This window comes from Panthera leo, chromosome B1, assembly GCF_018350215.1.
Source record: "Panthera leo isolate Ple1 chromosome B1, P.leo_Ple1_pat1.1, whole genome shotgun sequence".
NCBI classification, from domain to species: Eukaryota; Metazoa; Chordata; class Mammalia; order Carnivora; family Felidae; genus Panthera; species Panthera leo.
Window position 1 is genome coordinate 184,587,671 of NC_056682.1, and position 72,089 is coordinate 184,659,759.

The 72,089-nt window shown below is 40.4% G+C and overlaps 1 protein-coding gene across 1 annotated transcript; it reads left to right on the forward strand.

The window, feature by feature from the left end:
• The first annotated feature begins 26,356 nt into the window (after window positions 1-26,356).
• Window positions 26,357-60,021, forward strand: SEPSECS (Sep (O-phosphoserine) tRNA:Sec (selenocysteine) tRNA synthase). The gene is made up of 11 exons (XM_042936776.1): window positions 26,357-26,786; window positions 27,604-27,758; window positions 30,129-30,247; window positions 30,578-30,736; window positions 33,918-34,071; window positions 37,479-37,581; window positions 44,569-44,698; window positions 44,821-44,912; window positions 56,135-56,228; window positions 57,908-57,998; window positions 59,403-60,021. Exons 1-11 carry the CDS (start codon window positions 26,673-26,675, stop codon window positions 59,704-59,706), a joined length of 1,515 nt encoding a protein of 504 aa, XP_042792710.1. The 5' UTR covers window positions 26,357-26,672; the 3' UTR covers window positions 59,707-60,021.
• The last annotated feature ends 12,068 nt before the right edge of the window (window positions 60,022-72,089 follow it).

The following is a 72,089-nucleotide window of genomic DNA, read 5'->3' on the forward strand; positions in this document are numbered from 1 at the left end:
TGCTTTTGTAAATAGAGTTTTATTGGAACACAGCCACGCCCATTCATTTATATAGTATTTGTGGCTACTTCTGCACTACTCTACAGAGTCGAATAGGTGGGACAGAGATGTCATGGCCCTCAAAGTCAAAAATATTTGCTATCTGGCCCTTTATGGAAAAAGTTTGCCAACCCCTGATTCCACTCAATCAATAATACTCAACACTTTGGAAAATACATTACGGATTAGATGCTGTTTTATTTCATGTAATTTTATCTCACTCTCAAAGCTACTCTATGAACTGGTTACTATTATTGGCATTTTATAGCTGATGAAACTGAGGTGTAGAGGACCCAGAACTTGCCCCAGATTACTAAGCTGCTAAGTGACTAGGTGGGGCTTGAACTGATATCTGTTTGATCCTAAACTCAAGTTTTCATTTATCAAACTAAATGCAAACTTTTTGGTCTCCTAATTACCTAAATTAGCACGGAGCATTTTACACACCAAGGGCCATAAGAAAAATAGTACATATTGGCATATATTTGTTGTTTCTTTTTGAAAAACAAAAGCGCTTTTTAAGTCTTATTGGAACAATGTTGAAAAATAAGCTTTAGCTTTTTTTATTTAGTTAGCATTTCGTTATTTAAACGGAATTATATGCAAAGAGGAAATGAAGTTGTCTGTAAAGTGTACCCTTTTCTTTTGGTTAAATGGAGGGAGGTCTCATTCAAAAGCTACACTTGGAATGGAACCTTGGCCAACAGACTTCATATAATATTGTGGTTCTATTGGCAAGACTATCTTTGCAGTGGGGAAGAATGTCACAGACCATGTTATCTGATGACCACTTCTAAGCTCTTCCTACCTGACTTTCCTCACTCTGATTCCATGTTCAACAATCGACCTAATGGTTCCTCAGGGCTGGTACAGTGGTGCACTGTGTGTGTGAGGGACATCACCATCCACATGAATGGCAGCCTCTAGGGTTCTGCAGTAGATAGCCTAGGAAGCTGTGTTTAGGTAGCTCTGGAAAGAATGGGCAAGTCGCTGGTGGCTGTAGTTTTAATGAAAGTGATGTCACTCGTTGTAAAATTAATCGGCATCCAGTTGGTATGCATTGCTATCTCAGAACGTCAATTAATGTGAGTGTCCTACTAAGACTAGTCCATTTTTTATGTGCTGGCACCATCAGAACTCACAAGAGTTTTGGATTTGGCAGACCAAGAACCAGTCCCTGGGGAGTTGTGACATTGCCAATAGATGTCACATTATGAGATCTTTAGGTAAAGGGCCATAAACTTCCTTGGCATTGCCATAGTTAAACCACATGTCTTCTTATTTGTGGAAGATGTCTTGGTGTGCCACACAGAAGTGAGGGACTTAATTCCCCAGCTGTTGGGAGGGCTTCTGGCAGCTAGCCCTCAGCTGTCCAAAGGAATTGCATCAGCTGAGAGGGCTGCCTTGTCCCTTTATTCCAGCCTGGGACAGCCTCAAAGGTCAACCTATCTTCAGAATTCCCTGTAGGTTTGGCAGAGGCTCCTACTAAGACTGTGTCAAAACTCAACTTCTCCCTCTGCCCAATCCTGCTTTCTTCCCTTCTTCTCACAGATGCTGATAAACTTCCTGCCTGCTAATCTCCATCTCAGAGTCTGCTTCCTGGGGACCCTAACCAGAGATATCACTCAGACCTCAAATCAGAGATCTCCAACATTAGGGCCTGGCAATCTATGGAAACAACAATGAAGAAATCTCCACTTACTCATCCAACAATTATTTAGTAAGGACCAATTATGAGCCAAGTTCCTTCCAGGCATTAGGAATAAAGCTGTGAATAAGGCAAATATTTGCCTTCCTGGAGAGCTTTCTAGTGTGGGGGGCAGACAAAACCAAATAACAATATGTCAGGCAGAGATATATACTTGAAAAAAACAAATCAGGTGAAAAGTTAGAGTTTCGAGATAAGAGGAGCTGCCATTGGGTGGTCAGGGAAGGCATTTCTGAGGCAGTGACGGGGAGCAGAACCCTAAAGGAAGTCAGCAATGCAAAGATTCAGGAGAAAAGCATTCCCAGCAGTCAACTAAAACAAAAAGGCCCAAGGTAGGAAGGAGCATTGGTTTTTAAGGAACAGTAGGGGGGTCAGAATGGCAGAGTGGAGTGAGCACAGTGGCAGGTGAGATCAGAGGCCCTGAAGCTGCCTTGTATTTTGAGCACAGTGGGAAGCATTCAAGGACTTTGAGCTAGAAAGCAACAAGACCTGACTTATGTTTAAAGACATCACCCTGACTGCAATGGGGGAAGAGTAGAAGCAGGAGACCAGTGAAGATGCGTGGCAAAAGTCTAGGAGGGGGATCATGGTATTTAGAACAGTGTGGATGGGGTAAGAAGTAGCTACATGTGGGGATGTATTTTAAAGTTGGAGTCTCAGGGGGTGCCTTAGTGGCTCAGTCAGTTAAGCATTCGACTTCGGCTCAGGTCATGATCTCATGGTTCATGAGTTCAAGTCCTGCATTGGGCTCTGTGCTGAAAGCTCAGGGTCTGGAGCCTACTTTGTATTCTCTCTCTCTCTCTCTCTCTCTCTCTCTCTCTCCACCCCCCCCCCCCACTCATGCTGTGTTTCTCAAAAATAAACATAAAAAAAAATTAAACTTGGAGCCTCAGGACCTGCTGATTGTAAGCAACTGGATGTCTGTGTCTCCCCTGCCTTCAAATTCAGATGTAGAAGCCCTAACCCCCAGTGTGATGGTATTAGGAGGTGAAGCCTTTGAAAGGTAATTAGATCAGATGAAGTCATGAGGATAGAGCTCTCATGATGGGGTTAGTGCCCTTATAAGAAGAGGAAGAACTTTCTCTCACTACCATCTGAGGGCACAGCAAGATGGGAGCCATCTTCCTATAAGCCAGGAAGAGGCTCCTTACCCTAACTAACCCTACTGGCACCCAATCTTGGATTTCCATCTCCTAGACTGTGAGAAATAAATTTCTGTTGTTTAAGCCACCCATCCTGCAGTATATCATTATGGCATCCTGAGGTGACTAAGACACTGATGCATTAGATGAGGGGCTAGGGATGGGGAAAGAATCAAGGTGGCTCATTGGTTTCTTGGCCTGAGCACATGGATCGATGGTGGTGCCGTTTCCTGAGATGGGCATTCTCCCCACTTAAAGACTTCTAGAATTTCTTGTGTGCACAAGTCAGAATGCCTGTATAATGATTTGCATTCAAGAGGGAATCCTCCACCATATGCCTAAGAAGACTTACAATGAAGAAAGTAGAGAAGATAGGATTTTCGTTAATACAACTATGCACTTACTGTTTTATAAGAAATATTCTGGTGGGGAGGGGAGGTAAGAGGGAGGTTGCAGTCAGGAGCATTCTGTTTTTATTCTTACTAGGAGAATTCTCATCTCAGTGTAGAACAGATGTAGGGATGATAAATAAGCTTCAAAACCAGAAGAGTGCTGAATGCAGTTAGGTCTCTCTGGTCCATTCTACTGGCATCTATTGATTTAATTACAGTTTTCTTCTTTAACTTGATGTAATAAATTTTACTGATATATTTCATAATGTGGAACCATTCTAGCGTGCTGACATAAAATCTACATGGAAGTGGTATGCTATCCCTTCAATATACTACTGGGTTTGATTTGCTAATAAATAATTATTCAGCTAATTTATTAATATTCAATGTTCTTTCAAAAATAAGTTAAGGGTATTTTATTTCTATTATCTTGGATTTTTTATTTTACTAATTTTACCTTTTATGTTTACTAATTACCTTCTCCTACTTTCTTTGTTTTATTTTGTTCTCTTTCTAGTTTCTTAAATTGACCACTTATTTCATTTGTTTTCAGACTTTTTCAAAAATAATGAAAGCATTTAAGGCTATACGTTGCCATTTGAGTATCATGCGACCTGTATGCATAGGCTTAGGTATGAAATCATTTCCTAATTGTTCCATTGTTTAATTTTGCTTTGTTTTTAAAATTCAGTTTTCTTTGATTTTTTTTAAGTTTCTTTATTTTTGACAGAAAGAGAGAGAGGGAGAGAGACAAAGCATGAGCAGGGGAGGGGTAGAGAGAGAGGGAGACAGAATCCGAAGCAGGCTCCAGGCTCTGAGCTGTCAGCACAGAGCCCGATGCGAAGCTGGAAGTCATGAACCGTGAGATCATAACCTGAGCCGAGGTCTAATGCTCAACTGACTGAGCCACTCAGGTGCCCCTAAAATTCAGTTTTAATATTCCTGATTGCTTAAGGTTTGTTTTTTTTGTTTTGCTTTGTTTTTCTGCAGGGTGGTGGTGGTGGTGGTGGTGCCTGGTCTCTGGAAATAACATATTTCAAAATTTATTGAGGCTGTCTTTCTGATCAACTATATGACCAATCTTTGTAAATGTGCCTTAAATATAAGAGTAGAAGGTATGTAGGAAATGAAATTTCAGTTACTCATGGTTTTTTCCAAGAAACCTCCCTATTCCCTGAAGGGCATCCATGATGTGTTTGACTCCATTACCTTCCACTGGCGTCTCCATCATCAGTCAGGTCTGTACCACTTCCTTCGTTATGATATCTCACTTGATCTTGCTCCTTCAGTCCATTTTATCCCTATTACATATTTTAGTTTGCCATTTCTTCTACTCTCTTTACTTTTGTAGGCTTGGTCATCCGTCTACACTCAGAACCGCCACTGCACATGTACAAGCTATCTGTCATTTCTGAGGGACTCAGTGTGTCCTCGAAGTTGTGACTTTTAGAAGTCTGAGGAAACAAGTCTTACACAGAAGATACAGATAATCTGATAAACAGGCACCAGGAGATGAGTTTATAATTTAAGTCCCCTTGTTATAAAACGAAACCATGTCTTCAGAGATGACGGGAGGGAATGAAGTCACGTGGGCTTCTCCAGAAGGCAGACCTGGGTTCAAATTGAAGCTCCCACTGACTGGCTGTGCCACTGGGGCAAGTTTCTTTCCCTCCTGGAGCCTCACTTTCTTCACTCACTCACTGCTTCATTTACCGAAGCACTATTATTTGGGTATCCACTATGTAGTAGTGGCTGGGGAGGCAGGGCTGAGCGAGCACAAACACAGTCCCTTACAGACAACAATGTCTGTTCCATAGGTGTTGGTGTGTGAATTCAATGGGGTCATTCAAATAAAGGGTCGGGCACAGAACATATTGGTATTGTTATTATTAACCTTAAATTAAATGTGATTCAGATGCCCAATTAGAGCAGCCAGACTAGGAACTTGGTCTTATTTGTTGAAGATCTCCAGCTTTATGAGGAGTGCTTGCAGTTCTTACGCTGCACTGTTCCTTCTGGCCTACAGCAATCCCACCACCACCTCATTCAGCTTGGTTAACTCTGTGTGTCTGAGCAAATCATTAGCAAAAAGAAGGAAGGGGCCTGGAGATACCCTCCCCACTCATTCTGGATTCCCCTCGGTTAGCGCATTCTAGGAGAGCTTTCATTCTTCCAAAATTACTGAGTATCTTTCGTACATCGGATGAGATACTAAATGCAGAATAAACAAAACAAACGGATTGTAGTCTTTGTCCTTGAGAAGCCAAGAATATTCCAAACCCACATTCTAAAAATGGACCAGACCCCAGAGTATCCAAGAGTATGCTAAGAAGAGTGTTCTTCAATTAATGTTCAGGATGGTGTTTGGAAAAACCTGGGTCTCATAATTTTTATAAATTCAAATGCAGCTCAGTGTCACTTGGGGATAGAATTTTCCTCGATGTCTTAACCATCTGCTAACCAACTTTCTGCCTCCGTTTGTATTCACTTTTATTTCAGCCGGACATCTCTTAACAGCCTGAGAAGGAAATGTTTCTCAGCTATAAAGAACTTGGAATGTGTTTTTCAAAAGTACATTTTTCAACATTCAAGGAATTTCAAGAAATGTACCATTTGCCTAAGGGCAGGTGATTTAAAAGATCTCTCTTGTGATGGCTTCAAATAAGTTGGTGATTGGAAAGCTGATGCATGAATATAAGGCATTATTATTCCACACTGATGTTTCAGAGGAGGGAACTAGTTAGGGGAATATTTTCCTCCCTAACATTTCATCCCTGCTGAAATAAGTCAAAATACCCAACGTTCTTTGTATTCAGAGGTGACACCGGTACCAGCATGACTCTCAGCTGCTGTCAATTCTGGGCTTCTGGAAGCAATGTCACGGTGCTTTAACTTGCTTTTCAGTTTGCTCAGCATGTCTTTGAAGCATCGCCTCTATTCGTCTCTTCCACAGCTCACTGTTCAGCCAAATTGCACTATTTCAGCAGGAACTCAACTAAATACTTAACAGCTAGTGGGCAACCCTCCTCCTTGTTGAGGATTTATGCCCGTGTTTTTCAAACGGAGATCCTCAGGCAAACAGCAGCCACATCGCCCGGGGCGCTTGTTACATTACACCTTCTGGACCTCATCCCCAGACCAACACCTTCAGAAATTCAGAGTGGGAGATCAGGTAACCTGTGTTTTAAACAAATGCCCCTGGTGATTCCTATACACTGATGGTTAAGTTATAGGAATTGAGGGCTTTTACAGTCACTGACTCCATTTTGGTTGAGGCTTGTGTGTGTGTGTGTGTGTGTGTGTGTGTGTGTGTAATGCTTATTTATTTATTTTGAGAGAGAGAGAGAGAGAGAGAGAGAGAGAGAGACAACAGGAGATGGGCAGAGAGAGAGAGGAGAGAGAGAATCCCAGGCAGGCTCTGTGCCTTTAGCATAGAGCCCTATGCAAGGCCTGAGCTCATGAACTGCAAGATCATGACCTAAGCTGAAACCAAGAGCCGGACACTTAGCCAGCTTAACCAACTGAGCCACCCAGGCACCCCGAGGCTTGTGTCTTTCTTTACACACAAGGGCATCAGCGATCTGCAGAAGCTTAGTCCCAGAAGTACACCTGAACATCAGAAAAAGCAAGTGTGTTCATATAATTCAAATCTTCCCAGAAAACTCTGTCCTTTAGATATATTATGGCTTATATTTTGAAAATATCCAAGTGCCATCAAGTATACCTGTCTAAGTGGCTAGACAGAAAACAAATCAAATTCAAAACATTAACATGCTCTGAAAGATGAGGAGCTTGAATAGCAGGAGTTGAATTATAACCTTCCAAGCCCTGTTGGCTGAAACACAGGCAAGAGGTCTTTTGGGTATTTATTAAGGAAGTAAGAAGTGCGACACCTTCCCAGACAGGTTGCCCCAGCCCTGCTGAGGGCAGGTTGCCTTCCCCGCTCTGGCCACCTAGATGCAGTCCCACTGGCTCAGAACTCCATTTCCATCTCTATTGTTTCTACAAGCACAGATAGCATTTCTGCACATTTTTTTTAACTTTTGATTGTGAAATGATTTGTAGGAAATTGCACAAAAGCAAATGTACAGGGAGGTTCCATATACCCTGTCTTCTGTCTCTCCAAAAGTAATATTTTGTACAACTATTGCAAAATGCCGAAGCCAGAAAAATGACGTCGGTCGTCAGTACAATCCACAGAGTTTATTCAGATTTCACCAGTTTTACGTGCACTGTGTGTGTGTGTGTGTGTGTGTGTGTGTGTAGTTCTGTTCAATGTTATCATATGAGTGGATTAGTATAGGCATTCTCGTAACTAAACTATAGAACTGTTGGATCGCCGCAGGCCCCCTCATGCTGCCCCTTCACGGCCATGCCCAGCCCCTTCCACCACCCCTAATCCCTAGCAACAGCAAATCCATTTTCCATCTCTATAATCTCCCACAATTATTTTTTAATAGCATTTTAATAGCCTTGAGGCAACGTCTAACCACGCTAAGCTTCCTGCCTGGACCGTCCAAGTTATCTCTCAAGGTACCAATGACTGTTTTTGTTAGTGCTCTGGTTACAAAGTTACATAAATGTTTAGTGATCTGACTATAATCCTAACATTCCTAAAAGCAACATTTTGCATGTACAATTTTGCTGAATGTGTGTTTTTCAGCACTATCTATTCCATGTCACAGCAAAAATATCTGTATAATGGCTCCAACATAATAGGTTATTTTTTACCCACAGCGGAACGTAAGGAAGATGTTCTTTCTGGCAAGTGCTTCTCCAACTGGCAATCAAGTCACCCAGACTCTTTTCATCTTGTGACTCTGCCACTTTGATGGTTAATTTTGTGTGTCAACTGGACCTGGCTGGAGTGGCCAGATATTTGGTAAACATTATTTCTGGGTGGGTCTGCGAGGGTGTTCCTGGGTGAGGTTAACATTTGAATCAGAAGACTGGCTAAAGCACGTTGCCCTCCTCAAGTGGGTCAGTCATATCTAGTCTGTATCCAATCCAAAATAAGAGGGTGAGGAAGAAAGAATTCTTTCTGCCTGACTGTCTTTGAGCTGGAACATCGGTCTCCTCCTGTCTTTGGCCTTGGACTTGGGCAGGAACTACACCATTGGCTTTCCAGGTCTCCACTTTGCCAACCACAGATCTCGGACTTCTCGGCCACCATAATCATGTGAACCGATTCCTTATAGTAAATCTCTTTCTCTCTGTATATCCTATTAGTTCTGTTTCTCTGGAGAACCTTGACGAATACAGCCACCTTCCACAATGTATTTGCTGTTCCGACTCTCCAGTGGCTGGAGGCAGAGGGATGGGAAGCCACAGCTGCTTCTTCGAGCTTGGACGAGGAGACGGCATGTTCAAGTTCACAGACATTCCATCCACTACAACTCAGACATATGGCCACACCCAACTGCAACACGGGCTGAAAAAAGGTGTCTAGACAAAAAGTTATCACTCCTTAACGTCCAAAAAGGGAGGTTCTCATAGGGGGAAAAGAGAGCAGAGGAAATGGCGTTGGAGTAGGCAAAAAAGTGTCTGAAATAAGTATGAGTACTAAGATGAGGCTACAAATTTTCATCGCAGAATTATTTGTAACAGTGAAAATATTTTAACAACCTAAATAAGCCATAATAGAAGATTGGTTAAATACTCTAGAATGGATTCATATAACAGAAAAAAAAAAATGATGTTGAAGATGGTATTTTAGAAGAATACAAGGTTTAGAATTACATTGAAAATGTCTATAATGCATTGTTAAGTGTAAAAAGCAGAAAACGAAACATTATACAATGTGTTCCCTTTTATAAAAAATTCTTTTTAATGTTTACTTTTGAGAGAGAGAGAGAGAGAGAGAGAGAGAGACAGTGTGTGAGTGGGGGAGGGGCAGAGAGAGAGAGGGAGACACAGAATCTAAAGCAGGCTCACAGAGCCCCATGCAAGGCTCAACCCCACAAACCACCAGATCATGACCTGAGCTGAAGTTGAACGTTTAACTGACTGAGCCACCCAGGCGCCCCTACAATGTGTTCCCTTTTTTGTAAAGCAGCAACAACAAAACCAGTAGATATGTGCACAAAAGAGAGGCTGGATGGACATATGCCACAATTTTAACAAGTGGTTATTCCTCTGTGGGAAATTATAGCTGATTCTTGTTTGTTTATTATTATTATTTTTAACGTTTATTTTTGAGAGAGAGAGAGATAGAGCACAAGCAGGGGAGGAGCAGAGAGAGAGAGGGAGACACAGAATCCAAAACAGGCGCCAGGCCCTGAGCTGTCAGCACAGAGCCCAACGCGGGGCTCGAACTCATCAACTGTGAGATCATGACCTGAGCCGAAGTTGGATGCTTAACCGACTGAGCCACCTAGGTGCCCGTTTTTACTTTTTTTTTAATCTGTATTTTCTAAATTTTTAGAAATATAAAAAAAATGTGTCATACTTGAAATAATAATTGTAAGAAGTTATTTTTTAAAAAGGGAATTAATATAGGTGACCATGAAACAAGGATAAAAGGGACAAGGTCACAAATGTGAACTGGTGACCTGGCTTTGAATCTTTGCTCTACCACTTACCAGTTTGTGAGCTTGGATGAGTTATCAACCTTTCTAAGTCTTGATTTCATCCCTAAAATTGGAACACTGGTGATAAAACATACTGCCCTCGCTGGCTTCTTGTGATGCTTAAATAAAATATTGTTCTCGTAGCTCAGTACCTGGCGCACAGTAAGTCCTTGCAAGGCTTCACCATCATTATCACGATGTTATTAGCAACCATAGTATAGTGTCTTGGGGCAACTTCGGTTCATGGGGTACCATGGCGGTGTTTGAATGCTCTCTCCACTCCGGGGCCAAATGCCCATTTTCATAAATAAAGCCCTGTTTTCCCCACATTGACACTACTCTTCTTTCATCTCAGTTTTGTACTGTTCTTGTTCGTAAACTTTCAAACAGGTTCTTTGTTATTACCACCCAACCTAAACTCTAATCTTGTTTTTAAAAAATCACAAATTGCAGGGGTGCCTGGGTGGCTCAGTCGGTTAAGCATTCACCTCTTCATTTTGGCCGAGGTCGTGAGGCCTCTCAAAAATAAAGAAAGAAACATTAAAAGAATCAGAATTGACAATCTTCATTATTTCATTTTAATAGAAGATCATACCATCAATCAGTTGCCACTGAGGGTTACTTCTAAAGAATTGGGGTTTGAAGCAGTCGCATTGACTGCATTCTACAGAACATGTCTCTCCCACCACCACCACATGCATACATATCACCATTCTCAGTGTCTCCTTTGACAGAGGTAACGCTTCCAGTTGTCATCAGCCCCTCACTCACTCCTCTCCCTCCCCCCAACCAGGCCTTTCTTCCTTCGGTGTGGAGAGCCTGCCCTGGGTTGGCACTGGTTGTGGATAAATCTGGCTAACTCTGGATGATGTATAGGAAGCCCGTTTGGCAATGTCTCTGACGTAGACCTTATCAGTGACTAAGATGACATTTTGGCCTCTGTCTGCCATATCATTTGTCTTTTTTCTTAATTGGTTCAAAACCTGGGTGAGGAAAGCAGTTTTATTTATTGGGCCCTACTCAAAGTTCCCAAGAAAGCACACACACCTATTTGTTTGTTTTTCTTTGTTTTTATTAAAGCTATGGTAGGAAGCAGGTAGGAAAGAGGGTACACTGAAGCATCTAAAGTAGTAAAATATCTAGGGGTGTCTGGGTGGCTCTTGGTTAAGCGTCTGACTTGTGATTTCGGCTCAGGTCATAATCTTGCGGTCTGTGAGTTCAAGTCCCGCGTTTGGCTCTGTGCTGACTGCCGGGAGCCTACTTGGGATCCTCTTTCCACTCCCCTGCCCTTCCCCTACTCTCTCTCAAAATAAATAAATAAACTTTAAAAAGTTAAAAAAAAAAAAAAAAGGAAGTAAAAAAATCTGAGTAGAATAGGAAAGACCAGGCGAATGAGTACTCAATGTGGACTCAGTTTGCATTTTTAGGATTGGACAGTTGCTTCTCAAATTTTATCACTAGGAGATGTCGCTGAAATTCATATTCTGATTCAACAGGTCTGGAGTGGAGGCCGAGTTCCATACTTCCAATAAGCTCCAGGTGATGCTGCCTCCAGCCCACAGACAACACTTGAGTAGCAAAGGTGGAGGATATTATGAATTGCTACCTTCCACACTCAGTAAGCACTTATCAACTTACTTATTTTGAAGCATATTTAGATTAATAATTATTTTACCTAACCTAGTAATTACGATGTGTCTCCAATTTGCTAAGTGCACTTCTATGTGGATAGCATATCATATCCTTCACGTGCCCCCACCTCTTATTGGCTCCACATTATCAGCAAGCTTTTGCCACATGAACACACCAGCCCAAAATTCAGTAGCTTAAAACAACAACCATGTCTTTTGCTCACAGTCCTGTGGGTTATAATTAGGGTTGGGCCCGGCTGAGGATTCTTTGGCTGGTCTTGACTGGGTTCGCTCTTGCATCTATGGCCAGCAGCAGGGCACTCGGTTGCTGTCCCCGACAGTGCTGTCGACTGGGGCAGTGGAGAGGACTGGGCCGCGTTTCTTATCATCATCCAACTGGATAGGGCAGGCTCGTTCACATGGTGGCAGAAAGATTTCACGTGCAGCATCAGGGTAAGCCCAAATGTGCTTTTCATGCCTCTACCTGAATCACATTGTTACCATCCATCTCACTGGTCAAAGCAAGTTGCATGACCAAATTCAGCATCCTGGTGCCAGAGTTACCTAGGGTGTGGTTGCTGGGAGGCAGAAGCATTTGTAGCTGCTTTTGCAATCCAACTATTCAAGCTCAAATTGGCCTTTAGGCTTTCCCCAGAAAGGCCTATAAGGCTTGTTTTTATCCCTACGCTATTGCTTTTTCTCTTCCCTTCTCCTGGAACACTATTTTTGGACAGAGCCTTAGTCCACTTTGAAATGCTACCTCCTACTTAAGCTTGATGTCTAAATTGAATGGGGTCGTCAATCATACAGCACATCTCATTCAGACTATTACAGTTACCTATATATACATGGTATTCTCCTCTACTAGATATTTCTTTTTTTTTTCAATATATGAAATTTATTGTCAAATTAGTTTCCATACAACACCCAGTGCTCATCCCAAAAGGTGCTCTCCTCAATACCCATCACCCAACCTCCCCTCCCTCCCACCCCCCATCAACCCTCAGTTTGTTCTCAGTTTTTAACAGTCTCTTATGCTTTGGCTCCCTCCCACTCTAACCTCTTTTTATTTTTTTCCTTCCCCTCCCCCATGGGTTTCTGTTAAGTTTCTCAGGATCCACATAAGAGTGAAACCATATGGTATCTGTCTTTCCTTGTATGGCTTATTTCACTTAGCATAACACTCTCCAGTTCCATCCACGTTGCTACAAAGGGCCATATTTCGTTCTTTCTCATTGCCACGTAGTACTCCATTGTGTATATAAACCACAATTTCTTTATCCATTCATCAGTTGATGGACATTTAGGCTCTTTCCATAATTTGGCTATTGTTGAGAGTGCTGCTATAAACATTGGGGTACAAGTGCCCCTATGCATCAGTACTCCTGCATCCCTTGGGTAAATTCCTAGCAGTGCTATTGCTGGGTCATAGGGTAGATCTATTTTTAATTTTTTGAGGAACCTCCACACTGTTTTCCAGAGTGGCTGCACCAATTTGCATTCCCACCTCTACTAGATATTTCTAAAGGGTTTTTGGTTGTGGCTTGCTCATGTTTGTATTTCCAGCAAAAAAATATCAATTGCTACAATTTACTGACTTTAGTTACTTTGTATATTTTTCATCTCACACAAAGGAGGTATTCATATTGGCTCCTTAGGAAAGTGAAACAGAGAGGTGAAATAATTTGTTCAAGACCACAGAGCCAGGAAGCCTCTGAACCCGTATCTCTGAAATCCAAGAGCTTGGTCTTTTCAACTAGTCCCCTAATTTAATGAGAATACATGGTGTTTTGAATAAGCCACATGCAGACAATCAAGAATTGACCAAAGAGAGTATGTTTGGGGTGCCTGGGTGACTCAGTAGGTTAAGCATCCGACTCTTGATTTCAATTCAGGTCATGATCTTATGGTTCGTGGGTTTGAGCCCTGTATCAGGCTCCATGCCAACAGTGTGAAGCCTGCTTGGGATTCTCTCTCTCTTTCTCTCTCTCAAAATAAATAAACTGAAAAAAAAACTTACCGGAGTGTATGTTTGTCTTTGTGGGAATGCAAGTCAGGCTCTAAGAACAGAAGAAGAGTCTCAGGGTTAGCGGGCTTTCATAGAGTCAAGCTCAGATTTTGACTCAGGTCTATAGGTTTACAAATGGTCCTCAGTTCTCTGTGGCATGGTTCTCAGATTCTGTAGAACTGAATCATTTATAAAATGACTTCAGACCTATGAGGCTTGAGAAAAGTCTAGAATGCTAACTTGTGAGTGTTCTGGGAGATAGAGAAGTGACAAGCACACCAGCAGAGGTGTCACAGGCTCAGCATGATCTTTTATCAATAGGGTAACCAAGAAAAGTAAGGTTGTAGAATATATTTCTTTTCTGCCTCTTTCCAAAAATGATTGGAGTCCATTGCAAAGGGAGTGGCTATTTTTAAGTAATACAGTCACCAGTGAGGCATGCTGAGTCACACTCGATGAAAAGGCTGAATCTGCCAAGATTCAAAATGGGAAGACTTATATTGAGTCATCAATGCTCCATCTTTCTTGGGCAATACTGGAAAAGCTCTCTTCCCATTTACAACATTCCATAAGAAAGTCAGTATTGATTGGGCTTCACTTTCTTGGTTTGGGATTGTGAGGTCTGCCCTATTCGGATTATTCTGACTTTGATATCCCCTTCCAGCATTACAGCTGCAGTTTGGGGCAGCTGTAATGTCATAGGGGATGTCAGTGCTTTAGGCTTAGTTATTTGGAGAAAGGACATTTAGTCAGTCTTTCCGTAGGTGTGAATAAAGCAGGAAAATAATATTACCAGGTGTCGTGAGTGATGCTTTAAAATGTTTTCTCACTTGCAGAAAAATGTGGTACATAATTGAGATTGTGAAGGAAAGAAATGCAAACACCTAGAGCAGCAGTTAGGATTGAGTGCAGGAAGCAGACATGACTCTAGATAATTTAACTATGAAGGAGCTTAGCATAGGGAATAAGATGTTTACAAAATCGTTGGGAGGTCTAGAGATGTGGGCTCTGGACTGGGCTTCTAGAACTGACTCCCAGCATACTCCAGAACTGACCCACCAGGGGCTTTACCACCTGCCAAGACCACCATGAGGACTATGATGTCAAGAACCCATCGCCGAGACTGTTACTCGTATCAGGAAGACGCATTTCCTCTGGACACCCAGGGAACAGACTCTAAAAGGCAAACAAACAAACAAAAACAACCCTCATATCTCCACTGCCTTGCTTGCTAATAACACAGTTGAAAGAAGCAAGAATACGCCCTCCACCTTCCAACTCTTGTGCAAGTATGTCTAATGGGCTACATGTAATTTGCTTCTAGAACGCTAGTTGGGAGGGAGTTGGGAGAATGTAGTTTGTAGTTCTCCCACCCCTGGTAAGGTCCATGAGAAGGAAGCCGAGTGAGCAAGTCCACACTTGGGCTCAAATGGCTTACTCACTACCATGGCCGTGACTAGCTGTAAGGGCAGAGATCACAGTCTCACATTTGCCGAGTGCTCCTCCCTGCTGGGTGCCGGGCTGGGCCCCTATCATCCCTCATTGACTTCCCCCTACTATTATTGTGCCCCTTTCACAGAGGAGCAAGCTGGGGCCCAGAGACACTGGGTAATTTGCCCAAACTTATAGAGAGAAAGAAAGAGAGCCACTCTGGACTCCACTGGCCTGATTCCAGAGCCGCCTTCCCCAGCACTCCCTGACCACTTGCCTTTATCAGGGCTCCACCACCGCCCTCTCTCTGTGTCAAAGGCCTGGGAAAGTCTTCCTCACTCTTTTTCAAGTGTCAGCAAGCCCCAGGCTCTGGGCCGGTTCACAGACTCCTGACAAGTTTCCTGCAGCTTTTCTCTTGCTCCGTCTTTTACAGGGGATTATATCCATCTCTGCAGTGTTAGTGCTCAGAGACCGCCTTCTCTACCCCCCTCTCCTCCCTCCAGAGAGGAAACTGCTCCACTCATCCCAGGGAAGGTCTTAAATTACCTTCTGCTACATCCACATCTACTTTCATTCCATCTCTCTCCATCTGAAATAGACAAGATGAAGGCGAGACCAAGCTTTCTGAATCCTGAGTCTCAGCAAAATGTAATTACTACTTTTTTTTTTTTTTTTCTAATCACAGGAGACTTCTCTGAGCAACCTAGTTACTGATTCTACTCTTCCCCCACTTCCTCCTTCCAAGTGCTCTTTGAAGCTTGGCATTGGCGTGGAAGTTATTTTGCTTCAAATTGCTTAAGAGGCCTCATTAATGAGGTTGATGACAGCCAGATCCTGCCATGCTTAAGACACTTGTCATTTCTCCTACCCAAACATTTTAGAACACATGTGAACGGAATGACAAAGGGGTATGGTCGTTATTTGTTATTTCCATCTCCCAATGGAAAATAGCTCCTGCACAATTTAAAATGCCCTCATAAAATGCGCCTGGGTGGCTCAGTCGGTTAGGTGTCCGACTTTGGCTCAGGTCATGATCTCACAGTCTGTGGGTTCGAGCCCCGCATTGGGCTCTGTGCTGACAGCTCAAAACCTGGAGCCTGCTTCCAATTCTGTCTCCCTCTCTCTGCCCCTCCCCGACTCATGCTCTGTCTCTGTCTCTCTCTCTCTCAGAAATAAACATTAAAAAAATAAAAAAAATAAAATGCCCTCATAATCTGACATGTCACCTATTTGTCCCTGACTCCCTGCTCTCTCCTCTCTCCACACCTGGGTTCATCCAGCAACCACCAAATGATATGCAATGTTTGGGACCCATTCTTATCATTTCTCCACTCAAAAATGTTTGTGAATGCTTACCATGTGCCAGGCACTGTGCTAAGTGCTAGAAGAGTAGGTGAATAGTCAAGAGTTCTTATCTTCCAGAAGCTTCTATCTCAAATACTACACAAGCAATCAATTCATAAAAGAATTTCCAGTGAATATATATAGGATTCCTGCTTAGATAAGACACTCAGGGAAGGCTTCTCAGAGGAGGGGACATTTATACTAGAAGGAAACTAGAAGCCAGCCATGCAAAATGAAGAGGGGAAGATCTTTTAAGGCAGTAGGCACAGCATGTGGATAGATACTGAGGTGGGAAAAGAAGAACTTAGTGTGTTTCAGGGTCTGTAGGGAGGTCAGTGAGGTGGGAGCCCACCCAGTGAGGGAGGAAAGTGCTTGGTGTCAGGGCGGGGGGGGCCCGACCTTGCAGGGTTTTACCGGTCAGTCTGGATTGCATGCTCGGTGTGATGGGAAAACGAAAGGGGAAGCACATGATTTGATATTTACTTAAAAGATAATTCTCACTGCTGAGTAGGGACTGGAGAAAGGTAAGGGGTGATAAGCCAAAGTGGAAGCAGAGAGGCCACTGCATTTGTCCAGGGGGGGTTGACAGAGGTCTGGTCTAGGTGCTGGTGGGAGAGGTGGAGAGAAAGGGGCAGGGCGAGGCGTGAGGAGACTGCTTCTGGGTGAGGTGTGAGTGGTGCTGGAGTGGAGGAGTCTATGATGCTTTCTGCACTTTTAGCATCAAGGACTCCTGGCACCAATATGCTGGGGGACTCTTTGGGTCATGGGATTTAATGGGCTTTATGACTTAGTACACTTCTGGGCAAGTTGTCCTCTCTCCCCTTCTGGCTCTATTCTTCTTATTCCATCCACGTCCCCGTGGAGAGAACCCTGATACTACATACTGACAGTGCGGAGGAGTGGGGGAGATCACAGTCTCCAGAGTCAGAAGCCTGGTCACAATCCTGGCTATTTCCCTTGACCAATGGTGCCATCCCACCGGGCCCTTCTGATGCCCAGCTCCTTCAGTTGTAAAACGGAGTGACGATAATCATACCAGCATCGTCGTGCTGCTGGCAGGACTGGATGAGTGATAGTAGGTAAATTTAGAGCAGTGCCTGGGACACAGGCTTGGTATGAGTGCTTATTAGTGTGAATCAGAGGACAAGGTGCTTTTGAGCTGCCTTTATTTCACTCTATCACCTCCCTTACAACAGGATTTAGTGCTTCAAGGCATCCCCCAAATAGACCCAAACCTACAGTGGATTAATAAGAAAGACTCACTATTTCATAGGGAGAAGTAGACGGGGGTTTCCTCTAGAACATACAGCATTTCACTTCAAATCCGCCATTGGAAGTCTGGCCTCTTCTCCCACTGCCTGGCCACCTGCTGCACATCAATCTCCACCCACACAGCCTTCTTGGAGTTTCTTTGGCCTTTGGACCTGGACTCCCCTCATTTCACAGAAACCACTACTGGTTTTGCTAGTCCCCTCTTTGTTTTCTATTTCCCTAGTCTCTGGTCTTTATTATTTCTTTCCTTGTATATCCTTTGGATTTATTTTCTGTTCATTCACTAACTTCTGAGATAAAAATCCTAGCTCAGGAAGTTTTAGCCTTTTTTTCCTTTTCTACTCTATGTTTTTTCCCCTATTGCCCCCACCCCTACTATATACTTTTTTTTAAGTTTATTTTGAGAGAGAGAGAGAGGGAGAGAGGGAGACAGTGTGTGTGTGTACGAGTAGGGGAGGGGCAGAGAGAAAGAGGGAGAGAGAGAATATCAAGCAGGCTCCACAATCAGAGTGGAGTCCAATGGGAGCTCGATCCCATGACCGTGAGATCATGACTTAAGCTGAAATCAAGACTCAGTCGCTTAACTGACTGAGCCACCCAGGTGCCTCCTACTATATACTTTTAAAGTTTCCTCCTAAGTATGGTTTTAGGTGTTTCCTGTAAGTCTTGATATGTGGCATTTTTATTACCATTGAGTTCAAAATACTTTCTAACTTCTACTGTAATATTTTCTTTGATGTATGGATTCTGCTTCATTTCCAAATAAGTCTTGTTTTTGTTATTGATTCTTAGCTTAGTTGCATCAAGTCAGAGCATGATTTCACAGCTTTGAAAGTTGTTGTGACTTGTTTCAAGACCCAGGATTCAGTCAATTCTGGTAAATGTTCCATGTGAGCTTGAAAAGAATGTGTGATTTCCAGTTGGGTACGGCATTCTATGAATGTACATTAGGTCAAATTACTAAACATAGTGTTTCTGTATCTTTACCAATTTTTGGGCTAACTTGTTCTATTGGTTCTTAAAAACTGTTCTATAATATCTCAGTATTTCTGTAAAATTGTCTATTTTTCCTTTCAACAGTTTTGACTTTATGTGTTTTGAAACTATGTTATTAAGTATATACAAATTTAGAATTATTCTACCTTCTGGGTGATTTGGATCTTTTATCTTTATGAAGTATTCCTTTTTATGCCATTTGTCTTAAAGTCTGCTTGTCTAATATTAATAATCTGTGCTTACTTTCTTTTTGTTAATATTTGCACGTTATATCTTTTCCCATTCTTTTTCTTTCAACTTTTAATCTTTTCATAGCTTTTTGTTTTAGATGCATTCTCAGCAAAGAGCATGTAATTGTTTTTGTCATTAAAAATCTAGTCTGATAATCATCATCTTCTAAAAGGAATATTCAGCTCACTCATATTTAATACTGATTTCTTCATGTCCTACTCATTTCTTTTTCTCTCTTTCCTACCTCATTTTGAACTGATAATTTTTATTAATCCTCTTTTCCCTTGTATTAGTTTGGAAATTATATAATCTTTTACTATTTCTCTATTGGTTATCCTGGAGATTACAAAATAAATTCTATATTTACAAAAATCTAATGTTAGTTGGTACTTTTACTCTCTTTTGAGACAATAGAAGTACCTTTGGAACAGAATTTCCCAAATTTTAATGTGTATATAAATCACAGAGTGTCATAGACTCTATGTCTAAAGTTCTCTCTTGGCCAGCAAAGGAGCAGATGCAGGATTAAAGAGAGAGATGGCTAGTGTCTGGGAAAAGACAAGCCCTGAATAAGGGTCCTTGCCTGTTTTTATTAGGATCAGAAGGCTTACAAACATGGTGATGGACACGCACAAAGGGACAATGAATCTGTGAACATTAACTTGTGGTCGTGAGGGAAAGGGGGTCTTGAGGATATTTGTGGTTAGGGGTTTGGGTTAATACAAAACAAAATCCGGGCGCCAGGCAGTTGGGAGGAGGGTTGTTTACAGCGGACATGAGGCAGCACCTATGTTTACCTTAGCTAGCCTCAGGGATGAGACAGGTAGGGGAAATAACCTCAGGGTTGACAAGGCACCTTTTCTTTTGTTAATCATTTCCACTCTGGGCTGCTTTGCCTGCAGCGCAGTGGTCCACAGTCCAATTCACCAATTTACCTAACCTGGCCCTATTCTCCTATGAAAGGAGCTTTTCTGCTATAGTACTAAATTTGGGGTGCGTTCACCCTGAATATTTAATCTTGTTATTTCTATGTATTGGGCACCTTTGCACTGTTTCTATTTCAGGCTTTTGCCTCTCTCTATTTTGGGGTGCCTTTGCACCTCCCTATTCCTGGCACCTTTGTGCCTCCCTATTCTCAGGGTGTCTTTGCACCCCGCTATTCTTGGAGTGTCAATCTGGTTTACCCAAGCTTGGGTGTGAACATTTTATGACTTTGTATTTCTTTATGACTTGTCAACCCATTGGTGTAACCCCGGGGGATTCCTAAGTTTATCTCCCACAACAGAGGACCCTGTTAAAATAGGAATTCTGATTTAGTAAGTCTGAGAAGAAGTCCATGATTCTGCCTTCTAATAACCTCCATGGGCCACTCTATGAGTACAAAGCCTTTATAACACTTAACTCTATTTACTAAGTCGCTCTATAATTAAATGCCAATCATGTACTTTGACTCTATACATATATAAACCCTTCAACACATTACTGTAGTTTTTTTATATAGACAATATTAACCTACATTTACCATAATAACTTGCCATTTTTGTTGCTTTTTACCCCTTTTTGCATTTGATATTCCACCTGAAACCACTTTCCTTTTGCCTTAAGAATACCCTTTAGGGCTTCCTTTTATGGTATTCTATTGGTGACAATTCTCTGTTTTCATCTGAAAATGTCTCTTTCATTTTTTAAAAGTAAACTTTTTTGTAATTTTGGAATAATTTTGGAATTACAGAGATAAAACAGAAGGTTCTCATATGTTCACCCAGGTTCCCCTAATGATACCATAATACATTTGTCAAAACTAAGAAGCCAACTTGACACATACTCTTGACCACACTTCAGACTTTATTTGGCTTTCTCTAGTTTTCTAATTAATATCTTCTTTCCACTTCAAGATCCAATCTAGGATACCACAAGTGATTAAATCATTTGAATGTCATGTACAACTGATATGAGAAGGGCACTGCATCTCTATGGGATTCTCCAAAACCAATAACCCTAGTCTAACCATGAGAAAATATCAAACTACAGGTGAGGAACATTCTAGAAAATACCTGACCAGTATTCCTCAAAATTGTCACAGTCATGGAAAACAGGAATAAACTGAGACATTATAATAGACTGAAGGAAATGAAGGAGACATGATGACTGAATACAATGTGCTATCCTGGACTGGCACATTGAAAAAGGCAAAGCAAAGATTAACTATTTTGAAGCAACTTAACTTTAGGTAGAATTATGCCAAAATGATATTTGGGTTAGGTACTACTGGGAAGCCAGGGACAAACATTTTATTGATTGTCCTTAAGTCTTGAAAAAAATGATAACCCTTCCCTGTTTGGTAAGTAGAACTTTCTGCATTCTGCTCCAATTATTTTTTCTGTGTCATTGGACTTTGAAGGTCATAGAATGTCAGGTATGATGGCAAGAACTTTATCTGGAGTATGCATAAATTATACTGAGGAGGGCAAAGGTATATCTTGACAGACACAATTTGATTATGAATAGAAGAGTGCTCTGGAACTTTAACAGTTCCTCTGTTGCGCAGTTAATATTACAATTACATCTGTGGAGTAAGTCTCTCCTTATCAGATTCGCAGGGGTGCTATCACAGAGCAGAAAGGAGTGTTTTTCATTCAAGAGAGTAAGTGCTACAGTTAAGGGCTGGGAGTTAGGAAAAGTCTGTGGGTTGTCTGAAAGACCTATCTGTATTTCTGTCTGAAAGAATTGTGCACATGTTTAGTCTGAGAAAGACTTTGAGCAAGTGAGGAGTTTAATGTAGTAAGAGCAGCACCTGTCTACCAGGAATTGATTAGGTTTACCAACTGTATTTATTCAACTTGAGCATTTAAGGGTAAGTCAGGATATTGGGAGATTTTCCTTCTTTAGAGTACCCTTTTTGATCAGGATTGAGGGTTTTCCTTTGTCCTGGGTTTTCTTTTATGAGAAAGGACATTCTGTTTTGCCAGTGTCCCTTCTATTTATACTGTCTACAGCGTCCTTGTCCAAAATCGTTGCTTGGAAGGTGTATCACCTAGCTGTTGGTTCGGCAAGATCATAGTTTATTTTTTTAAATTTTTTTTTTTTCAACGTTTTTTATTTATTTTTGGGACAGAGAGAGACAGAGCATGAACGGGGGAGGGGCAGTGAGAGAGGGAGACACAGAATCGGAAACAGGCTCCAGGCTCCGAGCCATCAGCCCAGAGCCCGACGCGGGGCTCGAACTCACGGACCGCGAGATCGTGACCTGGCTGAAGTCGGACGCTCAACCGACTGCGCCACCCAGGCGCCCCAAGATCATAGTTTATTTTAGACTCTGTCTCATTTTGATTCTAAACCCTTTTTAAAATATACCAACAGGTGTTTAGGCAAAGGTGCTATTTCCTATTCTAATTTCTATTTTTGAATTAGGCTTCAGTTTCAGGCTTAACTCCATTGACAGAATGAGATAAAAGGGCTGCTTTTACACTGACACCTTTGTTGACTCCCGAATGTTGTCAGAGGTATTTTCTAGTCTAGCACAAAAAAAAAATACCTTATACTTTTACCTTTTTTCTTGGTTTCATGATTAAATTATAGTCTGATTAATTTTTATTGGAAATGTTTAGGGGTATGGCTTGTAAGAGGCTTTGCCCTACTTTTCAGGATGTTTTTAAACCCTAGATTTATTGTGGATAAAAGAGAGCCTGTAGACCCCTTTCTGCATCAATCCAATTAGTTTTTGTTATCCAAGATTTAGCATCTGAGGTTCTGACCAACATGTATACAAGCTGATGTAGGTTAGGTAGCCCTGAATCATATGTACCCAAAAGCATTGTAAATTCTTCTAGGAATAGTTGCTGGTTTTGTTGGGGGTCTTGTAAGGAGGTCTTTAACTATAGCTCTTAATTCATCTTAATTCATCATCCAAAGTTTAAATTCTACACTTGCCTGCTTATCTGGCTCATAAGATATGGATCTTCAGAGGCATGTGATATTTTGTGGCGTTAGGAGGCTGTTGGGCAAACATGGGGGGGGGGTCTGCTCAAGAGGAAGAGAATGGCATAGTTGACAGAAGCGAGGAAAGACAGAGATGAGAAGGGTAAAGAAGTAGAGGGGTATTGGATATAGGGGGGCCACTGGAAGACAAGGACAGGAAGGATTTACTAGGAAATGAGTCTAGTTTCTTGTTGCCTAAGTTTGTCAAATTGCTCACGAGCTTTGGTCAAAGAATGTTTAAGTGAAATAAATTTTGAACCAGAATTTCTTTTGGAGGCTTCTGCATACCAGTTAAAAACTGCAGTCCATTAACCTGAGAAATCTTAATTCCCTTTTTTTCTAGGTTGCCTATCAACACCAAATTTATCCAAGTCAAATGTCCCGCAGCGTGGCCACGGAAGGCCCAGATCCTCATTGCTGAAGTTATGCCACTAAGAGAGACAGCCACCAGAAGTAGGATTGTAATGACACCACATATAAGAAGCAGCAGTTTTTCCTGGCGGGGAAGTGGATTTAGGCTTAGACAAACCCAGGAGAGCTGGCAATGGTTGGTTGAAAGTGATGCTTATGCTCTTTGTGTCTCAGGCCTCCCACCTGAGGGTTGGCCCCTCCAAACACAGACCTGACAATCTGTGCCCCCCCCCCGCAGCAGGTAGAAAATTAGAGTGAGCCCCCTCTCTAAATTAAAGGCAAATTCTCAAGACCAAAAATCAAGATGGAAGGAGTGCCTCACTCAGTTTTATTGGTGACCCACAGTGATGTTTGTCCAAATGGATGGCCCTCTGGTGAGAACTTCAAACTCACTGGTCTCTGAGGCTGGTTTGAACAACAGGCTTATAGGGCCTATGGCTGTGTTCTACCCTATGATTCTCCTTTTTATGACAAACAGCATTTTCAGGTAGCACAATACAAAATAAAAATATAAAAGACAGCCAAAAAAGAATGAAAAGGAATGGCCTGATTCCACCAAGGATAGAATAAGTACAATAAATAGCTGAGGAACTCCATGCAAAGATAGCAGAGTTCAGACCCAGCACTGACTTACAACGATGGCACAGACTTGACAGGCCACAAGCAGCAAGGCACAAGGGTCCTCTGCGTGTACTACATCTGGTCAAAGGCTGGGGGCCACAGTGATGGACAGTGCAGACCATGTCTCAGTGGAGTCTCCAGGAAAACTGTGGCAAGGAACAAAGACCACCCAAATAATAAACAGAGACTATTCATTCAGAGCTTCCTATAGCAAGGGAGTTAGTCACCATCACTCACATTTGGAGACTCAATGGCAGGCAGAAGAGTGGAAAAGTTTTATGGTGAAAAAAATGGGAAGGGTTCAGGTATGCTCTGATTGGGAGTTGTTAGCAAGGGGAAGATGGAGGTAGGCTAATTAGAAAAGGGCATCTTATGTCATTGGTTTAGGGAGCATACTTTGCTTTCTCTGGTTAGTCCTGAGTTGGAAGCAAGTGAAAAAATTGGGAAGCTGGAAGTCATTGACTGAGTCCTAACTGTTCTGGTGAGATTGCTGCAGGGGTTTTGGTTTGGCTTCCTGGGCTACTTACTGCAGAGATTATGGGTCGGGGTTCTTAGGACATCAGACGAGGTCTAGTCCTTGTCCATTTGTACAACCAGTCCATCAAGGCAAAGATGGCATTGAGAGATTACATCTCATTTAGTCAAGACAATGGTCTCCTCCATGTTCCTATTTTACAAATGGGGAAAGTAAATCTCAGGGAGTACAAGTAATGTACCCAAAGTCAAACAACTAGTGACACAAGCAAAATTCAGACTATGAATGTTGGATCTATTTTTAACTATGTTACATCTTGTAAAGACAATTAAATTATTCTGATGTTGTTGCTATTAAAAATATTAGATGCCTGGGCACCTGGGTGGCTCAGTCAGTTGAGCATCCAACTCTTGATTTCAGCTCAGGTCATGATCTCAGGGTTGTGGGATCGGGGCCCACGTTTGGCTCTGCACCGAGTATGGAGCCTGCTTGGGATTCTCTCTCTCTCTCCCTCTCTCCCCCACTTGCACAGGCGCTTTCTCTCTAAAGAAAAAAAAAGAAAGAAAGAAAAAATTAAAAAAATGTTAGATGTTCAATACTCATTGGATGTGTGAATGGATGAAGATAATATTGGAATACCTCTTTTGAAATTGCTTCCACAGCCTGCAGTTTTTGAATAATTTCTATGAAGGCATACCTTGATGATGGATTTAGTTTCTGGAAACAAACATTTTTCCAAATTAAGACTGGTAAGTAAGGTGAGAGAAACTGCTGGCTCAAAAACCTAAAGTGTCCACTCAATAATGAGATGGATCTTGTACTTACATGTGATTGACAAGATAGCTTTGAAGGCTTTTCCAAAGAAGTTGCAAAAATAGTTGTATTTTGGGAATAAGAACTGAACTCTTCAAAAGTTTGAAGTCTGATGTTTACTTTAAAAAATGAGCTAAATTCTCATTATTTTTGTGGCTTATATTTCTGTGTAATTTTACAAAGTTTTTAAACCGTCTATCGTTCAGATAAATTTGAATTTGTGGCCCATCTATTTTGTGTTTAGTTCTGTGCTTTGAACACAGATATCCCATATAGCTTTCCTCAAACCGGAGTTCGCAATCTAGGTGAGGAAAACAGAAAATTAACAATGGAAATGCAGCTTGACAAGTACCAGGCTGACAAATGGTAGGATGCCCTGGGAACATGTAGTAGGAACAGTGGTGAGTTGGTACATACTAAACAACTAATTCCTGGGCAGGAGCACAGAGGTCAGGGCCTGATGTGTAGCAGTTGTTGATTTCCATGGTGATTTCCACTCTACCATGGCCAATTCCAAACTCCCATCATGATGCCCCTAAACAGGGAGTTGGAAAGAGATGTGCGGTGGTACACCATTATGTTGTGTTTCCACCACACGGATATAATAGAGGTAAATAACCTCAGAAGCGCACTTTAAACAATAAAATGTAGTAAAAATAAGTAGGAAGTGATAAAGTCTGTGTATTCATCACTTTTGCTTTTAATATAATTTAAAGTGGCTGTATTGAAAAACCAGCTCACAAAATTACCGCACATTTAACAATCAGCTTTTGCAAGCGAGTATGAACCAATTCAAGTGGACTCGAGCGATGTCAGGAATTACTGTAGGCTCACCTAAGAAGAATGCAAGGAAGTTGAAAGCAGGGATCCTATCTTTTCATTCCTATATATCCCATACCTAGCCCTGGGTTGTTTAATGGTCAAAGCAATTCATTAAATCAACATGAAAATTTTTGTAGTCCCTACTATATATTCTGGGCACTGTTCTAGGCGCTTGGGGAGGTATGGCAGCGAAAACCAAGTCCCTAGACTTTAGGAAGTTTATATCCATGGGTATGTGGGCGTGGGTGTGGGGTATACAAAAAAAAAAAGTAAAATCAGTTGGTGGGTGACAAGTATTGGGGCTTTCTGTAGTGCAAAGGACGGAAGGAGCGGGACACGGTTATTTCGTAGCGGGCTGTCAAGGCAATAATAGGAAATGTTGGGATGTGCAAAAAGGATGAAAGGTTCTGCAATATGAGAAACACTGTGTAAGGCTGAAGCACAGACTGCACAACTCTCACCATTCAACGGAGTTGGAACACATAAGATCCGAAAGTTTTTCTGCAGAGAAGTTCACATAGCTCCCCTGTACTTTCCTCGGCCCCTCTGCACAAAGGCAAACTCTGCCTTTAAGCCCGTCTCAGGAGCCCGCCACACGCGCAGACGTCTGCGCATGCTCAAGTCCACGCTTGCTAGTGCATCATCTATGCGGATTGCGCATGTGCGAAAGCGAGACGCGCTTTTTGTCCCAAGGCCTTGCCGTACCGTCCAGGCGGCGAGTTGCGTCCCGGTTCAGTAGTGGGTGCAGGGTGTGTCGAGTGTTCTCTTGCTGCGGTCGCCACCGCCGAAATGAACCGCGAGAGCTTCGCGGCGGGCGAGCGGCTGGTGTCGCCGGCTTACGTGCGGCAGGGTTGTGAGGCCCGCCGCTCGCATGAGCACCTCGTACGGCTGCTTCTGGAGAAGGTACCGAGCTGTCGGGTCCCTCTCCAGCCGCAGCGTCCCCCCCTCCCGCCCCCCCAGCCTCCGGTTCCGCCCAGCGCCCCGGTCGTGCTGCGTCCTGCCCACCCGCTTCTCTTTGCTGGTTGAGACCTGTCCGCGGCAGTCTGTCGCAGCTTGGCAAGCATTGTGCTGACTTGCTGCGCTCAGCTCCTTCTCAGCCTCACCAAAGTCAGCAAAACCCAGAGAGTGTTGTGAAGGGAGCGTGCGGGAGTCGGGATTTTGAGTCTGGTTGTTTTCTAACTTCGGGATGTGGAAGTCCCAGTTGCTACTGTTTGTTGGCGAAAAGGGCAAGGTTGGCATCTTCCGTCTTCCACTACTCCCAAGGACTCACGGAACACTTTGTTTCTAAACCACGACATACTAACTCGAGCCAAGAGCTGCCCCCGAACTTCACAGGTCTCGTTCCTACCAGTATGCCGAATTTTAATTTCACTGACGTTTGACAATCCCTAGTTTCAGCAGCCTGGTTGGAACAGTCCTCGTTGAGGATAAGGTTTATTGGTTTTCAGTTACTTTAACTCATTGAAACATCAAACCTGAGTAGATCTCATCGTATTCATTTATTATCACTTCTGGCAATCTGTAGAGAATTGTAATGCACTGTAACGAATGTTTTGCCTATTCGAGGTTTCTGCATAGTGCGGAATTTATGTCTGAAGTTTAGAAAGCAAGGAGTATGGCAAAATACACATTACAAAGTTTAAAAAATGTATTGAAGTAAGGTCCTGGGGGATGGTTTTCTTCAATATACTTGTTTTGTTTTGTTTTGTTTTGTTTAAAGGGCAAGTGTCCAGAGGATGGTTGGGATGAAAGTACACTTGAACTCTTTTTGCATGAACTTGCGATCATGGACAGCAACAACTTCCTGGGTAATTGTGGTGTTGGTGAAAGAGAAGGGAGAGTGGCATCTGCATTAGTTGCTCGGCGTCATTACAGGTATATTTTTAAAGTAGAAGACGTTCCCCCCCCCCTTTTTTTTTGTTAAAAACAATGGTGGTAATAGTAACATATTAAATTATACAATGTCCATTGGTAACCTACTTCTCCCCTATTCAAATGGACATAGAAACTAGATGCAACAGGGAGATGGAAACAATTTGAGTATGTGTTTTTCAGGACAGTAGGATGACAGTGGTGGCTATTCTGTCAGGTTCTGGGTGGTGAACAATACTGCCTATACGTTCTGTTAATAACGTTTAATGTAATAAGCCTGTTTGGTTGTAAGAGTTTAAATATGTTAAGGTTGTTTATAGTTTGCTGGGTTTTTTTTTTTTTAATTTCTTTAATGTTTATTTTTGAGAGAGAGAGAGAGACCATGAGCAGGGGAGGGGCAGAGAAAGAGGGAGACACAAAATCTGAAGCAGGCCCCAAGTTCCGAGCTGTCAGCAAGAGCCCAACACAGGGCTTGATCTCATGGACCGTGAGATCATGACCTGAGCTGAAGTCGGCTGCCCAATCGACTGAGCCATCCAGGTGCCCCAGTTTGCTGTTTCTTTTCTAACACTGCAAGTTTTTTTTTTTTTTAAGAGAATGATATGTAGGTAGAACTTTAAAATGTTGTTCATCTGTATCTAAAATGAGTTATTTTATAAATACCTTGCTTTGTTGTAGTAGATGCAGGAAAGATACATTAAATTTGATTTTAGATTATTAAGTCACCTTTTTCTTTTGCAATATTTTAGGGAGCTTTTTATCAATTCTGTTAACCATTTAATTGGTAGTATTTCCAAATATGATCATTTCTCTGTTCTTCAAAGTTTCCATGAAATATAGGTAAACTAGTAAACACTCCTGTCTTGAAATTTGCAGTGATGAAACTCTTCTGCAGATAGTAGAATTTTATTTCAATCAAAACCATTGCAGTCGGAACTAATAATAATAATGAATCTATAACTTGGATGAAAAATTCATGGTTAAAATGGGCTGATAACATGATTTATAATATTTGTAAAAAAATGCTTTCTACATTAGGTTTCAGGGATAATGAAGTATAACACTAGTGTTCTGTGATAATCCCAGTGTGAAGGATTTCTGATCTAACTATAAAGTACAAACAGACTTTTGATTCTGAAGAATATTCAGAGGTATCTCTCACGTGTATGACATCATCTAATATACAATGAGTAGATTTGCACACTATTTTAAGGAGTATACACAGTTGACCCTTGACCAATATAGGTTTGAAATGTGCAGGTCCACTCACATGTGGATTTTTTTTTTTTGATGAATATAGTACAGTACTTGTAAATGCATTTGCTGTTCCTTATGATATTCTTAATAACATGATCTTTTCTCTAATTTACCTTATTGTTGGAAAACAGTATATAATACACATACAGGATATGTGTCACTTGGTAGGGCTTCCAGTCAACAGTAGGCTATTAGTAATTAAGTTTTGGGGGAATCAAAGTTATTTGTGAATTTTTGACTGTGTGGGCCACCCCCCAAACTCCTGCCTTCAGGGGTCACCTGTAGTATTTTTAAAATTAAGGTGATATTTGAAATAGCAGCTCATGCCCATGGGAACTTAGTCCACTGCTCTGGTTAAGGAAATGGAAAGAAAGAAGAGAATCTGATGTTACATATATTCTGGTTTTCTATTGCTGCCAACATATACCTCGAAACTTAGTGGCTGAAAACAATCATTTATTATTATCTCTCAAAGTTCTGGGGGTTAACTGGGCTCAGCAGGATGATTATTGCTTTCTGTCTCTCATACAGTTGTAGTCAGATGTTGGCTGAGCATTTAGTCATTAGGTTCAACTGGACAGTTTATCTAAGTTGACTCACTTAGATGGCTGAGAGATCAGATGGCCTCTCCAGGTGGCATGGGCCTCTCCAGGTGGCATGGGCCTCTCCCAGCATGGCCGCTGGATTATGAGAGGGAACGCCCACAAAAGCAAGCCCTTCAAGAGGTCAGGTGAAGCTTTAAGGCTTCTTTGACCTAGATCAGAAATTCCAGACCATCACTTCTTGCTAGATTCTTCCTGGCCGAGCAGTTCACTAAGGCCAGTGCAGATTCAATGCAGAGGAATTTGATTCTCTCTCTTGGTGTTGACAATAGTGTGTAGCGTAGGGAGAAAAGGAATTGATGGTGGCCATCTTGGGAGACTAGCTACCACAGTATAAATGATGAATTTGTTTCAACTTAACTAGGATATTTTTACATTGTTAATAGTGTATGAAAAATATCTACAATAGTCAAGTGTTGCCTGTTGTTTTGATTATTGTGTCTATATACTTATACAGTGGATTACTTAGAACACTGAATATTTTTGTCCAGTTGTTGGCCCATTTTTTGCTTAGGTTCATTCATGGAATTGGACGATCGGGTGATATTTCTGCTGTGCAACCAAAAGCTGCAGGTTCTAGCCTTTTGAACAAAATTACCAATTCTTTGGTCCTGGACATCATAAAGTTGGCTGGTATGTACTATGTTAATCATAATACTTTTGGCTGACCAGACATACACCCTTTTGCCTAATATCTTTTATTAATGCCTCTTTCCAAATAGGTTATAAATGGCTTTTGAAAAGATACATATATATATATTTTAAAACCCTTTAGAAAAAGATGGAAAATCAGAACCATAAGCCAGGAGGATGAATTTGGCAGTGAGCCTCCTGAGACCAAGGACAGAAGAAGCACTAAGTCTATAACTCTTACTATTTAATTGAAGAAGTATATCATTTCTTCAAGAAGGGTGCTGGTTTTTCAGTGGAATAACTAATTTCTCTTTTACTTCTTATTTTTAGGTGTCCATACAGTGACCAACTGCTTTGTAGTTCCTATGGCAACTGGTATGAGTCTAACCTTGTGTTTCTTAACATTACGACACAGAAGACCAAAGGCAAAATATATTATATGGCCGAGAATAGACCAGAAGTCCTGCTTTAAATCCATGATCACTGCAGGTAAAGGAAGAGGAGTGGCATATATAATGCAGAAGATTCAGACTGTTTATATAGAGATAGATGAGTGAGAAAGAAACTAAGCGTGTTCCTATTCCTTCCTTTTATTGTCATAAAATACACATAACAAGATTTACCATTTTAATCATTTTTAAAGGTATAGTTCTCTGACATTAAATACATTCACATTGTTGTGCAACCATTGCGTAACACCAGCTCCAGAACTTTTTCATCCTCTTAAACTGAGTCTCTACCCATTAAACAATAACTGCTCCCTCCACACTACCCCCAGTTCCTAACAATCACCTTTCTACTTTCTGTCTCTATGAATCTGACTACTCTGGGTCCTTCATGTAAGTGGAATCAGAGTATTCGTCCTTTTGAGACTGGCTTATTTCACACAGCATAGTATCTTTTTTTTTTTTTTTTAAACTAATTTTTTTTTTTTTAACGTTTTATTTATTTTTGAGACAGAGAGAGACAGAGCATGAACGGGGGAGGGGCAGAGAGAGAGGGAGACACAGAATCAGAAGCAGGCTCCAGGCTCTGAGCCATCAGCCCAGATCCCGACACGGGGCTCGAACTCACGGACTGCGAGATCGTGACCTGAGCCGAAGTCGGATGCCCAACCGACTGAGCCACCCAGGCACCCCTAGCATAGTATCTTTAAAGTTCATCCATGTTGTAGCACGTATCAGAATTTCTTTCCTTTTTTAAGGCTAATATTCCACTGTGTATATATACGTATATATATATATATATGCATAGATATACGTATATATATTTCACATTTCGTTTGTTCATTCATTCATTCATTCATTGATGGACACTTGGGTTGCTTTCACTTTTTGGCTCTTGTGAATAATGCTGCTATGAATATGGGTGCTTAAGTACCTGTTTGAGTCTCTGCTTTGAATTCTTTGGGGTGTATACTCAGAAGTGGAATTGCTGTATCATATGTCCCCATTTTAAAGAATATGATTACCCGTCTCACAAGATTGTTTTGAGTATTAAATAGGATGGCATATGAAATGCCCAACAGCAATCCTTGGAGCATAGACCGTGATTCAGGAATGGTTGTTGCATATACATAAGTGGAATACACATAAATTATTAGCATGAATCAAAGTGTAAGGATACAGGGGTACCTGGGTGGCTCAGTTGGTTGAATGTCTGACTCTTGATTTTGGCTCAGGTCATGATCTCATGGTTCAGTTCATGGGATTGAGCGTCAGACTCCACACAGCCTGCTTGGGATTCTCTCTCCCCCTTACTCTCTGCCCCTTCCCTGCTTGTGCACACGTGCACACACTTTCTTTCTGTCTCTAAGTCAAGAAAGAAAGAAAGAAAAAGTGTAAGGATATAGACATTATTAAGTATAAATGAGGCATAAACTCTACTTTGGTATTTTAGTATTTGGCTTGATTAATTCAAGTCGAAATTGAGAGTTTGAGGTTAATTTTGAATGGCCTCAGTGTGTTGTATGAAATGAACTGTATTAGGCTATAATTAAACTGTGTAAGTAATCCTAAAGAAACTCATGTAAAGGGATTCATAGTAAGGACATATAGCAGAAACTGATAGACTTTTAAAAAATATACCGATTTATTTTAAGTGGCGTAAAGTTGTTAAGTCTATTTATTTATATCATGTTAACCAAAGAACTAATAACCAAACTTCTGGGAAAGATTGCCATGTTGAAAAACTGGAAACTTTTCCAAAAGATGTTAGGATTTGTACTACAATTTATAGTTTATCCTTTCTTAGGATAGCCTAATTCTTAGTAAATAAGATAGTTGTATCCTCAGAAAAAATTTTCATTTTAAAAAGTTTTAAAAGCAAAAATAAGATCGTGTCTAGAGAATTTGAGAAATAATAGAAAATCAGCTGTAATTAGGAAGCTACTTATTTAAGTAAAGTTTTGTGTGTTTGTTTTGATAGCTGTGAAAATACAGGTATAAAACCTGGACATCTCTGCACCAACATAATTGAATTGATTTTATAGTGGCCAGGTTTTTATATTTCTGTAGATAGAATGCAGACAACTTGATATGGATTTTAGAACACAAAAGTACTTGCTCATAACTGTGCTTTAATTTGTTGTGTGGTCTTGTGAAAGCCACTCAATTTTCCTAAACTTCAGCACCCTTATCTTTGACACGAGTGAGATCAGCTAAATGGTTTCTAAATCTCTTACAGCTCCTAAATCCATGAATCTAGTCTGCTGTGGATTTGCTATTTGGGAAGACTCAAGATGTAACTGCATAATAACTTTATGTGTAAAATTTCCCAAGTTTAGTTTCTATCCAGTTTGTAAGATTTAAGCACTTAGATTTTACTTTTACCCTAAGTACTTACTAATATTACAAAATAATTTAGTTATCTAAATACTTTACATGTTGGCATGAGCACTGGGTGTCATATGGAAACCAATTTGACAATAAATTTCATATGAAAAAAATAAATGCTTCATACATTATTTAGTGTATATGTTGCACATACAACTCTTAATGTTCATGGATCTCTAAATATTCACCATACAAGATTACATAGTTATTATTTGGGTAGACCTTTGAGCATATGCTAGTTAAGTGTACTAATTCAATTGACAATTGGGAAAGTTTTTGTATGTAAGTTATAGAAGACCCTTGTAAACTATGAGATGGGTCAGTGATCATTAGGCTACTAAAATGCATTACTTTTTCCTTAGTAAAATACTAAGTTGATTGTGATTTGTTTTGGTACTTGAATTGTATTATTTTTTTGTTCATTCCTGACATAAGGTGAACTTAGAATGAAATGTTGCCAGAGAATGAGTAGATTTACTTTTCTGTGGTCTGAAATTGTATGTACTAAGTGATCCTTTTATCAATGACTCTGTAATTACTTTTATAGGTGTCTATTTGACATTTGTTTTCCTTCCCAGAAATAGGCATATCTTTCTGGGCATATCTGAGTGTTAAATAGTTTTGTGGTCCTAATTGTGGTCTAGGGGTCCTTCACATTATTTTGACCTGCCTTTGACTCATACCAGTATTGAGCCAGGTCTTTATCACTAGGGGAGGGTTCACTGACCAAATCAAATATTTAGAGTTCTTATGCAGAATGGCACTGTTTCCTAGAGTTCCAGGATTTTTCTTACTTTCGTTTACCTAACACTTTGATCTCGGATTGGCTTGGTTAGGTTTTGAACCCGTGGTAATAGAGAACGTGTTAGAAGGTGACGAGCTGCGCACAGACCTGGAAGCAGTGGAGGCTAAAGTCCGGGAACTTGGGCCTGATCACATTCTGTGCGTTCATTCTACTACCTCCTGTTTTGCTCCAAGGGTGCCTGATAGGTAAATAATTTGTAAATACTGTCCTGTAGATGTTGATTGGTCTTTTAAGTGAAATGCAGACCTACTAACTGTCAAACATGCTTAAGTAACACGTGGCAGTAAATAGGTGAACGGGACCGGTGGAGAAACGACAGTGGTTTGGGAAAATGAAAATTTGGGTAGAGAAGTTGGGAAAACAACTAGTAGCAAGTGGACCTGAGCAGACAAAAAACATCTCTGTTTTCTTGTTTGTTCCTGTTTCTAATCTCTGTGTATCTTTTCCTCATTGTTTTGTAGAAGTTTCTAAGCATAATGTTGGATTTACTTGTTTTCATTGCTATCTCCATTTCTTTGATCTTACAGTAAGTTTTCCTATGTAAGAACTATCAGTATTAACAGATTTTTAAATAGAAAATTTTAGGATTATTTATTGCCTTTTGAATTCTTTTAATTGGAAGATTAACTCACATGTACACTCAAGTGTTCACAGTGGATGTCTTTGCATTTTGAGAAAAATGCATACATTTAAGAAAAGCAAGGACACTTAGGTCACTCTGTTGTTAAGCATCTGGCTTCCGCTCGGGTCATGATCTCACAGTGTGTGATTTCGAGTCCCACATCCCCACATCGGCTGAGCTGGAGCCTCGCTTCAGGAGAGCATTGCTGCTCTCTTTCTCTCTTCTCTCCCCCTCCCTCCCCCTCTCCCCCTCCCTCCCCCTCTCCCCCTCCCCCCCCTCCCCCTTGCTCACTTGCACCTTTCTTCTCTCAAGAGAAAAGGGAAGAAAAGAATAAAGAAAAGCAGAAAGGGAAAAAGCAAATGTTTACTCTTTAAAGGGTGTCCACAAATGTTTATTCTGGAAATGTAATAGGCCTGAGTATAGTAATACAGATTCCTAGTTTTGACAGCAGCTGTTTCATTTGAACATTTTGAACTGATGTGCTAATAATTGGTGAAAACTATATTGACTTGGACTATTTTTTTTAGGTTGAGTTGTATATACTTTAGTTTTAATTCATGGAATCACATACTTCAGCAGTAATGAATGTATGTTAATTTTTATCATTTTACTATTATTATTACTATTTATTATTATAGGCATGTTTTAAGAGACAATTTTAAGAGCATGCTTTTGAAAATTTACCTTGTTATGTTACTCTGTGGATTCTATTTTAAGATTATGTTACATATGCTTTTGTTGTTTATTCATTACTTACCAATCAGATTTTAAATTTATATTGAAATATTAAATAAACATCTCTATTGTTCTTCATTGATGATATTGCTATCTAGAAGAATTTTAACGTGATAGAAATAAATCCCATTTCTAAAAACAGCACATGGATATTTGTGATAGATTTTTTTAATGTTTATTTTTGAGAGAGAGAGAGACAGAGTGCGAGCGGGGGAGGGCAGAGAGAGAGAGAGGGAGACACAGAATCCAAAGCAGGCTCCAGGCTCTGAGCTGTTAGCACAGAGCCCAATGCGGGGCTTGAACTCACGAACTGTGAGATCATGCCCTGAGCCGAAGTCAGATGCTGAACCAACTGAGCCACCTAGGGGCCCCTATGTTAGATTATTTATGCTTGAGGATAGTTTTGTTTCATTTTGACTTTTTTTTGATGTTTACAGTATGCTTGGTGTAGGGTTAAGTATTTTACATGTATTATCTCTTTTGGAAACAAATCACGAAAGTTTTTTATCAGTGAGCAAAATTCTCATGTGCCATTATTTTTAGTTGTGTTATAGAATGACTGTTTCTGGTATGGGTGAACTTTAGGAAAATGGTAATACACAGTTGTAGTAATATGTTTGAACTTCTGATTTTATTAAATTTAAAATATGATTTTATTTCATTGCATTAAGCTTAATTCCTTTATAGTCTTAATTTGAATAGTTGTATATATACGTTGTCTTTATTAATTCATTTGACAGAGTATTGTGGGGCAAAATCAGTCAAAGGAAATGTAATAAAAAAGGATATCATTTTTTCTATTTGACAAGCTGATCTTCAGTTGGCTGCTAAGTTAGAATACAATTTGATTCACATGTAAGATTTTTTGTCTCTCCTTGCCTTTCATTAAATACCTTTATACACGCTCTAAACATGAGCAGACTTCCTCAATTCTGAGTATTTAAAACTACTCACAAGTGATTCTTTTTTCTTTTTAAAATAGTACTTTATGTTGTTATAGTATCTTACGGTCAAGGAAGTTTGTTATTAAGGAATGCTTTCATTAGAACACAAACACATAAAAGTGCATTTTGTGAAGAAAATACTTGGGTATATCCCAGAAGGTCTAGTTTGTTAAAAACGACGTCTGATTAATTTAAGTAGTAGAAAGGTTCCTGTGTCAATTTGTGAGCTTTATGAAAATGAATGATAAAATGACTCTTTAATTCATAATACTTTAAGGAAGTAGATTGAAAACTTCGGACGAATGAACAGAATAATGTCAGTCCTATCTGTACTTTAAAAACATATTAACGCGTATCTACTAAAAAAGAAAACGTATTTGGCAAAAGTAAGTAATAAAACTATGTAATAGATATTTGAAATACATCCGTGTGGGAAAGAACTTTTACTGAATAAAAGTGCTTTGCTTCTAGATTCTTTATATTGTAAAAAGAACATTTTTTAAAAATTTAACTTTATTAAATCATAGGATTTAGTCTTAGCTTCACAGCACGTGAAGACATTTCTATTAAGAGATCACCTCCGTCACAAGTAGTAGTTAGTTTCTCAGAGGAACATCATTTATTACATTCTAATTGAAATTTATTACCTTACTTTACATAGAGTTAGACTCTCAAATTGTTTTAATATAAGGAGTGTCAAATGAAAAAGTAAGAGTGAATTTAAAACTGGCAGCTATTTAAAAGATTCTTTAGTTTCCAAGTTGTTGGAAAATGTTATTTTGGTACTGAAACGTTTTAATGTTCTGTATTTTTTAATACATTAAAGTCTACTTGAAAATGTATTTTTTACTTTATGAGATGTTAAATGTGAGATTTCTTAAGATTTCAAGATATGCTAATTATTTTGCAGATATTAGCTTTAGTATACTAAGCAACCAAAAGCATTTAAAAATGAGCATACCACCTTGTAAGGGGTCATTATAATCTGCTTCTTGCTTTATATATATATATATAGGAAATTTTAAAGCGATTTAAAAGCTACCATCTATGTAAGTTTTTATAAATACCCGTTTCTCATTTATTGGTAACATTATTTTAAAAGCTTTTTTAGATTTATCCTGAAGTGCCTGCTGCTGAATTTTATGCTAAAATTCTGATATAGAAATTTCAATTTTCCCATTTTTTTCCTAGTGTACATTAAGAATAACTATTAAATTAGAAAAGTTTTCACACTGTAATTTATAAAAGCACAGTAAAAATATGTCTTTCTGTTGAATATTTATGTCTGTAGATTAGAAGAACTGGCTGTGATTTGTGCTGATTACGGCATTCCGCATGTAGTCAACAATGCGTACGGGGTGCAGTCTTCCAAATGTATGCACCTCATCCAGCAGGTAAGAGAGTTTAGAAAGATGCGTCAAGAAACAATGATTTTAACGTATTACAGGATTGTTACTTTGTTTTTCTTACAACTTAACGTAGTAAAATCAACTCTGTAGCATCTTCAACTTCATGGCGGGTTAGAAATTAGCATTTTATAGCCACACAGTAAAAATCATTCTTCTTTAATGGTAATCGGACTACTAGCTTTGGTCAAGACCAACACAGAAATACTTCAGTAGCTTATTTTTTGTGACTTTCTGAGAACATTTCATTACCAGTATTCTCATTTTTCTAATCTACTGGATTATTGTCTTTTTTAAGCTATATTGATGATTGATTCCATATTTAACATTTAAGGAACCACTGTACCTCATTATCCTAGGCTGGAAATGGCCTCACTTATAAACATTTTAGTGTATAGCTATGGAATTGGCAGGGTTTAAAACACGTGACGATTTTGTTTTTACAAGCATCAACTAGATCCTGGTCATCTGTTTTAGATTCATGTTTTGAAAATGTGTCTGGGCATCCCATCCCGCTCGGAATAAGAATCTCGCCATGACCTGCAAGGCTTTGTGTCTTCAGGCCTCTGCACCTTCTCCAGTTTCATTTACTTGTGCTCTCCCTCCCATCCGCTGTCTCTGGGCCTAATTGCCTTTTTTTCTGTGCCTCCCGTGTGCCACATGTGTGTGCACTGCCCTGTTTTTACTCTTGCTCCTTCCTCTCACTGGATTCCTCTTCCAGAGAGTTACTTGGTGTCTTACCTCTCTTGAAGTCAGTGAGACTCTCTTAGACTCTCTGTCTAAAATAACAGGGTCCTGTGTCTTGCCTGCATTTTCTGTCTCCTTTTTTGTGTTTTTTACCAGAAACATTGATTTTAAGGTACACATTTTTCCACATTATAACATCCCTGAAATTGGGGTGTCTTAGAATCAGTGGTGTCTGATTAACATTGTAATGTTAATTGGTAATGTTTTTTCTGACCTAGTAGTGTGGAAAATTTGGATGCTTCTTAAAATTGATGACCTCTTGCTCTGTTTTTCATAGCGCTTCTCACCATTTGATAAGATATTTATTTTTTTATTGTCTAGTTATTGGTAGTAACCAGAATTAAGGTTCTGTTAGGGAAGAGACTTTGTGACTTTGTTTTGTTCGCTGTTATGTCTTCAGTATTTAAGACGGTCTCTGGTACATAGTTGATACACAATAACTGGTTACTGAAAAAATTGGATGAGTAAATGAAGTATTATATCTACTACAACGATTATTTATACTGTATGAGGATGTGGATAGGCGTTATCCATGTATGGTGTTAAGTTACATAATTTGTACGCATAATGTTGTGAATCACATACTCAGTTTTGGCACATGTGGTTTGTGTTACGTGGGCAAGACTTAACTCACAGATTATCTGTGACCTTCTCCAGTGTGGTGGTGAATGCTTCTTAGCCAAGTAGATCCTATCTGGAAAAAAAAATTTTCTTGGAGCATGCTGGTATCATCTCTCATATAAATGTGGTTTGTATGATGGTATTAGCTGATCTGCTTAATTTTTTTTTAATTTTTAATGTTTATTTATTTTTGAGAGATACAGTCCGAGTGCAAGGGGGGTGGGGGTAGGGCAGAGAGAGGGAGACACAGAATCCAAAGCAGGCTCCAGGCTCTGAGCTGTCAGCACACAGCCTGATATGGGGCTTGAACTCACAAACCGTGAGATCGTGACCTGAGCCAAAGTCGGATGCCACTGACTGAGCCACCCAGGCGCCCCTGCTTAATTTTTTTACTCAAAGGTTGTACCAGTTAGGATGCAATTGGCTGCAAGTAAAAGACACCCGACTCAAATTAGCCTAACCAGTAAGGAAATCCATAAGTTTACATAACGCAAGAAGTCCAGAGCTGGAGTGGGTGGTAGGCATGTTATGTCAAGGAAGACCGTGCACCATTTCTTCCATATCTTTTTGCATTATTCCTGAACTTTTAAAGAACGTTTTCATCACAATTCTAGGCTAGATTATCTCCAATGTGAATGGTAGCGGAGAAAAGCTGTATAATTCTCTACACTGGAAATCTTGAAAAACATTTTATTTCAGTGATTTGTTTTTATGTCTCCTCTCCCTTTCCCCTTTTCCTCTTTAAGTTTTATCAGCCTCAATTCTTTTGAAAGTTAAGCACGTCAGCATTACTAAAAGTTCAGAAGACTGAGGAAGGAGTAGAATATCACTCATAAACCTGTACACTAACAAATACCCTTAATAGTTTGTGTCCACTTTCTTCTCATTTTTATATGTATATTCCTTTTTTACAATAGTGACAGTCGTTGTGTACATTTAGCGTTAACTTTTTTAAACTTAGTGCAAAAAATATTTAATTTTCATAGATTACATTTCCGTATTCTCCACATGCCTGTGAAATCTTCATAAAGATCATTTCAGTGATTCCAAAACATTCACTCAGATATTATATATTTAACCCAGAAGTGCTTAGTGTTGTGGTGCCCATGGTATAATTTTGAATACTGGAAAATTTGGCGGCATAACTGGAGAGATTAAGACATAGACAGTGCGTTCCAAGATGTGATGTAGAAGGTGCCCGTGGAAGTGTGCTTCATGAATGCCTGCCTTTGTCGTCCCCTCTCTTCCTTGGTGAGGTGAAAATCTTAACCAGAAGATAACACTTTAAGATGGGTGGGTGAGTGGTTTTTAAACACAGCTGTTGTATTGTCGCAGATACTGTATTACCTTCTAAAATTAGCAGTTCTTAAAAAAAAAAACAACAACAGTACTCAAACATTTGAATTTTCCCAAATTGGCCCTCACAAAGAGAGGTGTTGGTACTGTGGCTTTAAACTAAACAAATATTTGGGTCTTTTTGAGTGCCACTGCTGTTTCATGATGTTCTAGAAAATTAAAGTTAGCTTTCATTCATCTCAATAGTTCTTAGTGATATATGTACCATTTACTGAGTACCCACCATGCGCCAGGCATCCTCCTGGACTTTTAAAGTTTATTAGCTCAATCCTAACGACTTAAGGTGTACTTGTTATTTCTGTTCTATAAATGAAGAAGCAAACTTAGAAGGATTAAGTGACTTGCCCAAGGTCCAGTAGCTACAAAATGGCCCATGTAGTTCAGTGAGGCTTCAAAGCCCCATGTTTTCCTTTAAAAAAACAGCATGCTGAAACTGTAAACACTTCCTTGAGAAGACAGCAGTGTAGTAATCAAACCGTCAGTGAAGAAAGAGCTATAGCTACAGCGTGTCAGCTTATTTATTTATTTTTATTTTAAAGACCCTGCCCCAGGGTGACTTAATCCTCAGCACAGAAAGCATTCTGGTATGCACGTGTCGTTGAAGTCAGCTCTGAACAACCTGTGCTTCTGTTTCTATGCTAAACTGACTCATTTAGAAGACTGATGGAATACGGATAGTAGGACGGATTAATGGAGAAGGATGTGGTAGAGTCACAAAAATACATAGGATTAATCTTTTTAGAGTCAGAATGGATTGTAAGGCTCCCGAAGTGTGGGAAGCAGTGGCTTCGCTTATTAAGAATTTGAGAAAAGGGGCACCTGGGTGGCTCAGTCGGTTGAGCGTCCGACTTCGGCTCAGGTCACGATCTTGTGGTCTGTGAGTTCCAGCCCCGCGTCAGGCTCTGGGCTGATGGCTCAGAGTCTGGAGCCTGCTTCCGATTCTGTGTCTCCCTCTCTCTCTGCCCCTCCCCCGTTCATGCTCTCTCTCTCTCTGTCTCAAAAATAAATAAATGTTAAAAAAAAAAATTAAAAAAAAAAAGAATTTGAGAAACACCTTGGATCCTCTGTCTCCTTCTCTCTCTGCCCTTTTGCCCTGCTTTCAAAAATAAGTAAACATTAAAAAACAAAAGAACTTGGGAAAAGTAGGTATTATACTACTTATTCACAGACCTAATTCTCAGTTCATTCAACACACATTTACAGGGTTTCCCTCTGTGTGCCAGGCATCAGGTTAGGCACTGGGGATACAGGGGCGAATACAACAAAATCCTTATCTTCACGGAACAGAAGCAGACAGTAAACAATAAGTACGACGGGCCTTGATAAATGCTCTGGATCGGGAAGGGGGTATCAGATTAGATGGAGCGATCCAGAAAGTCCTCCCCAGGAAGTAACGTGAGCAGAGCCCCAAGTGATGGGAAGGAGTAGGCCACGCAGCTCTTTAGAGTCCAGACAGGAGATAACAGCAAGGGCCAGGACTCTGAGGCAGGAGTGTGCTTGGGGTATGCAAAGAACAAGGAGGCCAGTATGGCTGGACCAGGGCAAATGAGGGCGGCAGTGGTAGTAAAGAGAAGTGAGGTGTGTTAGCATTTGGGATTTTATCCTTGGTATGGTCGTCAGCCATGGGAGGGTTTGGAGCAGGAGAGTGACGTGTGATTTACGTTTTTTGACCATCATTGTGGCTACTGTGCGAGTAATAGACTGTAGGAAGGCAAGAGTGGAGGGCTGCTGCAGAGCTCACATGAAGTAAGTTGGTGGCTCAGGCCAGAATGGTAGCCATTAAGGTGTTCAGAAATGGTTAGATTCACATGTATTTTGAGAGTGGCTCTTACAGGCTGTACTGATGAATCAGATGTGAGGTGTGAGGAAATGAGAGTTCAGAGCCCAAGGCTTCAGCTTGGGCAGTTGGAAGAGTGGAAATGCCATGGGAATAAGACTTTATTTTATAAACCTGGGCTCTTCCTCCAGATTACCTAGGTTTTAGTCCCTGTTGTATCTTTGATTACCTTGGTGACTTCTAGTGAGGTGCTTTAACTGCCTGGATTTGAATCCTAGCTGTGCTGTTAATATTAAGTACACTCCTGACCTTGGGCAGGTCGCTTTAGTTTTATTGTCCCTTAATTTTCTCATCTGTAAAATAGCAATTATAGTAGCATCTACCTCATATGGTTATTACAAGGGTTAAGGATGTGAAGTGCTTAGAACAGTACCTGACGCACAGTAGGTTCTCGATAAATACTGGCAGAAATTATTATATGAACAAGTATCTGTTTTATTTGCTATCGTTGTCCCTAGAACCTTGGACAATGTTTGGCAGCTGATAGGTGCCCAGATATTTCTTTTGTGAATAAACAAGGAAATGAATGAGCTGGTAATTGACAACCCTTTCCTTCATAGAACATGCTCGTATGATTCCCGTTTTATTTAAAAACCCTTTCAGCCTTCTGGTATTTTTTTCCTCCTCATTGATATCCTCTGACTTCAGTGAGTGGGTCTAGCTTGCTTTTTTATCTTTTTTGCTAAGCAATTTATCAAACCATACTTGATGGATATTAACTAAACTTACTATGGTAATCACTTCATAATGTATGCATATATCAAATCATCGTGTCGTACACCTCAAACTTCTACATACTGTGTCAATTATATCTCACTAAAGCTGGCATTTTTTCACTTAAAAATTTGAAAAAAAACCATACTTCCACATTTTTTTGCAAAGTTTCATCTTTTAAAAATATTTAGATATACACTGAATATTTAGATATGTGTTCTGTTTCTTTGATAAAACCATTTGTTTTTCGGGAGCCTGTTTGTCTTCTTGCCATGGAGTGTGGTAGTGCCTTTTATGCTCTCTGGGTTTTAGCGGTGAGGGGATTCTAGCAAAGTCCGATGCAGTGGTGGTTCTCTTACACTCCTGTACCTGATTTAGGCTCACGTTTCTCTCAGGAAGCCTTGGACAGTACTGAAGTGTTAATAAAAGACAACTCTTAACTGTTCCTCTTTATTTTTACCTTCTACTACTTTGTGTGCTGTTCAGTTATTCTATTAGTCTTTGTATGCTTCTCTCTGTTTTCCTGTGATACAGTGAGATTTTCTTTGATCATAGTTTATGAGGAAATTAGAAGAGTAGTAGGGAAAGGTTGAGATTGAAACAATCGTGCAGTAGCTTCCGAAGTAGTCTGCTTCCCTTTCCTGCTTTTGTGTTTCTGCCGATTGCCTGGATCTGGTCTCTTAGATTAGGCCAGCTATCTGCTCCTTCTATTCTCCCTGAGATATGGATGTGGAGGGAAAGTGTGAAGATGAAGGTCAAATGTGGTTATATTAATAAGAATGTAGATTGTGAATACAGATTGAAAATCTGCCACTACAGATAAAGAAAAAAAACTATCTTAGTTGAAATTTAGATAGTATCTCTATTTTTAAGAGAAGAAAATTGAAGCACATCAGATAGAAGGTCACAGACTATGTTGGGTGGGGACTAGAACTTAGTTTTTACATTTCTAGTAGGTAAGTATTCCTTTTTTCACTAGAATATTAGATTTTCACTTGAAGTTCATTTGCAGTGGAATAAGATCACCTAAGATTATGGCATTAGGAAACACGAGTTCTTTAGAAACATTGCCAAGAGTATACAAAAAAGATTCCATTAGTTGATATGGAAAATAAATTTTCTCTCGTGTTGTCTGAATGGTGGTAGGAGCACAGATTGTCGCTTAAGGTGGTCATGCAGGTAGTAGATTATCCAAGCATCAAAGAGAAGTACAGTACTTAAATGTATAGCTGATCGATTGGCAACATGGGTGGCTAACGTCTATTAGATTGTGGTGGCCACTCTTGTTTAAAGTTAGTTAATAGTTGCAGGACCCACTGTTGGCATTTCTTGTCAAACGGAAGATCACAGATGAGAGACAAGGGAAGAACCTACTGTCGTATCCAACATTAAGGTGCAAAGCTGAGTTCGCACCTGAACTACCACGGAAACGCTGCCTTCCTCCCCAGGGTGGTGTGAGGATTTAATGATTTGTTTGCATGAAAGCAGGTGGTAAACTATAAAGTGCTCTTTCACGTAAAAGGAGCAGCATTTAAAACTCATTTAATACTTAAAAATCCTTTATTGGCACTGTTACGAAGAAAATTAGAATACTTGATCTGACATTTCATGCATTGTTTAATGGTATTTACTTGTTAATAGCAGTTGTCGTCTCTTTTTCTAGAAGCCAATCTGTAATACTACATGTTACTTCATTCTAGGGGGCTCGAGTTGGTAGAATAGATGCTTTCGTACAGAGCTTGGACAAAAATTTCATGGTTCCAGTAGGTGGCGCTATAATTGCTGGCTTTAATGATTCCTTCATTCAGGAAATCAGCAAGATGTATCCAGGTAAATAAATCAGTTGCTCTTCAGAAAAAGTAACTAACAAACAAAAATTCCATTTGTACCTAGGCCACTATAATAAATTTTAATTTCCCTGCCCTGAATGTGACTTGTTCATCTTATTTCAGGAAGAGCTTCTGCTTCACCTTCTTTAGATGTCCTTATTACTTTATTATCACTTGGATCAAATGGCTATAAGAAGCTATTAAAAGAAAGAAAGGTAAGTTTTCCACTTCGGTACAAAATCATACCCTTGACTAAAATCCTTCCGTATTACTGGTGTTTTTGCCTTTTGGTCTGCCACTTGGAAGGCATAGCTAGCTAGTGCGGTCCTAGAGCATTTACTTTGATCTGGAATCACCCCAGGGGGTTTTCAGTGAATCGTTCTCTCCTGTCTGTCCAGATATGGTGAGAGATCTTGGACGAGTGAGTTTGCTTTTGTGTTTTTTGAGAAACTCCTACATCAGAGATTCTTATTAGTTCAGTAAAAATCAGTTCATTTATCACTTAAAGATAGAGGCCCTTGAAAAACAAACATACAGGTTTGTTTCCTCTTAGTTTTTGGAAGTCTGAAGACTTGTATAGGTGTGAGATGTCAGTCACAGGAGAAAGAACCAGGTCAGAAGTTAGCTAGCTTCTCATTCTAAAATAATAAATTCATCCCTTGTCATTACTGCAATGCTGAACTCATTGGTTATGTTGGCTGTGAAAAGAAAAGTGACATTTGTGCTTAAAAACTAGACTTTGTCTCCAACACTAAAAACTAGCTTTAATTAATTCAGGACAACTCCAGAATTGTAGACAGAGACAGTGTTGGCAGGGCGGGTCAGACTAAAATGTTTTATTCATCTCCCATCTGGGAGAGCTAGCGGCCCCTGGGACAGTTTTTGTATCTGTGTAACTTCCCAACCATCAGTAGCAGTTGTAGTCCCTTAGATTATTAATAGCACTTCACGTATTTTAAGATACTTTATGTATGTTTTGTGGTAGATCCTCTCAACAGCCTTATGAATATGCAACAGAAGTTGAAAAATTTTGTTCCCTGTTTTACTCTAGTCCTCGCACCGCCCCCCCGCCCCCCAAAAAACAGTCCATAGGAGAGTAATTGTTTATATTGTGAGGACCTCTCTTCATACTTATGTGATATGGAAAAAGACGCTCAACATCACACGTATGAAAACCACGGTGAGGTACCACTGCACACCTCGCAGAAGGAAGCTGACAGTACTAGATGCTGGCAAACCTCTCAAGCAAGTAGATCGCTCAGACATTGCTGATAGGAACACAAATGGTACAGCAACTTTGGAAAACACTTTCGCAGTTTTTTATAAAGTTAAACATATGCTACCATATAAACTAGCCAGCCCACTCCTAGTGCTTTACTCAAGGGAAATGAACATTTATGTCTGTACAAAAACCTATACGTGAATGTCTGTAGTGATTCTATTCAGTATTGCCAAACCCTGGAAACAACCCAAATGTCTGTCATCTGGTATATAAACAAACTGTGGTATATAATACTCAGCAATAAAAAGGAACAAATTACTGATATGTGCAACAAAATAATGGCTCTCAAAATAATGGCCTTATATTAAATGAGATAAGCCATGCTCAAAAGATACATATTAAATGGTTTCATTTGTATGCCATCCTGGAAAAGGCAAAAAACATATCAGGACGGAGAAGAGATCAGTGGTTGTCAGAGTCTTGGTTTGAGCGAGGGGACTCATGGGGTAGTAAACTGTTCTGTATCTTGAGAGTGGGAGTGTTTTCATAACTGTATAGATTTGTCCAAACTCATAGACGTGAACCCCTGAAAACTGGGCCTCCGAAACTTTACTGTATATAAATTATGCCTCAATAAACCTAACAAACATTTCCAAATGATTTGACTAAAACTCCAGTTTGATCAACTCCCCGAAGTGATCATCACGGTAATAGATTGTTGTAGTTAAGAGAAGACCTCAACAAATCTTCCAAGGAGCCTTTTCCGTATGACAGATGAGACCTGTTTATAGATGAGCAAAACTATCACCTGTTTGTATTGTTCATATGAGAGTTTAGTTGTATTAAGTGCCCGTGGGTCTTAGCTCTCCTACAACTGGTTGTTTTGCTATGGAAAAGCCATTTGAACTTGCAGATTTTTTGTGAGGTGTTTCTGTCATCCTCATTTTTACGGGAGACGGAAGGATAAATAATGTGTCTGAGGTAAATTGTGGGCCATGGGTTTAACGCTAGGCAATTGGGCCTCTGATCCTCTATCTTAACCTCTAAACTCTGCTGCTTTTTTCCTATATGGATAAATAATCTAGCCTGGTAGCTGTGTAGTTATCTTACATAGCTATAAATCTGAAGACTTATGTCTACCAATACGCAAAGGAGGCAAAGGCAATGAATGAATTTAGCAACCCTGGCCAAAAAAGCTCAGTTGTATTTTAGAAAGGATGTAAGGTATTTTGTTTGTACAGAATCGCTGTTGATGGGGAGCTGCCCCTCCCTGACTCCAGGTGATCCCAGTGGGACTGTCAGTTACAGTGTTCTTTCCTCCTTTTGTCGGAGCGGTGGGCATATGACCCGGCTAGCTTGGTTCACAGGTAGGCATGTGGAGGTCGACTCCTTCCAGCAGACTTGATAGAGTCTTGAGAGAGAGGGGGTTTGCTGCTTTGCAGATAGTAAACTGTAAGCATATGATCTTATTACTCACCTGCCATACTTCTGGCCTCACCAAGAAAGCCTTCTTGGGACTAGAAAATCTAAGAGGGAAACAGAACTAAGAATCATCTGAGTTTCTGGATCCAGCCATGCCTCCTTGTAGACTTGGCTGTAGATGAACCAACAAATTCCCTTTTTCGTTTTAAACTACATTTCTGACACTGATACTTGTGATTCCTCTTATGCCCCTGAGTCCTTCCTAATGTTTCCCAACGTTCATTTTCTCCTTTTCCCTTCCACTGCTACCGCTCCCTAGCTCAGGCCCTTACCATATCACCCCTGGATGGCTACAGGAATTTACTAATTCTCCTTCTACTCTGTAGCCTACTCTCATTTGCTGTGTTGTAAATGAGTGTGCCAGGTTAATACTTTAAAGTTTTCCAAGTTATTCTGCTTTGAGTTCTGGTTGCCTGCAAGACAAAGCTTACCCTGCCATCATGATCCTTTATAGTCTGGCCCCCACATTATGTTGGCAGTATTGGACCTTGCTTGTTCATTTATTCAGGCAAAGAAATGTTTATGCTTAGACCCTAAGGTTAAATTCACCAGTGAGACTCACGTAGTCTCTACCCTCATGGAAGTTATAGTTGGGGGAAATCTAGATGTTAAATAAATAATTACAAATCTGTTTGGCTTTATGTAAGGACAAGCAGAAGATATGAGAGCATGTTTCACCCAACCCAGCTGGGGCACCTAACCCAGTTTTGGGAGGGTTGGGGAAAGCCTCCCTGACGAAGTGGCATCTGTTCTATGAAGGTACAACTTGTGCATTTATTAGACTCTTATGGTGTCATCATAAACTAGACTGGATGGCTAAACTACCTGTACAACTCTTACAGGGTATTTTTTTTTAAGTTTTTATTTATTTATTTTGAGAGAGAGAGTACAAGCAGGGAAGAGACAGAAAGAGAGGGGGAGAGAGAGATAGGGAGGGATGGAGGGAGGGAAAGAGAGAGAGAGAGAGAGAGAGAGTGAGTGTCCCAAGCAGGCTTCACACTGTCAGCGCCTGATGTGGGACTTGATCTCAGGGACCTGTGAGATCATGACCTGAGCCAAAAATCAAGAGTCAGGCACTCAACCAATTGAGCCACCTAAGTGCCCTACTTACAGGATATTCTAGACTGGGTCTAGAAAGCAAAGTCCTATGCAGTTCCAAGAGAGTTTGTTCTAGATCACTTCATAAAATTAACTTTCCTTTATGATAAATTCAGATTCAGTAAGTCTGGAGTGGGGCTAAGACAACTGCATTTTTACATTTGATCTTAGCCAAAAGGCCAAGAAGCGATAGGACAACTGCATCTTTAAGAAACTTCCCTGATAAATCTGATGCGCATCCTAGTTTGAAACCCATTATTTTGGAGGCATACAGGTCACTTGTATCTATAACAGAAACTTGGAGAAGAAACATAACTTTTTAGCATTTTAGTACATAGGTAGATAATATTTTATGGAGTTTGAGATGGACTATATAAATATCCCAAAATATCAAAGGTTTAAAAATATAACTTGTTAGTTATCTGTTTCTGATCTCTTTAGTTGTCCTAGTTATAGTCCTTTCTTGTATTGTTGTTGCTCTTTGCCTTCTAATGGTCCCTCTGCAGATTTGGCTAAAAATTCATTTTTGGAAATACAAGATCTCTGAGAAGACTATTACATCAAGTTTTAAGTTAGACATTTAAAGATTATTGTTTATCATATAGATAGAAACTTTTAAAAAATTTTTAAAAATTTATGTTTATTTATTTTTGAGAGAGAGAGAGAGAGAGAGAGAGAAAGTGGGGGGAGGGGCAGAAAGAGAGAGGGAGGCACAGAATCTGAAGCAGGCTCCAAGCTCCGAGCTGTCAGCACAGAGCCCGACACAGGGCTTGAACGCATGAACCATGAGATCAGGACCTGAGCTGAAGTCAGATGCTTAACCAACTGAGCCAGCCAGACGCCCTGAAACCTTAACAATTTTTATATGCTGTTATAGTATCAAATAAGGGTACTGTTCAGTAGTTCCTATTTCTGTTCTTCAATTGAAACTATATATGATAATAGCTGATAAAATTATGTATTTGCTGTAATAAACTAATATCAGTCTTGAGTGATTTTGTAGTTAAGTTTATTTAGCTAGCATATTAAACTGATTATCTGAGTGCATACCCCCCAGAAATCACCATCAGGGGTGTGGAATGAGACTTGGTCCTTCTGGACGGGGAGTCTGGGAGACTAGTGTCCAGCCTGGAGCTTGCATTCATCCCTCTGGGCTTAGCATCCTTTGCTTGAGGCGCTAGATGCTCTTCAGATGTTGGTTGAATGAACTAACGGGAGGTATTAGGGAACACCTAGGTTTACTTTGGCATGGTCATCTCTTGTTTTACGTGGAGTAAGTATCTTCTAGTTAGAGAGCAAATAATTTTTGATACTGATGTTATGAACTAGATGTTCTCATAGGAATATTTCTCAGTATTTCTCAATACTCACCATAACTTGTGAAAAGGAACGAGTTAAAATGGTGATAACCTGCTGTGTGTAACAGGTGCTATGTCAGGCTACTCCTCTTCCAGAATTATTTCCTTACCGTAGGAGTTTGGAATTGTTGATCTTACGGGGGCTCTGTCATCTTTTCGGAATCTAAGAATTTCTGTGATGCCATGGTTCTTCTGACTTCTGACATTTAGGGTTTGACTTTAAATTTTTCACTTACATTTAGATGGTTCCAAACACCCATGCGCGTGTACAGTTTGCTCAGCATAGAAAATCCACCTGCCTTGAGAGTGACTTGTAGGAATATGTAGCTTAACAAGTGAATAGATCCAGCAGGTACCCCTGCTCTGCTTCTCATTGGGACTTTGTTCTTTGTTAATCATCGAACAAATATTTTATGAGACTAATTTTATGTCTAGTGATATTTACAAGTTGGATGGCTCCATCTCAGATGTCAAGAAGTACTTGTCTTTGTAACATCCGGAACTTTTTTCTTTTCCTTTTATCTGGATGGAATAGAGTGGAATGCACAGGACGACAAGAATAGGATTATAGCTATGGGGTGTTGGCATGTGTTTATGGAGTCCTGCCAGCTGATGTTAGTTATTTTAACCAGAAAGCTCTTTTAGGAGGGAAAAGTAGGTGGGTGGAAAGTTGGCATTTTTATGAATGTTTGCTGTATGTTAGGAGCTCTGCTAGGTTTATTATATTCATTATTTCATGTACAACTTAAAGCAAGTTTACGAGGTAGGTATTATCCCCATCTTACAGATAAAGTTGAGGCTCAAAGAAGTTAGGTACTTCTCCAAAGAGCACAAGAAGTGCCAAAACTGCCACTGAAACCCAGGTCTGTGTGATTCTAACGCCTCTGCGCTTTGTGTCTTAACCACTCCCTTCCCACTGCTTCCAGTCGCTCGTCCAGCACTGGGGGCATGGTTTCCTGCTCTGTGCTAGGCATCAGAGCCATAAAAATGATGATCTCGGGACCCTCTCTTCTTTGCTACTGGAGGTATGTAAAAACCTCAAAGACTAATGTTTAAAATTCTTCGTGTAGAATTTCTTAGAGACTACCTGTAGTAGTAATCTTCAAAGTATTAAAGTACTCCTTTGAGAACCCTGTCATTGTGAGTGAATAAAAGTTTACTCTTTAACAACTTCATTCAACAGGCAGGGCTCTTCACTGAAGAATCTGGACGTCCTCCATGAGCCCTAATTGCATGTATGTGGCATAAATATTGTTTTTTTATTGGATTTGTTGCAGAAGTCAGGGCCTCTTTTGTTTAAATGGACTTGCTTTTGAACTGTGAAAATTTAATCGTGATAGTTTATCGGTTCGGCTCTGGAGAAGCTGAGGCAAAGTTATTTTGCTTCAGCCGGAGCTATTTATATACCATCACTGAGAGCTCCTTTTTATATTATCGGTGTTATTGCGTACTAAAAAAGGAGTGTTAAAAGAAAACTTAGGATTTTTTTTTTATTCTGTGCCCTTATTCACCACAATGATATTTTTAGAGGTTATTTCATCTAGTGTATCTCTTCAGAAAGCATTTTATCTTTTCACAGTAGAGGCAGACAAGAACTCAGCTTGAAGCCATTCCTTCTCAAGCCTTCTTTTTTGAAGTGTGAAAGGATCAGAGAGACTGGCACTCGGCGTGTGAATTGAACCTGTGCCCTTAGCCCCTTCCTGATCAACATTCTGCTTCACTGAGGGGAGAGATGGCCATGAATTTAACTGAAGAACCCTTTGAGAAAGGGGTTAAAATTTAAGACACCATTTCTATGGGTTTCTCTCTGCAAAAAGAAGGATCAGTCTTAGAAGTTTCTCCTGACTTCTCTTTGCTTCCAGAGAAGGCCAGCATTCTGCTTAGCTTTCCTTCTAGAAGAGTGCTTTGCCGAACAGGGCACGTGCATAATCATTCGTCGTTGCAAGTATCTGCTGAGTGGGCCAAGGGTGGATGAGGAGTGACAGCGGAAGGGCCGCTCCAGTGGCCAGCGCTTGCTAGCTGGGCTTGGAAGACCAGCTAAGTTCTGAAAGAACATCAGACATACAGCTTCAGATGCTGTTCTCTAACAGAGCTAAGCTTGGGAACCTGAGTAGATTTGCAGTCCCAGAAGTGGAGTAGTTGAATTTCCACCAGAGTGTCAGATCTCAGGCCTGGTTATGGAGCCTCCACAGAGGAGTTTGAAAGCAGGGCGTTAGCCTGAGATGTAGGGCCTGCTGAGGGCACCCAGGTCCTTGCCGCTGGCCATGGCCAGAGCAGCACGTTGCATTCCGTGCTGGCATGTGCACACGGGGACCTCCGTGTGCATGGGTCTGTACGTGCGGTCTGTTGTCACCTATCCTTTCATGGTACCATGGATGTGTTAGACCACTTCCCTTTCGATCTATTACCTACTTTGTAAGACATATTATAATAATTTTTGAAGCTCTGTTTTCATCTTATCTTGTAACAAGAAACAGTATGTTTTGAAAACATTACATAAGATATTTTCCCTTAAAATTCAGTGAATTATGCACATTTGGGGGTTATGGGGAGGGATAGGCTAAACGTTGGGCTTTACAGCTGCAAATCAATTTACAAAAGGCCATGTGAAAGATAATGCTTAATATAATTCAGCTTCCCTTCCATTAACATCTTGAACTATGGTGTAAAGTTTTGTATTTTTATTCTAGAAATATAGCTGACATTAGCATTCAGGTATGCAGTTCAGTTTATCTCTAGTGAAGAGTCTTTTAAAATTAAGTTAAATACAGCACAAAAGACATAGAAAATCAATAATATTTCATTTCTTTTAAGTAAGATCTTTCTATATACATTTGCTTTGGGTACTTATAAATTTCTCCCTTTACAGAAGTATTTTATAATAAATGTCAGTTATAGATTTAACTGTGGCAAAAAAATAGTGCAGGTTTTGTAGTACCTTTAATATATCAGGAAAAAACTGCTTAGCTAAGTAGTAGTGTAGGAAATAGTGGTACAGCCTTCCAAATGATATTTTTTAAATGTAGTGATATTAATGGGAGAACATTGAGGGCCTTAACCTGTCAGATATTGTAGGACTCAGTGTATTGCACGTTAAGATATTTAAGCTTCTTTGCTTATTGGATTACCTATCATAACCCTTTACACGAAATATTTGCAGATGGATGTGAACTTGACTCACAGATGTTTTCTTTTTTGTGTAATTACTCCCATACTCGTTATATGTAAGATTTAGTTACCTTAGCATTATGTTTGTAGTCTAAAGATGTACCTTAGCATTATGTTTGTAGTCTAAAGTTTTAGGTAAAACTGATTTCTAGTGATATTAGCAATCAGTAGAACTGGTTAAAAGTGATTTGTTAAAGTATTAGAAATTGAGTATTAGGAGAATCTCAGTTTTTTAATAGCCATGTATGCATCAGTAAGTTTAAAAGCACCCTCTAGGGGTGTTACTAGGGAAACATTTCCTCTTTTTTTGGAAATAGCTAAGTACAAATAAATACATATTAATTACTCGTCAGGCTTCTTAGTTTACGAGTGTGTTCACATTGGTGATTCTTGTGGTAGCCATACTGGATAGAATAATATTTTACATTTGTCCTCATCACTGAAGTAAGTATTTTGCTGTTACTCTTAGGGTGGAAGATGTAGGAGGCTAATAAAAGGCATTTCCTAGCTATCAGATTTGTTTCTGCTTATGAGAAATTGAATTTGAGACTAAGAGAGTTAGACAGACAGTTGCAGATTAAGACTTCGGTGTATAATATAGATGATGAAAAATCAGCAGTTAACATCTAAATTAAAATGTGACTGCTTTTTTCTTTTTTAAGCAATACAGAGCATTTGGATTAGTGACCTAGTTACTTTATAGTAGATGAAAATATGTAAATGAAATCCAGAAATTCTACTGTTCATTACTACTGGTATAGTACTAAAAGATTAGGAATTGTTCCAGTTGTCAGAAAAACTCTTGATCTTTGCATTCCATTTGATTCTCTTACTGTTTCACCTTCTGAAATGAGTATCAGAACAGTAGTTTAAGAAGGAGGGGCCAAGAAATCTTTATATGTCTAAGAAAAGTTGCCTAAACAGCTCTTTACAGTTTGCAAGTGGTGAGGACATTTGCCTCCTTAATTACTTCTCTATTTTTTTTTGTTGTTTATTTTTGAGAGACGGAGAGAGAGACAGAGAGAGAGAGAGCACAAGTGGGTGAAGGGCAAAGAGAGAGGAAGACACAGAATCCCAAGCAGGCTCCAGGCTCTGAGCTGTCAGCACAGAGACTGACGTGGGGCTCAAACTCATGAACTGCTAGATCATGACCTGAGCTGAAGTTGGACGCTTAACCGACTGAGCCACCCAGGCGTCCCTACTCTATTTTTTTAATGAAAGAGAAAGGTTTATTACATCTAACAGTAACATTTCCCCATAACTTCATTAGATATGACCAATATGGATGTTAAGTTTTCTAATATAAAAAAGTCAGTTTATTTTAGTGATCTAAGATTTCACAATTCTGACATGCTGAGACAATTGATCTTATATAATAGCCTAAAAATTTAAGAATGACTACTAGTTTAAAATTTTTTTTCAGGTCAGAGCACAAAATATACTGTGTAAAAAAATGTTTGTGCTCTTAAGTAGACTCATTAATAATTAACAAACTTGGTAGGACTTTTCTTCTTCTTAATCTTAACAGAAGATGGATTGAGTAGAATCAGACTATTCAACCCTTACCTTAGAGAAAACTGAAGCACTTTTTGCAGCCTTCGAAGTAGGACAAGTATCATTTCCTGCTGTCTACACCTGGTACTTTGTTGGCCCTTGGCCCTTTAGTGTATCCGTAGAGTTTATGTGTTTTGACTGTGACTAGAGGAGGTCAGGGCAAATGGGCTTCTTCAGGAAAGACTTATTTGGTCAGATTTTTATTTCAACACTTTATAAAGGGCTTACTAGAAGAAAGTATAATTTTAGGTCAAACAGTTGCCAATTTAAGATTTATTTATTTTATTAGACTTTATTAAACTGCTTACATACATGTGCACATGGAACTATACTTATAAAATATTTTTATTTTATTTTCTACTCCTAGGTATACATTATTTTCCAGAGTAGGACCAAGAACACAATTTTTTTTTGTTTTGAGTTGCTATGTTCTTTTGAGTTGAGGGAGTTGTTAATATTGAGTTTGTGCAATTTGAAGGAAATGCATTTTAAACTACTTTTTCCAATGTTACGTACATACTAAAAGTACGGCACGTTTTTCTTGGTGTTTGGAAAACAGTAGTGAAGAACACAAAGTCCCTGCTTTCAAGTTTTCCCATTCGAGTAGGTAGTCACAGGAAGTATTCATTTAAGCTAATAAATAAGGTAATTTCAGATTGTGATAAGTATAGTGAAGAAACCAAAATAGGTAGTGGTTGTAGGAGGGAGACCGGGAGGACTTTAATAGGCAAATATTAAAGGGAGGGCTTATCGAACGTTCTGGGAGAAGCACTGTCTTGTGTCTAGAGGAAGCAGGCACAAAGGTTCTTATACCAGAATGAGCTTGCTGTGTTTGGTGGTTGCAAAGAAGGCTGATGTGGCTGTCGCTATACTAAATGGGGGAATGACAGTTGCTGAGTTGGGCACATTGGCTGGGCTAGATCATTTGGGGCCTTAATAGGTGAAGAGTTTGGGTTTTCAGTACTTAGAGACGGGAATCATTGAGAAGGACATGATCTGATTTATGCTTTTCAAAGACTGCTCTGGCCTCTGCATGTAGAACAGATTGTAGAGGGGCAGGAAAGTCAACAGAGAAATCATTTGGAATCTACTGCTGCAGTCCAGGGGACAGGGTGATGGCAGCTTGGACCAGAGTGGTAGCCCTGGAGGTTCGGAAGAGAGGACGGATTTGTGATAGCTCCATAATATCCCCAAAGCAGGAAATCTGCCGGTCCTTTGCCTTCTTCACCTAAATCCTGTGGTTTCTGATAATTGTGGCGGCTTTGAATCTCACTATATTGTATCAAAGGAAAGAATTGGCTCCCAGGGCACAGAAATGAGTTAATTTACAGCACAGATACCACACCAAACAGATTTTGTTTTATTAAATCTGGCAAGTTTCAGTAAGCATTCATTTGATTTTCTTTAAATGTAACATTTTGGGGACACCTGGCTGGCTCAGTCAATAGAATGTGCAACTCTTGATCTTGAGGTTGTGAGTTTGAGCCCCGTGTTGGGTGTGGAGATTACTTAAAAATCTTTAAAAAAAAATAAATGTAACATTTTGTTGTTGCAGGAAATGTTTTCATATTTGTCCAGCCAACTAAAGAAGCTGTCAGAAACCTACAATGAAAGACTGTTGCATACACCTCACAATCCCATATCTTTAGGTAATATATTTTTCTTAAGAAAAAAAAAATCAGTGCTTCATAACCATCCCCAGCAGGGACCTGGTATTTCTAGAAAGAGTATGAATTCTTTCTGGTTACAATGATATTTCTAAATTCATTACATTATTAATTTGTAAATTGAAAAGGTTTAGTTAGCCTTTAGAAATGCTTTAATGTATTCCTGAGATGAAAAACCATACACTGGAAAGAATCCAAATCAATATTAGAATATACAGAAAAAGATACTTTGACTCCTGCTTCTAACCAAAATAATTTAGTCACTAGTAAGAACTCTATTAAAATGTTCACCATTTAACAAAACACCATAATATTAAAAATTAAATCTATATTGTTTTTAATGCTGTGATTGTTTTCCTGATTGTCTTTATGTTAGAGAACTCCATATTTATGATAATTTCCTTTGTAAAAGGACTATATATTTTTGTTATGTAGTACAAAGGCTACTAACAGGTTAATATGAACGTTGACTTTTATGCATTTAGCTTTTAAGCTTCATAATTCTCCCTTTTGCAAATATATATATAGTGGAATGTTTCATATTTCATGCATATCTGAGGAAAGTTAGGAAACAATCATTTGTAACTGAAGCCTTTTGCAGGAGTTGGCTTCCATGAAAAATATATAATATATATTAAATATTTAAAAATATATTAAATATATATATTAATATATAACAAATTATATATGCCACCAATATATAATAAAACCCATCCCATTTAGTCCTTTGCTGGTTTATATTACAGAAGATGATATGGTATGATTTTGAATCACAACTCTGCTATGTACTAACCTCTCACCTCCTTTCCCCTATCTATGTAAAATAGAGACAGTGATCCCTCACATGCAAAATTGTTAAAGAATGGTTGAGATTGTAAAGTATCTAGTGTGGGAAGTCAAGTCCTCAGGAAATGGTAGCTAGTAGTGGTGGTGAGAACATAGTTTACTCATGTAACCTCAGAAAGATTATTCTCATTTATATATGCAGAAGTTGATCTTACATAACCTTATGTATGTGCTGAAAATACCCCACATTCCCCTTTTATAAGTTCTTAAAACATGGTTGAATTTGAATAAGCTGCCATATTGATCATGTCATCGTTCCGTCTATTTAATTGGAATGTTCACTCTTCAGAAGGGTGATCCGGAAATTCTGTTCTGATTCTGAGTGTGTTCGTTTACATTAACAAATTTTTGTCTGCATTTGTTAAGATTTATTAAGTGCATTAACGTGAAATCATGCCCCTTGACAATGAATAAAAAGTAATATCTCCATGCCAGTTACAAAAAGACGAAGAATGTAGGATTCCTTTTGTACGAGGTACTTAGAGTAGTCAGAATCCTAGAGACAGAAAATGGAATGGTGGCTGCTGGGGGTCTGGAGGGGAGGGGAGAATGGAGGTACAGTGTCCCAGCCTCGCAAGATGGAAGGAGTGACGAGGATGGGTGGTGGGGATGGTTGCACAACAGTGTGGGTGTGTTCAACACCGCGGAGCTGAACACTCAAAAATGGTTAAGATGATAACATTTTATGTTATGTGTCCTTTAGCAGACACACACGCACACACACCTAAGTCAGGTCTCCCTCATTAAGTACTTTTTTTCTGAGTGATTGTGTGCTGGTGAACCAAAGTACACTGGGATCCTTTGTTCTCTTTCAGCCATGACACTTAAGACACTAGGTGACGACGAAGACAAAGCTGTCACTCAGCTTGGCTCAATGCTGTTTACCAGACAGGTGTCTGGAGCCAGGTGAGTGTGTCTGAAAGAGGCTGGATTTATTTGGCTTTTCCAAGCTGCCTGTAGAAAAGTACCTTTCCTTAACAACAGTCCCCCGTGTATATGCTGAGGTGCATCTGAGGATTCGTCATGAGTGAAAGGATGAAGAGATGGAAAACGTGTGGTGCTATGAAAGCTCGCCTGTGGAAGGCCCACGCCGGAAACAGCCTCAGGGAGATCGGGATCTTGTCTGTTTCGTAGAGCTACAGAAACAAAGTTACATCGCCTGTCTCTATACGTTTTTATCTTTATTTTCCTTTGTTAGATAATCTTCAGTGGTGTCACGTCAGGGTATTAGAGATAAGTCATCTTCATTACTAAATTTAGATGAAAACATTTTTAAGGAGAAGCCCATTTCCTGAACTAAAAAGGTTATGCGATTCTTGTCTAAGTGCTACCTTTGAAAAGTGTACTTTTTTCTCTTATAGATACACGGCTTAAAAATGAATTTCATTTTTCATTTTATATTTGATGAGGTCAGAGAAAAATGACTTGAAAAGAAATATCTTGTCCTAAGTACTCTTCTTTACATGCTTCTATGAAAGCATTTCTCTCTTGACTACCAGAGATTAGAGATTTCACATCAAAGGACAACTTTTTAAGAGAAAAAAATCTTAGATTAATTCAGCTTTTACCTTGATGAACTCTGTCTATACACAGAATAGTTTTGACACTTCTAAAGTGGTTTTCTTAGCCTTGCTTTTAGTGTCGCCAGTATTTGTCTTTTTGTTTAGATTGACCTTAATTGACTTATTTTTTTGAAAGAAATACTGGTAGAAATCTGCTTATATCAAGTTCGCTAATGAAATCTAGCTTAAGAAATGCACGTGCCATTGCTGAATATACCGATTGCTGACCACCATCCACTGTGAGCGGGTGCATAGTTTTTTCTGGATCTTTGCTTTACACCTCTCCATTGCACAGCACAGATCAGATGGGTGTGATTTTAGTTTGTTGATTTTTTGAGGCAATACACAATTAACCAAAGTGGTTTGACTTACAAATTTCAGTATTTCATTAAGGTAGGTATATGTGAAGTCAGATTCCATAGTTGGTACCAAGACAGAAATCATTTTCTTTTTTCTCTTTGAAGAAGGTACAAAGGTATTTGCAGGTATTAAAGAGGTTATGGCTCTTTAATAGAAGATGAGTGAGCGGTAGTCTCCAGGCAGTACTTTTCTATGTAAAATAGCAACGTATTGCATAATTTTATTTTAAGGCTGCCACAGTGTATTTTCATAGGTCATGATTTATGACTGTTTTTAAACTTCTCAATAAGTAGATACAAGGCTTAGTAACACAGATATCTTTTGTTTATGAGTGATATTCTGTTAGCATCACCAGACATATTAAATTGCTGAATCTTTTCTCTTTCAGGGTTGTGCCTCTTGGGTCTGTGCAAACCGTGAGTGGCTACACTTTCCAAGGCTTTATGTCGCATACAAATAATTATCCTTGTGCTTACCTAAATGCTGCCGCAGCCATTGGAATGAAGACGCAGGATGTGGACTTGTTCATAAAGAGACTTGACAAGTGTTTAAAGGCAGTAAGGAAAGAACAAAATAAAAAGAGTCATGTGTCTGGAGTTGACAATTATGACAGAACTGAAAATGTGGATATTGAAGAAATGGCTTTAAAACTAGATAATGTGCTTCTTGACACATACCAGAATTCTTCATGACATGTGAGAGGTTTCTCTTTGATAATTTGAAAGAAGTGACGAGGCTGCAGTACAAATAAGCGGTTTAAAGACAAGACTTTAGGTTTTTGAATTGAGAATTTCGTGGAGAATGTTTGGTGGAGAACTAGAATGTGATCGGAGCTAGTCGCTGTTGACTGTTAGTTTTTTTACTCTTAGACCGCCTCAGTCATTATGATCCTTAACAGATAGTACACAATTAACATTTTCCTAATTGTTATCCTATTTGTCAGTTACGCATTAGGATTCCGATAATTCTTACAGGACAGTAAAATTACTTCTTGATTGCTTTCGAAATGTGTAGACTGCTTCCTTCTAACCATTCTCTACCATTCACACACAGATTACTTATGTTTCTGGTCACAGAGAAGGTAGAAAGATTTGATGCTACTATTTACAAGACGTTGATGTGTCTAAGTCACAGTATGCCTGCGAAATGGACATTGCCCAGGGAAGCGGAGTCAAGCTTTAGTTTGCACTCGGTAGCAATGTCTCTCCACTGGGGATGATTTGCTTATATCTAAGCAACATCTGGGGACATTTTTGGTTGTCACAACTTGTGGAGTGCAGTCGACATCCAGGGGTTGAGGCCGGGGGTGTACCGTCAACACCATACAATGGACAAGACAGCGTCTCCAGACAGAGAATTATCCAGCCCCGAATCTCAGTAGTACTGAGGTCAAGAAATCCTACTCGAAAGTAAACGAACTCCTCAAGTAAAGAAGTTTGCCATAGCAACTTTAATTATTCAGTAGTGCTTCAAAGAAGAAAGCTCTATAAATGTTATCAAATTATACAGTGTTAGACTCTTTTTTTAAAGCGTATTTATTTATTTTGAGAGAGAAAGAGAGAAAGCATGAGTGTAGGATGGGCAGAGGGAGAGAGGGAGAGAGAGAGAATCCCAAGTAGGCTCCAAGCTGTCAGTGCAAAACCCAACAGGGGCTTGAAGCCACAAACTGTGAGATCGTGACCTGAGCTGAGGTCAAGAGCCAGATGCTTAGCTGACTGAGCCACCCAGGCACCTGTACGGTGTCAGACTCATAAGCAATAACCAGGGTTACCGGTTGTAAACATGAGATTATATGGCACTTGTTCATTTCCCCATTTGGGCAAGTGAAACTTTATTCCACTGTTTCTGCTTTAAGCGGCCTTTGTATGTTGTTTATTTCGTTCAGGTGTTGTGCACAGCCATTATCAGGAGCGGTTAACCTGGGAATCTGGGGACGTATTTTTGCTGGGGAGATGAAAATGTTGTAGGAGGATAAACAGGTGTGTTCTCCCCTCCCTGCCCACACGCTCAGTTTCTGAGTCTGCTACTCCAGACTTACCGGCTATCACAGTTACTTGTGTTGTTTATTTTTAAGAACTAGAGTATGGTCTCAAAGCCCGAGGGATTAGTGAAGTCTCCGAACACCAAAATGCCAAAGCCATGTTTCTCAAGACCTGCCCTGTGGAGCCGTGTTCCTAGGAGGTGCTCACGGGGATAAATGTTCAGAGGCAGATAATCTGGGGCCCTTGCAAACCTGCCTCTCGGCACATGAAAGGCTCAAAGAATCGGTTGGAAACCAGCTAGAGTGTGTCCTTATCCGAAGATGAAACCCCTATTTTCAGCTAGACACCTACTGACATCCCACTGAACGTGCTTTTGAGAACACTGCAGTCGAGAATGCTGCCTTTGTTTCCGGGTTGTCTTCTTCCCTGTTGATTTGGTAGAGTGTAAACTTCGGTAAACACGAGCTCAGAGGGACGCCACTCCCATCAACGCGGAAGTTAAAGTACTTTGACGCTAGCTTGACAACCTTGGAAGTCAAGGCTGTGGAGATAAAGTACTCAATTATAAATATTGTAAAGGTTACTTTTAAATTATTGTATCCTTGGGGTTCAAATATTTTAGCTATAGCTCCAATAATACATTTCAGAGGAGTAAATCCTGGATTAAAAGGTTGTGTGAGGCTTTTTTTTATGTGAATTTGGGACCGAGTTGTAGAACCAATCAAGCTGAAGAGCCCCAGCGGAGCCTCTGGGGTCCACGAGACGGGATGAAGAGATGTTGCAAATGTACGTGCTGGCGGCACGGCTTAACTGGACACGTGAGCCAAGGTTGTTTTATAGAACGAGTGATCTGTATTGTGTGCTCATCATTTAGCTGGAGAAGGCCAGAGCCGAGAGACCAGCAAATGTTTTCTCATCTGCAGTGTATCAGCACTTCTTGGGCTTCAGCTGCTGAATAGATAATAATTCTAATTGAAGATAAATTACATGAACCCACATGTGAATGATAGATGTGTTGTAACATTTCATTCCTGGTGCATAAAATCAGCTGCAGTTTTTATTATTAGTTCTTTCTTTTCAGAGGTTTTGGAATAACAGCCCTATTCCTGCTGGTTTAAATCTGACCTTGAGGTCCTGGAATTCACAAGAGTTTTTGAAGGGGTGTCGTAGGTTTCCTTTGCTCCCAGCCAAGCATCATTTTCACTCACTCTCGCCCATTTTCACGTGTAAGTGTAAAAAAGTATACACGTACAATTATTTATTTTAAATTATTGGTACCACTGGGTAAGCCTCATAATTGGCCTAGTTACCCTTGAACTGTGGCAGAGGGGCATCGGCTGATAGATTTTCCAATCATGACCCAGCTGCCCTTATTAAGGCTCTTAGGTAGAGTTTTTGGAGTTTGGTTCTTAAAGTCACTGGACTGTGGTAGTCTTCCCAGAAAAGAAAATTGAGTAACACAGAATATTCTTTAGGTCACTACACAATGTGTTACTTATACGCACAGCAGGGAAAGGTATTTTAAAATCCAGCTCTCAATTTGGCTCCTATGTCCTCTGTTGATGAATTCTTGCTCTATCAGGGAATAATATGTGATACCAGCCTTAGGAACTCGGTGTTCAACTATAAATCTTTCTATTTAGCTTTTTGTATTAGTTGAATGAAGTTATAGAGTGTGAATTATTGACTACAGTTCTGTTCAGCCAGTAGGCACTTGATAGACACAATGGTAAATTTAAATATAAATTAAGTTTTTTCTGGTATTTCTCCCCAGCACCCCAAAACACTCTCATTGAGGCCTAAGCTCTTGGATGTGTTTTTATTTTTAGACTATATACCTATGATAGGTGTAAAATTTAAATTAAATAAAGGCAAATTTTTTTAACCAGTGATATTGCTTTATTGAATTAGTAGCTCATCACGAGAATCAAATTCTTGTGTTCTTTCAAAGAGGAAAATAGCCAACATTTGACAATAACAACAGCAAACTCTGATGAGTATCATTCAGATTACACTTGAGTTTTCTCTTCCCATTTACTAATTTCTCCCAAGCCCTTCAATGGTTTTGTTATGTTTTTGCATTCGTGAGGCCGACTTTATTTTGCAACTAAAAATTAATCCAATGTGTGTACACAGAAGTTTGGTCATTTCAGAAGTTTGATATCCTCTGAATAATTTGATAAAAACCATGAATATGCTGTTAGCAGTTAAAAAATTCCTGTAAATAACTTCCTTGTGTGTCACATCGTGTTGGTTATATGTCTCTTATGGCCATTGTTGATGTACAGGTCTGAGACTTCCCCACTGTGTCCTTTTGTGCCTTTCTTGTTTTCCTGCTCCTTGTAGCCATATGGTGTGTGTATACACGTAAGATGATGAGTTCAAGGCTGCCGAGTATATCTTTGTAATATTCCACCTAATATTCAGTTCGATCTAAGGCCTTAGGCAAAAATCTGGAAATGTTTATGTTATGCTGTCTTGTTTTTATCAAGTGGTGTCAACTTGAACTTTTAGAGACATGTGAGGAAAAGCTATGTTTGTATAATTGCAAGGGGATTTTACCTACTAGAAGTGAAGTGATGTCAGCCTGCTACCCTGTACGTTTTACCAAAAGAAAAATGTTTCAAAAAATATTTTTGGTGTAGACTGTTTAAAAATAGAAATGAATTATATAATTTATTACATGAAATAAATTTTTAATAAGTCATTGACAGTGCATTATTTTACCTAATCATTGCTATAGATAAAATCTGGAAGTACAGATAACTGATACCAATTACTTGCTCATTTTTTTGATTCAGTCATCAGTATCAATCAGCAAGAAAAGTCATACTTACAATGAGAATCATGAGTCATGGGGGTGGGGGCTAGGTTTTTGTTGTTTTTTTTAAAGAGGAAGGCGATGACACTCCAACCTTTTGCAGAGGATTTATTGCCCATAGAAAGCTGGATGCATACAAGTACAGAATCTTTTCTAAACGAAGCACTTTTATTTGAAAAGAAATAAAATAGTACTACTTCCTTCTTCAGGTTTCATTTTTAAATTGTGATGTTTGAATTCTGCAGGTACTTCTAATTTGATTTGGAGCTGGACCTCTGCACGGGTACTTATTAGCCATGTGAGCTCACATTTAACTTCTGAATATCAGTCCTGTCATATGTGAAATGGGTACAATCTTACAGGATTGAGGGTTAAGTAAGATGGTAATATATGTAAAGATTTAACTCAGTGCCTGAAATAGCACTTTCTGTTAATAACTGCTATGATACTCAGCATAAAATTAGTTTGTACTAGATTTAAATTATATTCATTTTCTAGTGAATGTATTAGAACTTTTTTTGAGGGGGAGTCATCAATGAATTTTGCCCATTCTCCAGTGGAAATTAAAAAGTATGTAGTTGATTTTTACATGATCTTCTTTTTAAAAAAAAAATTTTTTTTTTTTACATTTATTTATTTTTGAGAGAGAGAGAATGAGAGACAGGATCCAAAGCAGGCTCCAGGCTCTGAGCTGTCAGTACAGGGCTGACCCAGGCCTGACCCAGCACGCAGGACTCAAACCCATAAACAGGGAGATCATTACCTGAGTTGAAGTCAGGTGCTTAACTGACTGAGCCACCCAGGCGCCCCTGACCATCTCTTTTTTTTTTTTTTTTTTCTTCAGAGTGTTTCTATTTTGGTTTTTATGAATTTCTTTTTGTTTCGCATTTACACTTAGGAATTATTTTTAAGAACCACATTTAAGATGCTTGTACTATTTTATGCACCTGAACTCGGATCACAGCTCAGGAGAGATGTTAAGAGTAACCGTTCATGCCACAGTGACTTCCACATCAGTTGCATTATCTGACTAAAGTGTTTGGAATAGCCAGCAGCTCATTATATTTAGCCCTGTTCTTAGATGACTGCACATTCAGTAGAATGACTGACGAAGGCTCCCAAATTTACATCTTTAGTAGACCTCTTTCCTCAGCTCCATACTCCTATGAAACTGCCTAATCATCTCTTGGGTATCTGTTAGACATTCTTCTTCCTCATGCCAAGGTGATGTCCTTGATCTTTTCCCCCCAAACCCTGTTCCACTCACAGCCTTCTCCTCCTCAGTTGAATACACTTCTGTTCTTTCAATTACTCAGGCCAAAAAAACCTCTTCCTCACATCCTACATCTCATCCATCAAGAAATCATTTTGGATCTACCTTCTAAAGTTATCCACAATCAAACCCCCTGCTCACCTCCTCCCCCGCTACCAGCCGCATCTGAACCATCAGCGTTTCTTGTCGGGATTCTCGCAGTATTTCCCCCTGCTCCCCGCCCTCCTCAAAAGCCTCCCTGCTTTCTCTCCATGCCCCTTTGCAGTCCGTTGTGAATCCCACATCCAAGGTGATCCTTTTAAGGCCTGTATCCTATCAGCTATCTGCTCAGACTCCGATCCCATATGGCCGAGTACAAGCCAAAGTCCCTGCTGTCCCCAAAGGTTCAACGGCATGTGGCCATCCTACCCTCCCTCCTTTATCTGACTAGTTTCTTCCTGTTCTTCACCTTGGCCTCCTCCGCTCCAGCCGAACTGGCCATCTTGCTCTTCCTCAAGCACCGCAGGCACCCTCTGCCTTAGGGCCTTGGCTCCCTTTATTCCCCCTGCCTGGGAACTCCTCAGCCCAGACGCCCGGCTAAAGGCCTCACCTCCTTCGTTTTTTTTAATCAAAATTTTCCTTTCCAGTGACGTCTACTCGGACGATCCTTTTTAACACTATAGTTCTCTCCCCCGCTCTAACAGTGTCTCAAGATTGTCTTAAAATTGAGAGTGAAGCCTCAACTGTGCTGTGCTTATGAGCATCCCCTGGGGTTCTCGTTAAAATGCAGATTTGAAATGAGTAGGTCTGGAGTAAGGCCAGCATTTCTAGCAAACGCCTAGGTGATACTGTTGGCACATGGACCACACAGGAGCAAGAGTCCAGCACGCTAAGTAGTTTAGGTATTTATTGTGCCCTATTGTTTGTCTCTCTCCCTCTGGTTAGAACATCAGCTCCACCAGAGCGCGATCTTTGTTTTGCCCACTCATGTATCCCAAGCATCTAAAAAGTACCTGGAACGTGACAGACACTCAAATATTTGCGTAGGAACGATTCAATAGGCACTGGTGAATATTTACATAACCATATGTGCAGTCTCATCATGTCTGATTGGAACTATTCTGTGGTTTTCCACTATCAGAATGGGGCTCGACACCGAGGTACTGCTGCTCAGACCTCCTTCAAGAAAAGACTTCCTACCCAGCTTGCCGGGGAGCGTGCTTAGCCTCCCTGCTGTGAGCTCCTTCAAGGTTTAGCTCAAAGCTCAGTTGTGGAGCCAAAGTCACACCCTTTGGGGAAATTCTGAGCAAGGCAGTGGTACAAGGGCCCGGCTTTTTGTCTAACGTAGGATTCCTCTAAGGGGCTGTCTTTGCTTCAGCGTCTCCCACAGGGCTGGCTGGACTTCATGGGGCCTGCATCGCAGCCTGATGCCTCCCCCGGCTCCCGCCTCCTTCTCCCCCTTGTCTCCGACAGGCATTATTACTTCCCATAAACCTTCTGTATTCTTAAGTACAAAAGGTAGGTGCTTATCTCAGCCCGTGCTTCCCAGAGACTCCAACCTCAGACACCTGTGGCCTACGGGGTGGGCTATACTCCCCTGCCCACCATTCCAGTCGGCTTCATCACCCACCCCTCTTGTCTCTTGCTCTAAACAGGCCAAACCCGAGGGCACCCGCTTACTACCATTTAAGTAATACCAATCCACAGTATGATTCCTCATTAGCTTAATTGATATTTCGCGTGTTGGCCATCACAGATTCTTATTTTAATGTGGCATCATTTGTTAGCTGTTTCATAGTTTAAAATACTAATTAATGTTTTTGAGTATGCGGCAAGGCTTAATAATTTAGCTCAACTTTGAGAAGTGGTCCATACTCTGTGAGAGAAGGAAATCATCCAATGACCAACCTCCAGGAAGAGTTTGTGTTCAAGGCGCAAAGGGACCGTGAAGTCATTAAGACGCAGACCTCACCTGGGCTGAGGGGCCTTGCACAAGCCACTTTTGACTCGTCTGTAAAATAGGGGCAACAATATCTAAAAGGGTTAATAAAGATCCTCTTAATCACGTGTGTGAAGTACCTAGCAGAGAGTCTGATATATGGCAAGGGCTCAGATAGTCGCTATTTTTACATGGCGGTTAGCAAGAACTGGGCGGTATCTGCAGTAAAGTAACACCAGAAACAATCTTTTTAATATGCAGCCGTGTTCATCAGTCTGATCTTTATTAAAGCCTATTAGGTCAGATGAAAAAAAGAACACAGAGACTGGAACTGTATTCAGAGTTCTTGGTTCAAGCGGCCTTTTTCCTCGTGGCCCGGCTGCCTCCCCTCCGTGCCCTCTGACCCTTCCTGACTTGCCACTGTTGGATTCATTGCTCTGCCATAAGTCTATTTCCTCCTGGTAAAATGCAGGTACACCGAGAAATCAGATAACTATATTTATACTTATCAGCTAGTGACATCTTAATGTAGATGAGTTTATCACGTTTCCCCTAGGAGTGGGTTATTTAAAACAAAAAACAAAAACACTTTTTATTATAGAAAATTCCAAGCGTATACAAAAGCAGAGAGAACTGTGTAATGAAGCCTCGTATCCATCACACTCTTCGACACTTACAAACTCAAGTGCAGTTTGTGTCCCCTACACCACCCTATTCTAAACTAAATCTCAGGCATCTCTAAAGTAAAGGACTCATTTTTTTTAACTCACAATACCATTATCACTCTTTAAAAAAATTAATATGAATACCTTGATATCAAATACACTGTCAGTGTCCATTTTTCTAATTACTTTTTTTTTTTTTTTCTTTTTTTACGGTTGAGTCAGGATCCAAATAAGATTTCCTAGGGGTAGATTTTAGTGGAAATGGGGAAAAGGTGAGAAGTAACACAAGGAACAGTGAAAATGTGACCAGCACAGAGAGAGGAGAGTCAAAACATGTGAGGTGGTGTTTTTCCAACAACTTTTCCACCGACTAATGATACTGGATTCGTGGAGGATAGTCGTGCTCTGCATGGGATCCTACAGATGTCCCAGGACACTGGAGAAGTCACAGTTTTACCTGCTGGTTAACCTAAGAAATGGACTTCAGTCCGAACTCGTGTACAATTTCAATGCCCACTTCCTTCATATAACGCTGTGAATTAGAACCCCAAAGTGCATTAGGCCTACGAGGCAGTGGGGGTAATTGTTCTAGCTATAGAGAGGGAACCCTTATTCTAAATGAATGTATCGAAGGCTCATCGAGCCATTATGTTGGTTCCAGTCAGCCAGGCTTAATGAGCAGTGGAAACTAGAGTGCTATCTCAAAGCCAGTGTTCAGAGGAAAAGGGAGGCAGAGAGGGCCCCCTGGGACTGATCAGAGCAGTCAGTGTGATCCTCCTGTGGCAGGAGTCAGCCTGATGTGTCTCCTGGATCACATCAGAAAGACGAAGGAACTCTTAGGAAGTATTTGGAGTTTTTGACCAGATAAAAAGCTGAGAGAGCTATTCTGCACTCCCCGCTCCAAAAAAAATTTGGTGAAGGCAATAGATGGGTCCTTTACACCATAAATGCAGGAAGTACTTGCACTAAGAAAGCTGTCAGGGGGCAAAACAAACAAACAAGCAGTCAAAACAAAACAAAGCAAAGCCAAACAAAGCCAAAACCTCTCCTTGCAGAAGTTAAGGGGGAAATGGGTGATCCAAAGGCCCAGGAACGCCCTGGTCTAATGGAACACCACCACCCCAACCCCCTTCAGCTTTCCCCAGTAAGAAAACAGGTTCTGAGAATGAGGACCCAAAGTCACACAGCTAATTAAGGTCAGAACTGAGGCTGAAGCCTCCAGCGGACCCATGACAGGGCAGGGGCAGGTCTGAAGGAGGTGAAGAAGCCCTTTGCAAGATAAAAAGTTGATCCAGAGACCATTTTCACAGCTTTGGGGTAAATTTTCTCTTGCCTGTAAAATGCATCAAGTTCTCTCTGTTCCTTCAATTTCCCACACCTGTTGTTCCCATGTCCAATTTATGACCTACTTGCCATTGCCTGGTGACTCAATTTTCCGGGGTGATTGTGGGAGGTTTCGATGGCCGAGAGAGAGAGAGAGAGAGAGAGGAGCCTTTTGCACAGTGACCCCTGTAACTTTTCTGGAAGGCCAGTAAAAAAAATATTCTTTAGTTTTAATCTACTAATTGGAAGCAAATGGACCTTTTGACATTAGGAAATACAGCATTTGTGGTTTGCATTTATGATCATTGTCTCTGTCGCATTGATTCCTATCTATCTGCAATAAGAGTATTTGGGGTTGGTTTATAACTTGGTGTATGCTGTTCCTCGGGAAAAAAAGGAAAAAAAGAAAAACTCACAACCAACCAAGCTGCTTCTATCGCCATCCCCACGGAGCCCAGCGCTTCCTAGGCATGAAATTGACTGACGCACACAAAGGCAGCAGGTGTGGGGCCACATGCCACTTGCCGCCTTTTTTTCAGTGTGTGTTTATAATCAGTAAATGGCTGTGGATGTTTAAATGGTTCCCTAATACTGGTGGAGAGCGGATGCCATTATAACTTGAACTTGTATTGCCACGCAGATGGTGGAAATAAACATCCAATTCCGCACACAGTTTTGTTTGTCTCTCACTTTTAAAAGATCGGCTGAGTGTCAGGCGTGCACCGTGCCAGCAGGGGGATCCAGGCGGGGACATAGGAGAGCAGGGCTGCCGTTGGGTTCCAGCCTGGCTTTCATGCTCAGAGCCAACAGGACAGCAGGTTTTCTGTTAGTGGGAGGGGGCTCACTGCAGCCACGGACCCCCCCACCCCCACCCCGGAGTTACCAGGCGGCAGATCCAACTATCCCTTCGGACTCAAGACCTGGCTCATACCCCTGCCCTCCTATATTACAAAACTTTTCGAACCTAACCATACCTCCTGAGACTCCTGCTGCACTTTCTTCTCCACCTTTCATTTCCTAGACACCTTGAAGAATGGGGTCGATTCAGCACAGTGGTGATGGCACCAGATTCGATTTCGCCCTCCTCACCTCCCCTGCTTGGACCTCGGATTGCCTCCTTTCTGGGGGAAGCACTGATCTACTTCCCGAATTTTCCTCCTTTTGCTCTGCACATGGGAGGACCTTGGTAAATATTTGTTGAACAAATGATCAACTAACTTGCTAAACACTATAGACATAACCAATAGGGTTGAAGGGTAGCCTATTCTAGAAATATTTGTTTTAACAACTTTGGAATAAAGATAGAAGTGAAGTTCTTGCAATTTTGCAAACAAGAAAACAGAAGAGCAGGGCATGTTTGGGGGCAAGGATGTCTTCCTAGCACCTTAAGAGCCGCTGAGGAGGAAGCCCACTCCTTGGGAAGAAGGGTGGACCTGGGAAGCCCCCCACCCCCGCCCCCTGCGGCAGCCCAAGCCGTTTCAGGGCCGAGGCACTGGCCTCAAATATGAATGTTTGAGGGTGGATTCCACTGTGCAAGGCCAAAGAAACCACCACATGAGCCAGGGGGCTAGGGTTTATGCCAAAGGCCATTTCTAGCAGGTTTGGTCTGTTTTATTAATGAATCATGCCAAAGCAAAGTAGAATTCCCCTCCACCCCCTTCCTCTGCACTTACTGGCTTCGTTCCCTCATACCAACCTCCTTTTCCTGAACCAAATAATGCAGTAATCCCTCCCATTTCTATAGAGTGCTTTCCAGATTACAAAATGCTTTCATATACATTATCATGTTTTCATCCACTGACAGCCTTCGGAGCCAGGCAGGGTGTGGTGATGATCCTTATTCTGCGGTGAAACCCAAGAGGCGTTTGATGACTTAGATGTCTTGTCTGGCCTCACTCCGAGGGGTAGGGCTTTAGAAACCCTAGCGCTCGGGCTGTGACTCAGGCCTTCGGAGGTTTCGTGGAAACTTTGGAACAAGGGTTTCAAACAGGATCCTGCTTTAGAACAGGGACAGGCAAACTTTTCTTGTCAAGAACCGGGTAGTAAATATTTTAGGCTTTGCAGGCCATACGGCCTCTGCCGCAATTACTCGAAAGCAGCCACAGACAATATGTAAATGATGGGCATGGCTGCGTTCCAGTAACACTTTATTTATGGACACTGAAATTTGAATTTCAGATAATTTTCATGAGTTGTGAAATATTCGCCTTCTTTTGATTTTTTTTCCCCCAGTCATTTAAAAGTGTAAAACCTATTCTTAGCTCGTGAGCTGTACAAAAATAAGGAGGCTGGTTGGGTTTTGCTCTGGGCCATGGTGTGCGATTCACGTTTAGAGCTGGTCCTGCCGTTTATGAAGTGGGGCCGATGATCCAGATAAGCTCAGTGTCCTCAACTACAAGATGGAAAAGGTGATGATTTCTCCCTGCAGCAACTGGAGGGTGAAATGTAACGGCTGTGAAGCACTCAGCATAATGTGTGTCGTAAGTTTGCCCTCGGTACATGCGAGGTGCCACGACCCGATGCTACGTCGGGAATGGTTTGTCCTCCCAAAATATACGTGTCTCTTTCAAACAACCCCAGCCTTTTCCGCACCTGGCGCTAATGAAAAATTGTGCATTGAAGAGAAATCCAGACATGCCCACAGGGCAGAAATCTTTTTTTTTTTTTTTTAAACCAAAGATACGCTCTTAAAAATCATCTCATCGGTGATAAGAAAGGCCCAAGCTAAACGAGCACGGGCTGCATGTTAGGTCTCCTGACCCGAAATCAGGATAAGGAATTTGTGTTTCCTGGCCTTAGTGTCCTTATCTCTAAAATGGGGGTAATAACAACAGGCTCTACCCCATAGGATTGGGGGTAACGCGTGTCAAATGCATACCTTGGTGCTGTGCATGGGGTCAGCACTCTTCCAGAGCCGATGAACTCCCCGTTCTGTACCTCATCGGCGCCCACCTCCAAGCTCAGGTTCTGAACCTGACCTGAGTGTTGGTGTTGGTGGTGGGGGGAGGGGGGTAATTGTCTATCAGCCAAGTGTGCTCCTCTAATTCCTGAGGACTAAGAGGGTGTGAACTTTGGAAAGAGCGTTCCAATCCT

What these genes read in the sequence shown, in the direction of transcription:
- SEPSECS (XM_042936776.1), top strand. Translation starts at nt 26,673, where the DNA reads ATGAACCGCGAGAGCTTCGCGGCGGGCGAGCGGCTGGTGTCGCCGGCT. An exon ending in TACGGCTGCTTCTGGAGAAG is followed by an intron (nt 26,787 to 27,603) that starts GTACCGAGCTGT and finishes TTTTGTTTAAAG; the next exon opens with GGCAAGTGTCCAGAGGATGG. An exon ending in GGACATCATAAAGTTGGCTG is followed by an intron (nt 30,248 to 30,577) that starts GTATGTACTATG and finishes TCTTATTTTTAG; the next exon opens with GTGTCCATACAGTGACCAAC.